The following is a 71,221-nucleotide window of genomic DNA, read 5'->3' as shown; positions in this document are numbered from 1 at the left end:
AATAACAGCCTGTGGGAAGAAGGAATTGAAAACTTCCCAACCAGTTCCAACCCCAGTAATCTGAAAAAAGGTGATAGAAGGAATGGGATGTTTGACCACGTAGCTATCAGCATGGGTTTATCATCTGTCATGGCAAAAAAAAAGATGGAGCAATCCTTCTATTTTAAGCTCAAGTTCACAACATGTAATAGTTTATAAAATTGTTCTTGGGAAAATTTGAGGTCAATCAAATACACACTCGGTCTTATCATAATTATTGTGTTAAATACAATTGTCTAACCAGTAGTTAGAAATAGAGATGATCTTGCTTTTGATGAGTAAGAGATGGATCTTTAATGACAGTGGTCCTTTGTCATCTCTGCCTATTATTTTACTTTTAAAGCTGAGAGAGCAAGCAAAGAGCTTGGCAGCCCAAAAAGAGTTTGCAGTTTGCTATAAATGCACACAGAAGCTTCATAAGAGCAAACTGAATTCCTCAGCTGTATACGAGCACATTCCTTAAATCAGTGCAGTCATGCTCACAGAAGTAAAAAATGGACCTGTCATCTCTGAGGAGTGGTTAGCTCACTGCTACGCTCCCATGGGAAAGGGTAAGGCAATTTTCCCAACAGAAGGAATTGCTCTGTAATGTGAGAGATCATTGAAATGCAAGTAACAAACCAAAACAGATGAAATATGCACAAAGTAAATAGATCAAAGACATGGAGATAATTACCAGCAGTCCAGTTCTCAGAGAAAGACCCTTCATTCACAAAGAAGCCACTGTACCCAACACTTCCCAATATTGGTGTCCACAGCATGGATCTGCTGATGTTTGTTAATGAGTAAAGACAGAATTATTATGCCAGATAACTGGATGCCCTAAAAGTTTATGTTCTGTTTTGATAATGCCTTGGCCTACAAATAAACTTCACTACATTCATAACATTTTAGTTTAAGAAAAACTGCCAAGTCCATTTTTGTGTTTACTAATGTGGAAGTTTTGATCTCTATCTGCTAATCATTCACGTCTTTACACAGCCATTTCAAATGACAACTCAATGGAGTTTTGAATGGAAATTCCCTTAATTCTTAGTGCCTGGATACCCATCTTTTTAATCCCATTATCACAGCAGGAATATTTCTGCTCTAAGGACAGCGAGCGCAGAAGGGATGAAACCCTGCATTAGTGCTGACTCTTTGTCTGCCCGCACACTGAGACAGTCTCATCCCTTAAGGAATTACTGGAATGATATAGAAAAATTGGCTGAGTTTATTTTGTGCTCCATGCTCTGGGCTGATGAGGAGCTGAGCACCTTGAAGACATGATGAGGCTTGTGGCCACAGAGTTATTTCTGTGAGGAGGAGTGTGACATGAGCTAGGGGTGAACAGCAAATAGTAGTTGCTCCAAGTCTGCAAACCCAGAGGTTTGCCAGGTGGGAGGATTTGCTGAGCGCAGGCACTAAGCTGAAAGGCACCAGGAGCGAGGAGAGAAAGATGCTGATTGCTACCTGGGGGTGGCACTCGGCACCTACCTTCTGCTGAAGATATCAAGAGCTGGGGTTAGCCATTAGGTATCTAAAACCTCTTTGAAGAGTGGAATGTGAAGCATCCCGGGGATGCTTCATGTTTCTCACGTTGTTTTGAAGGATGCTGAGGGTGTTCATGTCACCCATCTCCAGAACCTTCACTGCTTCACCTGCAGCCCCTGATTTTGGTTCCTAAATACTTTATGGTGGCTGAGGGCACAGGACTGAAGGTCCAGGGCCTCCAGTTTCTTCCACTCCTGAAAGGAAAGCAAAACACTTTCCTGAAAGAGGAGTGGTATAGTGCCAGAGAATCCAGACAGTGGCAGGGAGGTCAGGACAAGTGAGAGGCAAGGTTTCCCTTGTGGGCAGGTGTAAGCTATTTGGGACTTTGATGTCCCAGCTCCAGCTCTGCATCTCGTGGAAACTCCAGTGGCACTTAAGGGAGACCATGGTCTTACGGAGCTGCTGAAAGATGCACGGTACCATAGACTGGGATTTCACCCACTGACACAGGATCTGTGAGACCACCAAGGAACAGGCCATGGAGGGAACAGCAATAAGAGACAAGGGAGGGAGGGGACAACAGCAGGGCTGGGGGAGAGGGCAGGAGGACCAAATAGGCTCAGGGGAGAAGAGAGAGTGACTGCCAGGACCTGAGGAAGGAGAACTGGGGAGCTCTGGTGTGGAGGATAGCTCTGGTGTGGATGCAGGAGATGGGAAGGCTCTGGGAAAGGGGGGGTGCAGAGTGCCATGCCCCAGTTGGGAAGCGCTGGTGGCTATGGGCAAAAACATGGCAGCCCTTGCCTGAATGATGGATGGATGGATGGATGGATGGATGGATGGATGGATGGATGGATGAATGGATAATAGGCAAGGGGTGACTGACTTTCCCTCTTCCAGAATTACTGCCAAACAATTATATCCCAACCAACCATGTTCAAACCAGATGGCTTTTCAAGTGTGAAAATTTGTCACATATTCTCTCCCCTTCTAACAACATCTCAGCAACTATAAAAAAATCCAACCTGGATAAAGCACTCTGTCTATTTATATGAATGAGGGGGCTGCAGTACATCAGCTGTGAGGCTTTGGGCTCTGTATCTGGCAAAGAACCTACCACTGTCAGTATGTAACTGCATCTCCACTTTAATGCTCTCCCAGCATAGTGTTCTCCTACCAGGTTATGGAGCCTAAGCCAAGGGATTCAAGGAGCAGCAAGTGATAGGGGATGAGTGAGAAAGCTTAGTTTACTTTGTTTAGCAGCAACCTATAATTTTAGCTACTGCAAATATAATAAGGCCTTTTCTTTATTTATCTATGCAGCCATGGGGCAGAAAGGGCAGAGGAGCTCATAAGACTTACTCATGCAAGCAAGGCTGCTGTGCTAAATCCACTATTTGCACACCGCCAACATATTCTGTTCATATTAATGCGCATTTGTGGAGGCAAATTGATGCAGAACATACATCTTCATCTCCACAGCAGTACAGAGGCTGAAAGTACAACCAGAACCCAGCAGTCTCTGTATTTTCTCTCCTACAAAATGGAAAGCTCACCTACATGCAAGGGCTGCAAAGCTTTTCTAAGCCACCCCAAAACAGAACAAAATTTGCTCATGTCCCTTGGCTCAGGAACTGCTAAAAAAGTTATCCATTCTCTCTGCCTGTTCTATTTTAAGCAGAATGATTTCCCAGCGAAAAGGAAAATAGTTTGAGTTTGAGACATTAATAGCATTTTTCAAGAATTCCTGCTTCCAGTCTCTTGCTCGTGCCACGCAAATTGGTTTTGCTGAACTTCAGCACAGTTTATGCAGAGTATTTTAAGGTGTTACAGGCCAACCTTTGGGCTGTAGGCTGGTGAAACCTTGGTACAAGCACTGAAAAAAGGCAAAAACTTAAGTCAGCTTTGTAAGTTGCATCCCTGAACTGGTCTAACTGTTCCCATGTACCTTTCTCCTATTGATACTTCTGAGTCAGAAGTGACCTGTGGTTTTCAGATAAGAAGAACTGAAAAACCAAGGCCAAAATTGCTGTTTTGCTTCCAGAATCCTGTGGTGGGGCTGGGAAAGGAGCGCTGCATGACAGGATGCCACCTATTCTCGGGAGGGCTCCAGCAGCCAGAAGGGATGCAGGACCCTGCCCATAGAAAATGCCCAGCTATCACCAGTACCCCCGGCACCCAAGGACACCCTACAAGTGCTGCTGAAGCAGTGACAAGCATTCAGCTGCTCTTGCAGGTGCATTTGGTGCTCCATGCAGGCAGAGCAGGTCCATGTGAAGGCCCAGCGCAAGGTGCCCCAGCCGTGCTCAACCACTCGCCATGTGGACACTCGAGCCAGGACTCTGTGCAGCACGTTGGGTGCCACCATGGGAGAAGGAAGCAGTAAAGGAAGCACCTTGTCCAACACCAGCACAACCTCCAGCTCTGTCACAGCCGAAAATACACTATTAACAGCCTGCCAATCCTACGAGATGAGGATTCCTGAAATAACACCTTTTCCCACCCCTCTCTGCCCAGAGCCGGGTTATATGCCAGCTCTACTCAGCACAAGGACTAACCTGTACCATGGGAACACCTATTTAAAGGGATACTTTTTCAGCTATTCCTTTTCATAGCCTAAGTGCCTGGAGAGAAGCCAGGAGCGATTCTCAGGCATCTCTGAGCCACTGAGTAATTCGCTGTGGCAGAAGCACTGGGGTGTGTGGTCAGGGTGGCAGAGGACTGGCTCACAGATTTACGATCTCTCTTTCCAGGAATATGTTCAGAACTACTCTGGTTCAGAAGGTGCATTTCCCTGCTCAGCCATCCTTGTTTTCCAGACGATTTTCCAATTTCTGTCCTGGCTTGAATATTCCAGAAAACGATGCACACACTGACGGAAAGCTGCAGCCTTCCTTCTTGTCTCGTACGGATTATCAAGGCTGCCGAGTCCAGAACACGTGTTTTTCCTACTGCATTAAACATTTTGAATGTATGCTAAAAATGTTAATACGTTACTGAAGGGACTGGAATTTTTCCTTCAGGTGTGATGCCTTTAGGCCCTTTGTGCTTCACACACAACTGCAGGTAAGGGCTTGTTACCCTGGCAGAAACACGCACTTAATGAAATGTTATCCTCTGCCTTATTATAGTCAATAAGAGCTCAGCAGTCACTCAGCTTTAACATAGACTACTTTTTCCTCAGAAGCTTTACTCTGGAGGCAGAACTGCAGCAAGGCTGGGGCAAGAGAGCTATCTGTCCTCTGAGGAAGGACCTAAATGGGTGCAAACACACCAGGACCCTGCTGGTTGTGGGCACCCAGAAAAGCAGCCAGGAGATGTGCAGTGAGCAGAAGGTGACAGCAGCAATGGGAAGGAGCCCAAGGAGGAGGAGGAGAGGGCCGGGAATAAACTCTTCGGAAATAGAAAGGGATGGTGTGGGCAAGGTGCTAGATTTCACCCTCTCTCTGGTGGCGTACCTGTGTGCTTTTGCTAATGGTCTGGTCCTTGCTAAAGCTGCACAGACCAAGTGCTGCAGCCCAAAGCAGCAAGGAGGCTCCTCAGCAAAGGTGGCCCAGTTGGGATCATGGGCCTGTTCCACACAAGGGAAGATCAGTGGCACAAGCCCTTGTGCTTGGAGGACCCTCTTCCTTCTCTTGACAGCTTTTGTTGGCTATAAGCTGACTGCTCTGCTTATGTAGTACCCCGATGGAGCGTCCACCTCAGGGATCCCAGGGCTCTTTTGGAGACTTTGACTCCTTTCTGGCTAGCTTTATCATTATTTGTGGTGCACCTATTTTATTCTCAATGCAATTCATTGGTTAAAATAGTCCCATACTGGCCCATCCTGAAGGATCAAAGAGCCAGCAGGATGAGTTCTATAGGTATTGATCAGTACCCATGGATAAGGGCTGGAGTTTTACAGTATAACTTCAACCAGCTCCAGGTTTCATTTGGGTTTCTCAGTTTAGATTTAACTTTAGCAATTTGAACACATTAAGGTAGTAAAGGGCACATTCCCAGGGAGCTGCACTCAACGTGAAGGCACAGGTTTTCTTGCTGGATGTTGGCAGGGTCGTATTGCATATCCACAGGCAGAACCTTGGGGGACAGAGCACATTCAGGGCATCAGAGTTGAGGGAAAGAATTCAACATGCAAGGAGATGGATCCATATGGATTTGCAGAAGGGAAGGGTTTTGGGGGGGATCACTGGGCTGAGCTGATCATTCTTAAAACGTGCTGTGTGCCATAGAGCTCATTGACTTGGCTGGGAACTGAGTGTTCTCCCACCTTGCAGAACCATGCCCATGTTTTGACTCGGAAACGCATGGCCAGGTGCTGGTCCCAGCCTCTCCAGCAAGTCGAGCGTGTTGTTCCGCCTGTCTGCTCGCAGCTTTCGCCTATCTTCTGTCCTCCTGCTATTCTACCGCTACCATAAAATGCAGTTCTGACCTTTTTGTCCTCAGCAAGCTATTCATTTAAAATACAAATGCTGTCCTCAAACAGCAGTCATTAATATGAGGCAGCAAATTCTTTTCTTTGTTCTTTATTGTTGATTTCCCCTCATTGGGAAACCGGGTGGCAGGAGAACTGCATAGCTGCAGGAGCTGCTTGCTAATTGCATACTTTCAAATACTAATTTGTATGGGTTTGTTTGGTTATAAAGGGGAAAAGAAACAAGCCAGGGGGTGATAAAAAAAATGTCAAGGTTATAAACCCCACCGAAGCTCTGTGGCCTGGAATTTTTATGAATTCTTTAAATGTAAATTGCAGGCCCATGGCTGCACATCCATGCCTCCCGCTGAGCGCCAGGTAGCATGCTGCAATTTGCCCTGCAGACCTCTGCTGTGGCACTCAACCCGAGGAGCTGAGCTCTGCCCTGGGCTGCCCGGGGCCGGCAGGGTGCCAGCCAGGCTGCTGTTCCCACTGCTGGCATCGCTCCCAGCTGGCGCCCGGCTGGCTGCAGGCAGGAGCTGGGTTCTGACCCAGGCAGGGTCAGGTTGTGGTGGGGACAAGACCATTTCTGCCTCTGGGGAGCTGTGGTTTGGAGTGCTGTCATGTCTGAGGTGATCTAGGGGAAGAGGTGGAAGAAGGTGCACATCAAGGAGTGACACTGTTTACTAAACCCAGAGGTTTAGTAAGGAAAGACAAGTCTTTGGGCAGCCTGTGCTGAGACTGCTGCTCAGTTCCCCTTACATGTCTGCACACTCAGATCCACCAAAGAAAGTTCTTACTAAATATGAACTGAAGGCTTTCACCACTTTGCAACATGACTGGATGATTTGTAATGGAAAGAAAAACAAGACTTACGGATATTCAGCTCTTTCAAGTGTTCAAGCCCTTGGGTACCAGCTTTTGCTAGGGTTATTAGAGGTGGTTTTTTGAGCAGTTGGCTTTTTTTGCCCACTTCCAGGATTTTTGCTGTACTTGATGACCTCCTGTAGGTTCTTCCTTGCCACCATCCAATGTGTGCCACTTTTCTTCTCTTTTTAAAAGGGATTTTTAAATGCTGTCTCCTGAGAAGCTCACAATGCCCACGGATAGTACTTACACATAGTGGGGGCATTTCTGCCTACAGCAATCAGCTCCATTTAGACATTATTACCACTTCATCTCCTTCCCTGTCTCTATTTCTTGCAGTCACAGGTTTGGAGAAGTGCCATGGCACCCTGACACCCAGCAAAAGCTGAGCACCCCATGCTCACACCTCGGCACCAGCACTGCCCTTTCACCCAAGAGCCATAGCTGTCAGCATGAGATGTACCCCAGCAGGTCTGCTGCCCCTGTGAGAGTGCCTTGAAACGTTTAAGGAACAGGCATGGCACAGGGACCCGCAATTGTCCTGATTAGAGGTGTCTCCGTATCAGCAGCTAAAGATACCGGAGGGCTCCAAGGCTGCGAATGTGAGGGAGGCAAAGTCAAGGGAAACATCTATTAACTGTGTTATTTTGTGTGTTTGCACAGAAAGGGTAGCTATCTCTGTTTGTTCACTCTCTTGTTGCCACATAATGTGATACAGAATCAAAATGGATTTTATAGTGTACCACTTCCATGAAAAAATGCTTTCCCAGTATATGCTACAATAGGCCACTGTTGTTTTTCCCTCCCTCTGCTTGATAAAGTCATTGTTGCATGACAGCATTAAGGGGGAAAAAAAAGCATACAGAGCCACCAGCTCTCACAAAAATAACTTATGTTGTATTTCATTGATGAGAAAAAGTCAGAATCACTGGCCAAGTCACACAGTTCAAGTGGGTTTACAGTGGAAAGTACCATGACAGTAGGACTGTGCAGCAACAAAACCAGTATCTAATTACAGCACACACAAATGTTGTGCTGGCTGGGAACTGACACCTGAAGGTTGTTTCCCAGTTTATAATGGGCAGCACAGTGGATCCCTTGACAGGAATCTTTGGTTTGTATTTTTTTTTTTGAGCTATGTGATGCTTAAGATAATTGAGCAATTAATTTCCTTAAATGGAGAAGAAAGGATGAGTCAGTAACCTTTATGGCTCATTCTTATTAAAACAATGCTTATTCAGGGAGAAGCAAGGAGATAATTGGAGTGGAGGTCAGTGCTCAGCAGGTTGTAAGTCATTAGGATAAGCCCACTGCTGTAAGTAAGACCTGTAGCACCTCTGGTTTGCAACAGATGACCCTTGCTGGCTCCCAGACCTCTGCACTCTCTCAGTGAGGGATTCTCCCCTGCCCCAAGTCTGCAAGAAGTGGGCTGTGGTGGGCTCCAAATCCACACTTTATGTTTTGTCATGGCTGCTGTGCTCTGGAAAACAGAATGTAGATTTAAACCCCACAGAGTTTGCAGTGCCATATATTCCCGGCTGTTAGCAGGCTTGTTTCATGGTAGCTAAGCTGTCACCACCCCAGGCTGGGTGCTAGCGTATGTGCTTCCTGCGATCTAAAGTCCTGCAGTTACACAGTGGGCTCTGCCTCTGCCCCTGTGGTGTCTGCTGCTGTCAGATTGGCCTGCTGGTGGAGGGGACAGGTTGTCCAACCTTCTGCAAAGGCTGTGTCGGGACTGTGGCAAGTGAGAATTGTGGTGTCCCACCAGGGGACCACTGCTGGTCATGAAAGGCCAGCCCTGCTCTGCTTCGCAGTAATGCCAGGGAAGGGAAATAAAATCCTCCAAGCAAGACAAGGGGGATAATACTTCTCCCCCAAGCCCTGGTCTCCCTGGAGACATCAGACCCTGAAGTCTTTGGGAGAAAACCCTTGCTATTTGGGCAGCACCTAGTATAAGCCAACACGGGCTGCCACTAAGCTGGGTGCAATTGCAGCACCACTGGGGAGGGGAAATAGGGAAGACTGTAGCCCTGTTACTCCCCAGCCCTTTTCCACTAATATATCTCCATGGACTACAGATAATTAAGATAAAAATATTTCTTCAGCATAACAAAGAAACACTCAGAAGATTTCAGTAACTATGCTAAAATCATGGTAACACTCAAAGTTCTTTACCAGCAAAGCAACAAGCTTTCAGTATTGCAGTTCACTCAGAGAAGAACCCTTACTTAGCACAACACAAAAACAAAATCCTTGCTTCCCCAGGTGAGAGAAAGTAGGGGATTAGCCATGTAGGTTTACTTTTCAGTATGGCTTTGGATAAGCTCTCTCCCAGAGCAGGCTATGCTGCTAACACAGTCTCCTACATTGGAGATATTCAAGGCCCTCCTGGACAAGTTCCTGTGTGATGTACTCTAGGTTACCCTGCTCTTGCAGGGGGGTTGGACTAGATGATCTGAGGTCCCTTCCAACCCTTGGGATTCTGTGATTCTGTGTGATTCTGTGAAATCGTAGCACAAAGCAAGAAGTTATCTCAGCTTGGAGCTGGCATCCAGCTGGCAGAGACTGGATGGCTATTAAATATGTCAACAGCCCCAGATAAATGCCAGGATAGCCTTGTGAACAGGAACTCCTGCTGATATTTTCTCTTGTTGCTATTTCAGCTCTATTTGTTTTCTCTCTATTTTGGACTTTTTATAGAGAAAAAACAAAAGAGCAAAGGACTCTGCACAGCTAGAGGAAACAGAGTCCTGGAAGGAGAAGGGTGAGGGTGCCAGCTGGTCACTCCTCCTTTGCTCCCGGCTAATGTAACTGCTGCGTGTTTGATTTTCTCCAAATCACAGGGGGCTTAAATGGCAGGTATGGTATGTCCTCAGTGTATGTCATCATCTGCCGGCTATTCAAGGATTTCTAAGGATTTCAGCTTGCCTGCTGTTTCAATACTGGATGAGCAGCGATCCCTGTTCTCTGGCATGTGCAGGACTTCCCCGAGGGTGGAATTTAAAGCGATTCTCATTTGTTTAGTATTTCCCTGTACAAAAGCCAGGACTTTTCCAAAGCTGACTGGAGCGCAGTCATTTGTGGAGAACAACCTGTGGCTGCTACCTGGGTTATGTCGGCATGTAACAATTCTTGTCTGCACCACGAGAATTAGACAAAGCTGTCATAAATCTTGCAGCCCAGCAGTAAAATTACTGGGAATTGCAGGGAGCAGGACCTTGTCAGCTTCATAATGGGTCTGTGGGTGGAGAAGAAAATTCCTGTGCTTTCCTTCAGGCATTAGGCAGCCCAGCTACTGATGCTCCGTGGCTATTACCCAATTATAAGTGCTTTGTGCTGAGAAGAATTTGGTCGCTATCGCTTTTAATGTGTCAAAGTTAAATAGTCACCAGCACGGAGCGTGGGCAAGGGAGAGCAGACCCCACTGCAATCTGTGGCTGAAGTGCCCCAGGCTGTCTTGTCCTCTTGCTCTTTGCAATATCGCTTGCATTGTGCCATTCGCAATTGCCCTGTGACTACAGAGGTGACCGGGGCGCAGCGGGGGCTGGCCTCTTCCCTCTCCTGCCGTGTCCAGCTGATCGGTATCAGCCGGGGTGGGGTGTCCTGTTTACATCCCGAGCAGGACTGGGAGTGCTGACCTGCCCCGCCAGTACCGCCACCGTCCGCAGTCCCGTGCCGGGCTGTTTGTCCGTGCTGCACTGCGTTGTACCTACAGCTCCTCTGGGGGTTTCTGCCGGTCACCCGCGGCGGCCAGGGAAATATCCCCCCCCCCCGTGCTGCATAGCTTGGCTTCTGTTTTCTTGTTGTTGTTTTTCTCCTCCTGCCTTTGTAGCTGTTGGCTGTGGCCGGGGCCAGTCACAGGGCAGGGAGTGCTGCTTCTCCGGAGGTACAGGCATGCGAATAAATTACATTGTTCCAGGAACTTTTCCGGGCGCTGGAAGGTGATCATCTGCACCGCCACGCTGTTAGCACGGCTCCCGGCACAGCTCGGGTCTGCACCACCACATCCCTTCCCAAAGCCATAGACCGGGGGCTGCCGAGGACTGGCATCCCCCCTGGAATGTTCATTGCAGAGGTGTTTAGTGGCACAGATGGGGGCTGTTTGCGCGGCAGAGTGGGTGCATTTAGTTCAAGCACTTTCAAACTCCTCAGGTTGCAGTGACTCCCTTGAATCAGCCTCCCTTGCTCCAGTCACCCCGGCCCTTGGGGCCTTCTCGAGGACCTGCTTTGCAGGGCAATGACCAACTCCCCATTGCAGCCTTCTGGGGGAAGGGGCTGATCAGGTCTAGCAGCTATGTCGAGCAAGGGACAATGGCAGCGATGGCTGAAGCTTCATTTCCCACCACTGGGGTCCCCTGTCCCTGCATTTGCCCACACCTGCAGAGGTGTTGGTGTCCCTGCCTGGGCCTCTGCTTTGTTTACTTCCCTGCACCTACAGAGGGTGGGTTTAATCGCCATCTCTTCTGCCAAGAGCATCTTGGTGATACTCTTAGAGCTACACAAATACCTGTGCATGTTCCTGCTGCCTGACCTGCCCCTGTGGTGCAGCTGGGCGGCTGTGCTATGGCCCCTTGTGGTGCTCCTGGGTTTCTTCTGCAACTCTGGAGGGATCAGGGGATCCTTGCACAATGTCACCTGCCAGCAGCACCTCATGTTAGGTGGGGTGCATCTCCAGTCCTTGCTTGTGTACCTGAAATCATGCTTCCTTATCTCTTACAGGTGTTGTGCAGATAAAACCCAAGTAGAGATTATGCAGCAGACTTGACCACACAGAGGCTGCACAAACACTCAAGGTCTGGATGGGAGTTGCACCTGGCGCAAAGGATGAAGAGCAGAGGCAGAGAGCAACTGCCATTTTTACAGGTGCATGTCTTCAGATTATAATGTTAAGAGATATCTCCTAGTAAACCAGGTAGGTATGACGTGTGTGAATCAGGCATGGGGAGGAATGTTCTTTACTCCAGGTTAACACCAGCCTAATGGATGGTTGCTTGGTTTTGATCTGGTTTTCCTGTTTCAGTACCTCAGTGTGCATCCTGAGCCTGGGGCTGGACTGCACTGTGCACCTGCTGCAAGGGTGCATATCCATGCCCACTGCAAGTCAGTTCAGGGAAACATCACTGATGTTGGGTTTAGGAAACAATTTTATTCTTCTCAGCAATTTTCATACAGATCTGAGGCCCTTTTGCCAGCCCTGGTTTCCAGGTGGCTTTAAATCCATGTCCTGTGCTCAAAAAGTGTATAGAACTTCTGTGTGTAAGACTGAGAGAAGAGGTCAAAGGCAGAAAATGCTGGCACTGTGAGAAACCTGCCCAGTCAGGGGAGCTTGGAGACTTGAGCAGTGGACTTGACCATCTGAGAAATGAAGCAGTGAACAGTCCTGTGGGGAATGGGGAGGCACACACACACCCCCACCCCGCACCTAGGCCTCTCAGCATCCTGATAACTTCTTCTATGCATCTTCTACTGCTGAGGAAGCATCCAGGTAGAGCTTGGAGATACCTTCAGCTGTAGATTACATTGCAGGGAACAAGGTTTGGGCATGACAGTTTTCCTTGGGCTACGGGCATCAATTGGGCTTTATCATATCCAGGAGCACATCATATGTTTGAGCACATCACACTCACGGGCACATCACATTTGCAATCAGCCCAGTGTTTTATTTGCTCCAAAGGGCCCACTGGAGTGACAGAGAAGTGAGGAGATGGGCACAGCCTGGAGCTGGCCTGGGCAGAGAGAGCAGTTCTCCCAGTGCCTGCCATAGCACACTGGACTCTCAGCCATAGTAACGTTTTCAATATGCCGACAAGTTTCCCATATATAGTATATTTCCCAGCCTGAGAGCCCTGCTGAGGCCTCACTGCCTTCCCTTGAAGCAATTAAAGGCATTTGAGATGTTTCTATGCTGATCTGTGGGAAAAGAGCAGCAAGAAGCTGTGACCCCTGGGCTGAGGCATGCCTTGGAAACACCGTCATCGAAAAATCAACACATCAGTCCAGAAGGCCCAGAGGCAGCCGATCTCCTCCTGCCTCATCGGAGAGAGGGCTCCTCTGGATGCTGGAGCAGCAGCCACCGGACATTTCTGAGATGTTTGTTCTATCCAGTGTTGATACTGAAGTCAATGCGATAACTAAAAATAAAGATTGAAAAAAAATAATCATACTGTAGCTATTTGTTCCTGAGTTGTTATGTTTACCCATACCAGCCCGGCTTTCTATTTAGGCAGGCCGGTAACACCAGATGTTCCATCATTTTTGGCCAAACGAGCAGCAACATGGTCATATCCCAGAAGATTTAGCTCGCCAGAGCAGCTATATTAAACACGCCTGTAATTTTCCACTTCAACTGGAAGATCACGCTCCTCTGGGGATGGACCTGACCCACGTACGTGCAGCCAGCACAGCCCTGAGCCCTCACCCGGTTCTCGTCATGGCAGGAGGAGATACCACTTCTGCAGCCCACCAGCTCTTGGTCTGGGAAGGGTTGAGGGTGGAGGAGACCTCCTGGGAGGTGGGGGATTTGGGCTTGGAGAGTGCAAGAAGACTGAAAACTTGGGGCTGGGTGTTCCTTTCTCCGTGCCAAAGCATCTGCTGAGCGCTCCTGTGCAAACCCACTAGAAAGGGGGAAAGAGATCTTCCATGAGTGCCTTGGGGAAATACAGGTTTGGAATCATCATATGTAGGTACACTGGAGGGGCTGTGTTGCCATGTACACTTAGGATCTGTGTTGTGGTGGCAGCTGGGTCAAAGACACCCACTTTACCTTCTGCAGCCCAAGTGCACTCAAGAGTCATTCCTGCGATGCTGACACACAACCCTACCCTATCGCTGGCACCCAGCAACTGCTTACCTATAGCCTCCTGCATTGGAAACAGGGATGGTTGCAGAATCCACCATGCTTCCTGCTTCAGCTGCAGAGAGGTACTTGCTCTTTAGGTGCAGTGAGGCATGAGGGCAGCATGGGGATGCTCTAGGGTGAGCTGCTGCAGCTCCCAGTGACACCGCCATCACTTGGTCCCTGAAAACTCAGGACTCGCGTCCGCTCTCTTGCTGGAGGCAGCACAGTACAGAGAGGGGCGGCTCTGCTCCTGGGAAGCTGTCAGCTTTGCCTGCATAAGCAACTCTTTTCTGTAAGGTCAGAGGGGTATTTCTGGAAGAAAAGACTCTTTTATGGGTGCTGCTGCCAACTCTGATTATGACTGTACTGGTTTTCCTGACACTGATTTTTGTCACACAGGAGGACTGGTCAAGTCTACTCCAGGAACAAATCGACTCCAGGTGGGCAGGGACAGACATCCTGTTCCCATTAATTAACTGTCCATTGTGCATGTAGTTTTAATGACACTGAAGTAAATGAAGCTAAAAACACATCAAGCAGGTAAAACTGTGAAGTTTTAAATGGAATTGGAGGCTCTTGGTCTCCAAATGTCCCCACAGGAGTCTTGCCCTGCCCTCTCCTGTGCTGGGGGAGGCGCGTGCTGCTGAAGCGTGGTGGCCTGGCAGTCACTGCTTAGCCGCCTGCCCGGGGAGCTGCTGCCCGTTCTGTGGGTTACGCTGTGACCCCCTGGCCACTCATTTCTGATGCTTGATTCCACTCCGCAGCTTGTTTATAGACCTTTTGCCACAGTGCTTATTTCCCACAGCCTTTTTTTCCCCTTTACAGTTTCAAATGTAGGACTGAGCCTGATCTCTGCCATCCCCAGCTTTCTTTTCATGGGTAACTGCTCTGCAACTCAGCCATCAGGCCTGCGTGGATTCAGGATCTGGCCAGCTTGGAAAATATTTAGGTACAAGTCGCCTTCTTATGAGAAGAGCTTAGAAGCCTCCCTAAACAGGGGTGAAATGGGATGTCTGGAACCATGCTACTTGGCTTTTTACCACATGGTGAATGTTAACCTGCCAGAGAGGAAAATATCCCCCATGGCAGCTTCTGCTTCCCCAGAATCATCTTTACTACCCTGTTTAGTGCAGGCAGGAAGATTGCATTGCCAGTGGGGTAAGCAGTGACACAAGGTGAAGAAGTTGAAATCGTATTATATTTATTACATACATGAGATACAAAAACAAATTACCAAAATAGTATAATTTTTTTTTGTGAGTCCACAGGACCTTGAAAGAAAAATACATACGTAAAGCGGATTGGTAGACTCATGACTTTTCCAGAGTTGTATGTTTTCTTTTTCTTTCCCCTCACACTCATGAACAAAATACACTCTATGCAATGTGGTTTAAAGATGCTTTACAGAAAAGGATACATTTTAGTGCTGAAAACTGCAGTAAACTGTGCTATATTCCATACTGGTGTTAATGAGGAAGTATAATGGCCATATATATTGCAAACACTAACACAGAGAAAACAAATAAAATGTTCAGTCTTAAATACTAACACAAAAATATAACAAACTCCAGGCCCACCATGAATCGCTGGGTTGTGATACGTGAATGTGTGAGTCCTTTCTCCGTATCCTCTCCTTTTCCTGCAGGCAGAGGTTTTCTCCTCTGGCAATTGCATTATTCATCTCAAAGTCTCTTCTTCTCACACAGTTAGCGCAGTCTCGCTGGAGTCCTGCCCACGGGGTCTAAGTGCTGGTCTGAAGCTGGGACTTCAGTGCAAATACTTTATCTTTCAGATTGCACCCTCAGATACTCTGAGTGGCCAGTTCCAGGCTGGCCGTTCCCTTTATATCATTAATGCCGTTCAACTAGGGGGTCTTCAGGAGTGCTTCTCTTTCAGGGAGATTTTTTCATGTGCCACCTTCAACCTCTTCTTTCCCCAACACAATTAGACTTCCCGCACTGTGAAGTGGCAGGTAGTAAAGTGCTTTATACAAAGAAATATTTACACTAGGGCTAGGTTCATTTCTTAACACTTCAAGGACAAAAGCTCAGAGATGCTGCACCCTCTGGAGCTGGCTCTTTGCAGCCATGTGGTCGGGGTAGAGCCGGCCTCTGCCCTGTGTTGCGCTTGTGCCAAGGCAGAGGGATTTGATTCACTCCAGCAGCTCTGTCCTCGCCAGCACCAGCAGAGAATTTAGCCCCCAAAACCTTCAGTGGGGTGACCAGGTTATAAGCAAGTGGCACCCAATTCTCTTTGATGGGAGCCATGTCTTAACCTAAGGGGATGTTTCTGAAGAGTGGTTGTCACAGCCATACTTCTGCCAGTGCCTACCTACCATTGTGGCCATCACCTTCCCCACAGCAATCACCATGAGCCTCTGGAAGTCATTCAGGATCCCCACTGGTGGCACTGGCAGTGGTGTTTTCCTTCTCAGCTGTAGCGCGTGGGCACGCTTTCCCTCTCTAGGATAGCAGTTTGGGATGATCAGTGGCTTCATAGGAGTTGCTCCAGCATCACACTGTGGTGAGACAAGCATTGCCCTGCCTTTTGTTTCCCTCCATGTAACCATGAGCTGGGCTCAGGCAAACCCCTGGCAAGGAAGCTACAGGCGAGTGAATGAACATTGGCCAGGAAGGGTTAAATCAGACAGTGCCTACAACTCTGAATGCCTCGCTACATGTTTTGGCACTATTTTCTTACATTCCAGTTTTCATCCTAGAGGTCTTCTCTCTGTGAAGGCCATTGCATTTTGTGCATAAAGAAATGCCCAAGGCAGTCGCACACCTCTAGTTGCAGACTCTTTTCAGAATGTCCAGGACCTTTCTTCCGAGAGCTGACTTCCACTGATGGACAAAACTTTTCATGTTGACAATGAGTCTGCCTGTTCGGACATCCTCGTGTCCCGCCACAAGGTACTCCAAGCCTGTAAACCAGCAAAGCGGTCAGGCACTGCACAGCACTACACTTCAGAGGCCTATTGACAATGCAAGGTCAGCCTGGATATCTAGTCCCATGTAAAAAAGGACGTATATGAAGAGATATTTATACATATTGATTCTCTCCTATATTTGTATATTTATATCTATGGAAAAATGACCCCTGTGGCACATCTGCCAGTGAGATGGAGTATACAAACCTTCATTTTGTTGGCTTCTAAATATAAATGGAAGCAGAACTCTGGGTGCTGTGCTACCAGTTTTTATTCCTTATTTGTGAACTGTTATTACCCTCACTTGGCAGCCACCTGCCTCAGCCTGAATACCTGCCTGGAAATCGGTCAATTCAGTGCAGACACACCAGACCCTCTCTCATGGAGGGGAGGCAATACTAGATTTGCTGGTGTGAACACCCCAGAAAAGCCTGAGGGGGTGGCAGGCACACTGAAAAGAGGTGCATTAATTTCTGCCTCCCCAGATGTTTTAGAGACATGACAAGAGTGTCTGGTGAACCTTGCCTGGTATCCAGAAGCTGACAGACTGTGCTGGAGTATGGCCCTGCAATGCCCTGCCACAAGGCTTGCCCCAGCCATCCAGGTCTGTGGTTGGCTTTCAGGGCATGACTTAAAGAACAAATACAGTCAGGCAAAAACTGCTAAGTGTGGAGATGGCTGGAAGCTTTTGGCTTGAATTAGCTAAAGAAACACTGCCACAGATCCCAACAGCCTAAATGGGCCACAAACGTGCCATAAATGAGGAAAGCATAGATGATAATCTCTCCCATGGCAGGATAAGCTCCCAGCCAGGGACAGCTTCTCACTGCAGCAGGACTGAGATACAGCAAGCATGTGACCCCCCTGTAGCCTTTCTCTTTGCACTGGTCTGGGGAGCACCATGTGGCAGTACTAACTGGCTTGGGGAGATGGGTCTCCCCCAGTGCTCTCAGTCATCCCACTCATCTAGGCTGCAGTGGGGAGTCTGCTTGTGTTTTCTTAGGTTTTCATTTTGTAGCTCACAATAAAGAGTGTCCCCTAGTTAAAGGTCAAGCATGTTTTTCTTTAATTCAATACAATTTGTTATCTATTTCATCTGAGGTTTTGGGCACACACATCCTCTCTTCTGCCAAGTAAACACAGGGTATGTGTATGGCAGTATCACCCTTTTCAAGACATTAATTTTGGTGATGCTAATCCTGCTGTTATTGTAACAGCGCTTTTCAAGGGCTCCTAAATTTGTCTCCCTGGAGAGAGAAACATGGCATACACCCACACAGAACAAGCAAATATTGCTATGGTTGCTGATTCTGTAAGGTTTTCTGGATTTTCAACCTGATGCTACAGAAGTGTAAAAGTAAAATGAATCAAATGACTGGGATGTCACAAGCCAGCACTTGAGGCTGCGGGTTTTGTCCTCTGTTGCTGGCAGGCAGTTGTCTGCTTGTTTGTGTCTGTGCTTGGCAAAGCCAAGGAAGAGAAGGGCTGCTGTTTCCTCGCAGACAGCTGAGACCTTTAAACCTTTCAGCTCAGTGCCCACCCAGCAGTCTAACTTGCCTCTGTAGGTGTGTGTGGAGGGGAAGGTGTGCAAGGGTAGTGAATACCCCCTCACAGGAACTGAAGCACATTTACAATCTGAAAACAGCCCATGGAGATTTGATAAATGCTTGGAGTTTTTATTTCTTGCCAGAGACATTCAGAGTCTACCCTCCTTTTGATATCTCTCCAGTGTTGTGCCACAGAATAAAAATACGTCTTTCTTTCTGTTATCTTTATCTTTGATCTCCTCTATGTTTGTGGGAGATGTGACTTCCGTTATAGCTATAAGTCAGGAAATTGTTCTATGTCAGTTCGGCTTTTTATCTGGCTATTGTTGGTTTCTTCATCTGGAGGTCAAAAGCTCTTACTCTTGAGAAAGGGTTAAATCTGCTAATACAGTATTGCCAACCAGTCAGAAATGAATGTGGTACCTGAAGAAAATAATAAGATTTGAAAAACTATCTGGGATCCTTTTTTTCCCCTCTGAAATGATTGAATTGTAAAGATGCACTCAATTGATATTTTCAAGCTTCCCATTAGGACCAAACTTCACAACTTCTAACATGAAAGCTGAGATTAATTTACACTCATGGGATGCCAGCAGCTGCATTTCAAGACAACACCAAGCTTTGCAGTGTAAATCATGACAGCTGGCAAGGGAGTAACACCTGATATGTCAGATGCCTGGACTGTCCCTAAGGACAATTGCACCTCAACACTTCAAGCAATCTTCATCGATCCTGTGATCACTGCTGTCTTTTCCTCTGCTAGGGAAAATCAGTGAAGCTCCTCTGAAGTTAGTGGAATTGCAAAGCTGGGTGTCAGGTGTAGGCTACCCTGCATGCTCAGTGTTCTGACAGCATTCCTCCAGTTCATATTAAGGCAGCCGTATCTGAGCTTTCTTACTCGTGTTTGCATATGGAAAAATAAAACAGCTGTACCAATTTAATTATAGATTTATGGTGTTTTACCAATATCCGAAGTCTTACTGCCCTTAAAACAGTAAAGTCCTGTCTAACACTGCTGATTCATTCGACCCTTGCACCTGACAAGACTTCCTGACTACAGCTCTGCAATCACGGCACCTTGCCTTCAAAGCCAAAGGCAGTCCCTCCGGTAGAGATGAAAGAAGACTACAAACACCTCATCAATGAATAACCTTTTTGCATGATCCAGCCTCACAGACAGCCCTTTCCTCCCAAAGGAAGCTCCTGGTGCTCCACACATAAGGGATGTCTCAGCACTAAGTTGTCATTTTGATTGGTGATTTCCAAGTGATGTGTGTGCCTGATGGAAAAAAAACCTTTATCTGAATTAGCTGATAACTGTTGTTTTATCTCGGAGCTGTAAAGAAAGGTGTGTCAGCTGGAGCTTAGCTTTGCTGTAATGAAGAAAACCCTGAGTCTGCATCTCCTTGTCTGTACCGGAGGCTGCATGCACTGCTTAGCCACCACTGGTTATACTGCATTTCAGTGAAAGAAGGCAAGAAAAAACTGTGAAGCCAAAGCTCTCCTCTCACTTCATAAGAGAGTATCTTCCAAATCCTGAAGATGCAAATGAGTATTACTTTCAAAGAGAGTTTAGAATCTCAGGACAATATGACTCAAATTAAGGTTTAAATGTGTTTTTATGGATTCAAATTAGCATTAGTTTTGAAAAGTTATGTCATGGCGCAATAGGCACTTCCCTCCCTCTGGAAACTGAGACTCATAAAGCTCTGAGACTGTTATTATGCTTCATAAAGAGAATTGTGTGTTTGAAAGTCTGCAGAATGACCCCAGTTTTCTTCTACAAAACTCAGACTTGATGGAGGTTGCTGTTGGAATCCAAATGACATAACAGCCTGACACTGGGCTGCAATCTCTCTCAGCTCACTGCCATGAGGGGATGGAGAGGTGGGCATGGAATTTGTGTAAATGTGGTGGGGATGTACTGCTCAGGGAGTCAAACCTACCGGGATTGAGAATGGGACAAGTGCAGCCTCTGTTAGTCCAGGATTCAGGGTACAGTGTCCTCTTGCCCCGGAGAATCTTCAACTTTGTAGATTTTAAGACTTTCTTGATCTTCACATTGACTTCTGCATGGGAGCCCTTGTCATGAGCTGACAAGATCTTTGTCTTGATCACTGGGAAGACACAAATTAAAAACTAGGTATATATAAACTACTTACAGTGCTCTCTCTTCTTTTCTTTTCTTTTTTTTTTTTGGTCTAATGCAGGTGTCTGGGTGAAGCAATGAGGACTATTACTTAATTACAGTGGAGTTAGCCTGATGCTCCTTGCTGGGGATGCCAGAGTCAACTGCTAGGGGAGTACATCCATCCCCATACCTGTGGGCAGGAATGCTGCCAGTCGGTTTGGTCACAGCCCCTGGACCTGCCATGTGGGCAGTGGGAGAATCCCAATGACCTGATTTCCAAAACTTGTGAGAGCCCCATTTTCCCGAGAGCTCAGAAAAGACTTTGGCTTCCTTAGCACTTGTGGAAATCAAGTGGAAAGCCCTTTAGGGATGGACCTGGAGGCTTTGCTGACCTTGCCCTGGGCAAGCCAGGCAGCAGGCAGGGGTGTGAGGAGCTGCCCACATCCCACTCTGGTGAGCACTCTTGCTGCTGGTCCTCCTGCTTTGCACACCTGCTGAATACAAATGGAGTAGTGGAGATGGAGACATTGGTGGGGAATGAGGCAAAGCATTGAGTATTTTGAGCTCACAGATACCCACAGGCACACTCCTGCTGCCTGTATTCCACCTGCTGAGCCCCTGCACTGTAGAAGCTCAGGGTTCAGGTCCCATATGTGACCCACCCCCTGATCGTGCTGATGACTACCTTCACTGGTAGGTGTCATGGTATGGTGGTGCTTTATTCAGCTCTGCATGCTAGGAAGCTCAGGGAAAACCCTTCCTGCAGTATGGCCTCCTGAATCTCATGATGAGCCTTATAATTCATCTCTCTCCAGTTCAGCTGACACCTTTGCAAGTTGAGTGATGAAAGGATAGGAAGCCTGAGTGCACTTTAGATAAGATTTATGAACTTGGGTTTTTGTGACTTTTTTCCTTATCTTTTGCAAGATTAAACACAGTCACTATGGTGGTCAGGGAGCAGTGCAAAGCAGAATCAGACTTTCTGTTAGTATTGCTAAACCAGGACTATATTTCAACAGCTGGCAGCCCCTTGAACTTCCCTTTGTGGGTTGCTCCGCAGCCTGCAGAGGTATGGGTTATCTCTGTGCATTTTCAACTTCAGTGTGAGATGAAACAGGTGAAAGAGACCCCTGGAAGACTGTGAAGGAAGGGAGTGCTGTGCAGAGCATTCCTTGTTCTGCGGCAGTATGAAGGAGGTGGTTCACTGGCACGCACCAGAGAAGTCTGGGAAACAAACTGCCTCCTCTCATTCATTTAGATCCAGTAGACACATGGACAGTATACATCACCCCATTGCAACAGGTGAACTTTGTTGACAGGGGGCAGTTTTCAGTGGATGAAGGTGTTTCCTCAGCATAGTGTCTTGTGTGGTGATCACTGTCCATCCTCACATTCAGTGTAATTTAGATTTAGTGATTTCTATGCTGTGCTTGGAACATCTGGCCTACAGATGGAGTTTCAGTGACTCATTTTTGGCAACAGTACTTTACAATTTATCTAGACAACCTCTCCGGCGCATTGACAGTTCTAGTCCTCCCATGATTTTAACACAAGGGTATTTTGGTAGCAAGAGAGGTGCATAAAAGACCAAGATGTTTTACCCACCTTAACTTGGCACCATGATATCTATATATTTTGGAAAGGTCAAAGATCTGCCCTTAGACTGAGTAGCCCATGGTTTTGGGGTACTCCCAGGTTTGCTGGAATGGAGCAGTACACAGAGCAACACATCTCATGCTTGACGCTCTTGGACCGACTTGCAGAACCTCCTTTTATGTCCCTGCCACCTCATCCACAACTCACCATAGGTGTACTTCATTCCGCAAAAGACCTTGGGATTCCCTAAAACTTGCTCTTTACATTCGCATTTACCTGGGGAAAGAAAGGAAGCAAACAGCTGTGGATTGTACTCTAAAAGACAGGACCTGCAAAGAGGTTTTCATGTGGTCTGCAAAGACCATGCAGAAAAAGCCCTATTTTCATTCCCAGACTGAATATACAGTCTTAGTGCAAGGGCAATTATTCCTTGTTTACAATTTGAAGAGAAGGGAAACAGAGGCCTTATTATTTTGCCTTGTTATGCAAATAACACGCATGTCTTTCCCTGTGGTATTTTCCACACCGTAATGTACCAGACAAAATATTAAAAGGAAATGCTGCAGAGGTTAAGGCAGATTAATGACTTCCGTGATCTTAGAACAAAGAATAACATGATATACTTATTTACGTTCAAAATGAAGTTGCCCAGACAAATGATGGAGCTTTCCTCTCAATTAACTCAATTATTGTATCTTTGAGATTTTATCGTGCTGCTTTCTGAAGATGGAGGAAATGACGTTTGCCTACTTGTATGCAGTAATTGCAAGGGAGGACGGCTTGATACTGCACTGTGGGGTCAACCTGCCTTGCAGCAGCCTCACACTGCACCCATCTCCTCCAGACTATGGCAACAAGAGGGAAACAACTTCCCCAGCTGAAGCCATAGCTGTAATGCTAGGCCATAACTGCATCAGGAGCTGCAATCGATGCCGAAGTTATTGTGGGTATCGGCAAAATAAATTCTCAGTTAGAAACTTCCCAATTACCTGCCAATTACCCCCACCCTCTAAATGATGTTGCTGGTTTGCCCAGCATCTAGTAGTTCTAGCAAATACAAAGACACATTTAAAACGTAGCCAACGAAAACATGAGAGTATTCAGCCTTGAAATTCAGAGCTGGGGCTGCAAATTCAGGCAGGCAACTCTTGTCCTACTGACAACTAAATGCTGGGTGCATGGAGCATCTGCCTAGAGGGTCCTCACATTGATGGGATGAGCCATAAGACTTCTCCAACTTGTGGAGGGGAAGGAGGTGGTCACACAGGATGCTAATGGCAGAACATCCATCCCCTCCTACAACTGACAGGGTGCTAAATACAAGCTAGTGCAGAAGACTGCATCTGCACTGGCTGCTGGTCGAAGGGAGGGGGCAGGGAAACACACATGAAGCTGCTGTCCTACCGGAGTGCCGGAGCGCTGAGAAGCCCTGCTCATCCTCCCAGCCCCAGGTGGGCTCGCTCTCATTAAGCACTGCCTGAAAAGGAGGCGCTTCATTGTGCCAGGTCACATCTGAGCTGTTGGAGGGAAAGGGACATGGTCAATCTGGAGCTAGTGGAAAGCAGGGCCTCTACCAACCTATCCAACATGACTGCATGTCTTGGTGATGTTAAATGGCAGGAGCAGTTTTGCCAAGTGAACAAGTTGAGTATTGTCAGACAGGGTCATGAATCCATTTTGGGTTTAAAATAAATTAGAGGGGTTTATATGCTATAAATAACCCTAGTGTGGTAAAAAAGAAGCAACATATAAGATACAGAGGGTGAGTTGTTATTAAAATGTAGTCTTCTAAAGTCAGAGCTTGACTCCAAGTCCAACACAAGCTGAGTTGCAACAGCAACAGTGTTCAGTTTTGGTCTCCTCTCAGATGTCCTTGAGGGCCATATTTTGCTTGTGGAAAGGAAGCACCTGTGAAGGTTATGGAAAACACCCAATACATTAACACCAGCACTGAGAGCCAATGATCAAACATTGCTGGTGCCATGCCCATGGTGTGCCAGGCACCCAGGTGAACCACAGCCTCAGCTCCTGCTCTGTCCCCAGTTCCTGACCATACCAATCCCAAATATGGTATATAATGGATATTTTTCAGCTCATGTGCCATACATAAATGGGGTTGGTGCGACGCCATCCCTGGGATGGAGATCCTGGGGGTAAGGTGAGGCTGGGAGCAGATGCCCATGCTCCCATGGGATGGAGATCCCAAGAGTATGGTGAGGCTGGGAGTGGATGTCCGGGCTCCCCATCTCACCTGCTGCTGCGGCAGTCACCCGTGTGTGGGTCGCAGCTGCGGGCACAGTCGCAGGGGCGGCAGCCGTAGGCACCGAAGCCCCAGTAGCCGGGGAGGCAGCGGTCGCAGCGGGGCCCTGCCACGCCGGGCTTGCAGGGGCAGTCACCGGTGCTGGGGTCGCAGAAGGTGCCAGGGCCCAGGGGGAGAGTGGCTGATCCCAGGGGGTGGCAGGAGCATGCTGTGGGAGAGAGCATCTGTGAGTGCAAAAGCTCTGCAGAACAGAGGTGCAGGATATGCCTGCGATAACACTGCCCTGCCAAGGACACCGGTGGGGTTTCTGGGCTTTGTTTTTGACTCTCACCCATATACATCTGAGCAGTCCCCCTTCAGAATCTGTACGATTTTCACTTTTTGAGCTATCTTAATTAGTCAACCTACACTGGTGTCATGTTATGTTTTGCCGAACAGGCCTTTATTACTTTCCTTGTAGCACCCAGACTCCAGTTCAGCCAAATACCCAGGGATGTGCCTGGCTTGCAGTGATGTTTAAGCAGCTGTGGGTGCTTCACTGAAAAAATACATCAGAGTGCAATTGCTTTCTAAAGTAATAACAACTGTCTTGCATCCAGGAGGTTAAACCCCCCTTCAGAACAGTCATTTTAATTGAAGTGGAGGCTGACCAAAGAAGTACCCCTCTGTCTCTGTCTGGTTTTCTTTTAAAGCCACCAACTAGTAGTTTCTTCACTGAACGAGTAGCCAGGTATTGGAACAGGCTGCCCAGGGAATGGTGGAATCCCTGTCCCTGAAGTATACAAAAACTGTGTAGATGCCCTTGGTGACGTGGTTTAGTGGTGGACTTGGCAGTTCTGGGGTAATGGTTGGACTTCATGATCTTGAATGTCTTTTCCAACCTACTTAATTCAATGACTTAAAAACAAACAAACAAACAAACAAGAATGAGGACACCAGTGGCTCAGAGATATGCTTTTGGGTACACTCCAGGACATGGGTTTGAAGAGTGCATGTCAGAAATGCCAGCTGCTCTTTTTGCCTCTCCCACAGCCCCTCACAACAGAACAATGCACTAGAAGCATAATGGGACACACTGGAAGAAACGGCCATTATCACAAATTAGAAAGGATCCCTTAAAATAGGTGGTGTGAAATTTTCCTTGCCTACTGCTTAGGATTTTTCTTTGGCATGAATGCAATTTGCGACTGTTGTGAGACTGCAGTCTTTTTCTCCCCAAATACGTTAACCTTTTCAAACACCAGAAATACACCTAACAAAAGTGTGATCCAAACCTCTGGACATTTGGCCTGGCCAGCAGGCAGCGTGATTCTCCCCACAGGATCAGTAGCTGGGTGACTTGTGCTCTCCTGCCCTCAGGGTTTGGTTCTCTGACGGGGACGCGTTATGATCAGCTTTGCGCATTATGGCAAAACATTCCCTGCTGGAAGACTTCTGTCTAAAGCTCCATTTACATAAAAATGAGATTTCCTGAGAAAATTTCATTTTGGGGGAAGTTTTTCACCAAATTCCAATGCAAATATTTTGAGTTTGCAACCTGAAAGCAATAAAGCAGAAAAGCCACTGCATACAGCACTGCCTTTCTTTATCTTGAAATACTTACTGCTCTGTGCATATATTTAATTTTGCTCTGACAACATTTTTGTGGTTTTGGGGATTTGACATACCTGGAGTGTCATTTCAAAATATTAAAGGATAGGTTAATATTGGCAGTTAACTTAGAGGCGACTACGATTCCAAAATCTTTGCCAAAGTAATCCTCTATTTTTCCCCACCCTTTACATTCCCAAACAAATATAATTATATAAAATTAAAAGATTAGAAAGCCTCTCCACAAACTGCATTACGAGCTGCAGGCAGTGAACTCCAGTACCTTTAATAGCATAGTTGTCAGCAGTGCTCGCCTCACATACCATTCTCCTGAAATCTGTGAAGTGTTTTACACCTGATACAGTCTAGTCTAATGCTCTTTTCCTACTAGATGCGGTGGGTATTTCTGGCATTCCTCGGCCCCTTCAGGGGAAATATCAAGCACTTAAAGCTCTTCTATTCCCCTGCAGTCAGTGAGCTAAACTCAGTGCTCAGAGAGAGATTTGGTCCTGTTTCAGTTGGGTTTCAGCTGTTTAACACCCAGCCCCTATTGGGGATGGAGCTTTTAATATTTTAGACTATGTTTTCACACAATTTGTTTTCCTAATGGAAAATTTCATGGCAGTGGCAATACCATGGTGAGGCAAGAATATTAAATTTACAAAGGCTGTTATGAAAAACATAGCAGCAAGCTCATAGGCAATTAAAACAGCATTGAAAAATAAGCATGTTGTTAGCTATATTTTTTAATAAAAGCTTCAAAGAGATGTGCTGCAAAGGCTGGTCATTTCTGTAAGGGCTGAGCACCCACATCCATGAACCTTGTCCTTCCGGGCTGCTCCCCTGTGAGCTCCCCAAGTCGCCAACCTGCTTTCCATTGGTGGCTGGTGAATTGAAGCTTTTTGGTCTTGCACCTTGGGTGGAGACTCAAGGTGATACTAAATGCCATTAAGCTGGATATTTTGGGTGGCAAACTCAGAAGATGGTAAACGTTTGTGAGGTGCTGCAGTGGGAACATGCCGAGCAATGCAGAGACATACAGTGCACTTTCATCACTATGCACTGAGCACAGAAATGAGAATCTAAAGCTCAAATGTTAGCTCATTGTACCAGCTTCGAAACAGATGGATGAAAATAAGACCAAATGTGTCCATACTATGGCAATGGCAGGAAGAAAAGACTGCAGGAATGATTATGCAACACTGGCCAGCTGCAGCTACTGCTCCTTCATGAACTGTTGCACCGAGTGTTGGTTTTAGACTCCATTTTCCTCCTTCCACCCAATCTGCACCTCTCTGTAGTAAAGGCTGTAGGAGACCTCCTCCAGAAAGGCAAGAGGAGCAGCTGAGCAGCAGATAAAGCAGATACAGACAGTGCTGGATGGCACTTTGTGGTGGATACATGTGTGTAGAGTGCAAGACTCTCAGTGCAAGGCTTTGAGATGGTGCCTGTCTCATGTGCTAGTGATAGTGGCCACCCCCCTGCAGAGGCTAGTAGTTTCCATGGCCAAGGAAGCTCCTGTGTGAGAAGGGCTGGCTGGGCACCACTAGCCTGGGTCCAAGACACAGGCTTTATCTTTTTGCTTTCTTCGTGATTTGTAAGCAGCATTGTTTAAATATTCACCACCCTGTAGCACGTAGCATTATTCTGCCCATGGCTTACACACACACATGAAATAACAGCTGCCTGTCCTGGCATGTCATGTCCTGACTGGCATCAAAACCCAGCGAGTGGGACTCCAGAGGAGCTGGATTTCCCCACCCTGGATTGGTGATAGCATCATGGTTTCTTCAGCTGCCTGCTAACCTTTGGAAATGACAAAAATTTACCCTCAAAACCCTACAGTTGAAAAGCAAAAATAAATTCAGCAATTATAAACCCAAATTTATTGTCTGCAATTATACTGTAGCTGAGGCTTAAAAATTCATGAGGGATGTAAAGAAAAGGACCGATAGGTATAGCAGGGGAAAAGAGTCATCAGATTGCTCTTTTAAATGGGAGAATGTCTTGTTTTATCGGGTACACACCTACTTCTGAGCAAATATTATATATGCTCTTCACCTACAAGAATCTTTAAAGTATCCTTAAAGATTATGGCTTAACAACTCCTTTATTTACCTTGACCTTGGTATGTTAAAATTTTCAGTGCTGCCCTGCAGTTGAGCAATAATGGCGCCTTGAGCCAGAAGCAAGCAGTCAATGCTGTGGCCTTCCCCAAAAGAATAACAGGGCACCATGCACATCCCTTGTTATTACAGACCATGGCATGGTCCTTGGAAATGTGCCAGGCACAGGCTGTAATTGCTCTTATATAATTTAATTTAACAGTCATTAGTCATTTGCTATGGCCCTGCAAGCTGCTGGGCTCCCCCGTGAGATGCTGGTACCCTGAGTGTAGGGAGCATCCCCTGCAGTGGGAGACCAGAAGGGCAATAGTAAAGGGATCCTAAGGAGGAGAGCATTTGTGAGGATTTGAAAAGGCCAGAGAGAAAAAAAATCTGTGTATTTGTAGCAATACGGTCTCTGAAAGGAAAGCATTCAGATGACGCCTATGTTTTTGCAGAACCCTATTTATGCTGGGGTTATGAGTACTTCATGCTGAGATACTTGGGTACCTCATGCTCTGTAACTCATAAATACAAAAAAAACCCCAACAAGTACATGCACTTAATGCATAAGGTAAATAAATATAGGTGTTTTCACACTCTACTCAAGGCTATCTTACAGTTCTTGTCAAATATATATTACTTTTGGCATTTAAATACCAGAGCTCATGGATACACAGTTGGTCCATAAAGAGGCTGAATTGCTGCATGAAAGAGTAATGGAAACAAATTTATAGTCTTTATGTCAGGCACATTTATTTTTTTTATAAATACGTGGAATGCCATGGGCCAGTGATTCAGAGATGGGCGCAGAAAGTCAAGAAGGCCAAGCACTGGCATACATCAACAGAAATACCCATTAATTATCTCATCTCCACTGCTTCCTCCTGCCCAGAAGGGCTGGGAGGAACTTTTTAATCAAGTCTCCTGGGATTTGGCTAACACAGAGCTAACGGAGTGATGTAATGCCTGACTTCATTAGCACTGGGCTAACTTGCACACAGGCACACGCACACTGTTGGCAGCCTTCCCTTTGAGCTGTGGCTGTTTTGCAGAAATATGTCCCAAGACCTCTGTTTTCATCTGGTTTTGCAAGGAAGAAGTCCCTGTGCTGGCTAGCCCAGGAGGTGCCATTTGACTTCCTCTTGGACCCTCCAAACAGCCTCTGGGATTGTACTGGATGTTTCGGCACCAGGAAAATTCTATGATAGGTTCCTTGTGAAACTCCATCTCCTTGATGGGACATCACAGGAGATGGTGGCCACTCCAACCACCTCCAAAGTGAAGGACATTATTTTTAGGTGTCCAGGAGACTGCACTCAAATCAGTGCCAAAGCCTGAGGTGGCTTCAATACCCTCAGAAAAGTGTGTGGTCTTCCCTGATAGGAGCTGGCACATGAAGAATATCATGAATTACAGCCCTGGCAAAGGTAGCACAACCCCAGTAAAAGCATATTTAGGAGCTTGAGGGTCCCATACAGAATTTATTTCAGTCTTTTCTCCTGTGTTATCTACCAGGAGTTAATTAATCCAGTTGGGTTTCTTTAATCAGCAAGGATGAATCTGTGAGCTAGAAAGAACCCCTTAAGCCTCTACTTTTTACCTAAGTGCAATATTTAAACTTCTTTTTTTTACTAAAAACTCCCAAAGAAAAGTTCATTGCTTAAGTTCTGGCAATAATTATGTAGGAAAAGTATCTCTGATGTTTCAGAGGAGAAGACTTGGAACTCTGATGTACACAAGAAGGTAAAGGAACTTAAAAAAGTCATTAAAATCACTGTTTAAAAATCAAATCTGTGTACATACTACAGCAGTGAAATAATTATTTACACAAGTAATGGAGAACTGTGGTCAATGCTGTTTTCATAAAGAGTGTTAGGGCTGTAAAACAGGCAGTTCCGCTGCTGCTGCTCCTCCTTCCAGTAAGTGAAAGGAGAAGAGGAGGACTTCAGTGACAGGCTGTCAGAGCTGTCTCATGAGGATCATGCTGAGAGAGGCTGAGAGCTGGGGTTGTTCAGCCTGGAGAAGAGAAAGCTTCAGGGAGACCTTACTGCAGCTTTTCCAGTGCCTAAAAGGGGCCTACAGAAAAGCTGGAGAAGGACTTAATACAAGGGCCTGTAGTGACTGGACAAAGGGAAATGGTTTTAAACTGAAGGAAGGTAGATTTAGATAGGATATTAGGAAGAAGTCTTCAGTATGAAGGTGGTGAGGTGCTGGCACAGGTTGCCCAGGGAATCTGTGGCTGCCCTATCCAGGGCAGTGTTCAAGGCCAGGTTGGATGGGGCTTGGAGCAGCCTGGTCTACTGGAAGGTGTCCGTGCCTGTGGCAGACAACTAGATGATATTTAAGGTCCCTTTCAACCCAAACCATTCTATGATTCTATGATGTGCAGTGAAGGAGTGGGACAAAATTGCCTGACCAATTTGGTGGCCTTTTATGATGGGGCTACAGAACTGACGGACAGCGGTAGAGCAGTTGATGTCATCTACCTGGATTTGTGTAAAGCGGTCGACACTGTCCCACACAACATTCTTGTCTCTAAATTGGAGAGACATCAATTTGATGGATGGACCACTCGGTGGATAAAGAACTGGCTGGATGGCCGCACACAAAGCGTTGTGGTCAATGGCTCAATGTCCGGCTGGAGACCAGTAACGAGTGGTGTCCCTCAGATCGGTGTTGGGACTGGTCTTGTTCAACATCTTTGTTGCTGACATGGACAGTGGGATTGAGTATGCCCTCAGCAAGCTTGCCGATGACACCAAGCTGTGTGGTTCGGTTGATATGCTGGAGGGAAGGAATGCCATCCAGAGGGACCTTGACATGCTTGTGAGGTGGGCTGATGCCAGCCTCATGAAGTTTAACCATGCCAAGTGCAAGGTCCTACACCTGGGTCGGAGCAACCCCAGGCACAGCTACAGGCTGGGCAGAGAAGAGATTCAGAGGAGCCCTGCAGAGAAGGACCTGGGGGTGCTGGTCGATGGGAAAATGAACATGAGCCTGTGTGCTCACAGCCCAGAAAGCCAATCATATCCTGGGCTGCATCAAAAGGAGCGTGACCAGCAGGTCGAAGGAGGTGATCCTGCCCCTTTATTCTGCTCTCGTGAGACCTCACTTGGAGTATTGTGTACATTTCTGGTGCCCTCAACATAAAAAGGACATGGAACTCTTGGAACAAGTCCAGAGGAGGGCCACGAGGATGATCAGGGGACTGGAGCACCTCCCATATGAAGATAGGCTGAGAAAGTTGGGGCTGTTCAGCCTGGAGAAGAGAAGGCTGCGTGGAGACCTCATAGCAGCCTTCCAGTATCTGAAGGGGGCCTATAGGGATGCTGGGGAGGGACTCTTCATTAGGGACTGTAGTGATAGGACAAGGGGTAATGTGTTAAAACTTAAACAGGGGAAGTTTAGATTGGATATAAGGAGAAAATTCTTTCCTGTTAGGGTGGTGAGGCACTGGAATGGGTTGTCCAGGGAGGTTGTGAATGCTCCATCCCTGGCAGTGTTCAAGGCCAGGCTGGACAAGGCCTTGGGTATTATGGTTTAGAGCGAGGTGTCCCTGCCCATGGCAGGGGGGTTGGAACTTGATGATCTTAAGGTCCTTTCCATCCCTAACTATTCTATGATTCTATGAAAAGTTGTTCCCCACCTGACCATGCAGACAGGAGTAAAACTTCATATAGCCTCCCAACCTGGAATGCAGCTCCCTACTGCAAAAGGGTTTCTCTTACTTTAAACACAGGTACTTCTCCTTTGAAGGAGAGAGATGTGCTCAGTGTCCCCTCAAATGACACAAGCAGGGTGTCAGTTAAGAGTTTTTTTTGTCACTCACGAATGTCCTCCTCCAGATTTGGGTCAGTGAGGAGAAATCTGGTGAAGCCAGTGGGTGGCTGTATATGCAGAGGGAAGAGCATTCCTTCACCCTATATTTAGCTGACCAGTGTAATGTACTCAGCATGGTTTGGGGATCCGGAGTCCCCCACACTGAGTCACCATCCTCACAGTGGTCCCTGGAGAGCGTGGCTTTTGGATTGCTGCTTCTGCTTGGGAAATATTTAATTTCACATATGGCCAAGTCATTGCCTTTGGCCTGGCCTCCTCTGTGTCATGCCTTGTGGAATATCACTTAACTCATGTTCCTGTCTCTTCCTGCATACCCACCTGCTGATGCTGTGAACACGCACTGGTGGGCAATGCTATTTATCAGCTGTTGCCTGAGGCACCCTTCTGAGGTTGAGGCAATCACCAAACAAGGAGAACATGAAAACATGATGCAGCTTTTGCTCTCCAAAAATAGCAGGAGAAAGTCAATGAATCATCTCTCTTGCGCTGCCCTCAGGCTACAGGGATCCTCAGGACAGATATGTCCGCAGCATCTGAAGGATTCAGCCCCACAGACCACACCACTGCTTTTTGCAAACAGCATCAAAAGGGAATTCAAAGAGCTCCCTGCTCTTCATGGAAGCAAGAAAATTGATCCAAGGAGGGGCAGAAAGATCTCACCTTTCCTTTAACACCCTCCCACTCGAGAACCATTTTGTTAGTGAGTGGTCACTGACTTACGTTTGCAGGCATCTGGGGCAGAGAAAGGCTTCCTGAGGTCCCGGTAGAAGCCCGGCTTGCAGCGCTGGCAGTGCTGCCCTTCCGTGTTGTGCTGACAGTTGTCGCAGACACCACCGCTGCGATTGCCTGATGCCAGCCACGCATCCATGTTGAAATGACAAGTGTCAGCATGCCCATTACACTTGCACGCTGAGATGAAGAGAAAGGGAACAGAAAGACTCATTAAGGCAGTGAAAGATGTTGATTTATAGAAAAGAATAATGAAAAATCTGAACCACATTTTGGAATAAGAGAGCTGACCCATTGACCTGTTACTCATTCAAAGGCATGAAGTATCATCACAATTTCATTCATGCTCCACAACCTCTAGAGGCCATATTTAAGAAAAAAATGATTTCTTTAACTCTTTTATTTCCAGTATGGGTTTCCCCGTGCAGGTTGGTGCAGGAAGACCTGCTGGGTCTGAATCCTTCCCTCTCTTTCAGAAACCACCAGTTCTCTGTACAGCATCTGCCATGTGGATGCTGTCAGGATGCTCCCTTCATCTGATGGAAGGAAAAGGCAGGTGGAAAAGAGGTGTGTGGGAGAAGGCAAGCATCCCTCTTCCCCTGCCCTGGCAGTGGAGGAAGTCTGGATGCACACATGCCTGAAGTCAGGGGCCAAGTGAGATCTATTCCACCTCCTGCTTATCAAATGCTGGTGGTGGAAACAGGGATTCACTGTCATTCCCTTGGGGAACATCCATACTGCAGTGAATGTGACCACAGCGCACATATGAAGGCGGATGCAAGCTTAGCCTTCTATGAGGAAGTGACTAGGTGGAGGGATGATGGTAGAGCAGTAGATGTGGTTTTTCTTGATTTCAGTAAGGCATTTGATACTGTCTCCCACAGCATTCTCATAGATAAGGAAGTGTGGGCTTGATGATCAGGTAGTGAGGTGGCTCAAGAACTGGTTGGAAGGAAGAAGGCAGAGCGTTGTGGTCAATGGTGCAGAATCTAGCTGGAGGTCTGTGACTGGTGGAGTGACTCAGGGGTCGGTGCTGGGACCAGTGCTATTTAATATTTTCATCAACGACCTGGATGAGGGAACCGAGTGTACTCTCAGCAAGTTTGCTGATGACACTAAACTGGGAGGAGTGGCTGACACACCAGAAGGCTGTGCTGCCATCCAGGGAGACCTGGACAGGCTGGAGAGTTGAGCGGGGAGAAATTTGATGAAATTCAACAAGGGCAAGTGTAGAGTCTTGCATCTGGGGAAGAACAACCCCATGTACCAGTACAGGTTGGGGGCTGACCTGCTGGAAAGTAGTGAAGGGGAAAGGGACCTGAGGGTCCTGGTGGATAGGAGGATGACCGTGAGCCAGCGATGTGCCCTTGTGGCCAAGAAGGCAAATGGCATCCTGGGGTGCATTAGAAAGGGTGGGGTTAGTAGGTCAAGAGAGGTTCTCCTCCCCCTCTATTCTGCCTTGGTTAGGCCGCATCTGGAATATTGCGTCCAGTTCTGAGCCCCTCAGTTCAAGAAGGACAGGGAACTGCTTGAAAGAGTCCAGCGCAGAGCCACAAAGATGATTAAGGGAGAGGAACACCTCCCTTATGAGGAGAGTCTGGGGGAGCTGGGTCTCTTTAGCTTGGAGAAGAGGAGACTGAGGGGTGACCTCATCAGTGTTTACACATATGTAACGGGTGGGTGTCAGGATGATGGAGCTAGGCTTTTTTCAGTGATATCCAGTGATAGGACAAGGGGCAATGGGTGTAAACTGGAGCATAGAAGGTTCCACGTTAACATCAGGAAAAACTTCTTTACTGTGAGAGTGACAGAGCACTGGAACAGGTTGCCCAGGGGGGTTGTGGAGTCTCCCACATTGGAGATATTCAAGGCCCGCCTGGACAAGTTCCTGTGTGATGTACTCTAGGTTACTCTGCTCTTGCAGGGGGGTTGGACTAGGTGATCTCTCGAAGTCCCTTCCAACCCTTGGGATTCTGTGATTCTGTGATTCAGTGTTGACAGCACTGTAGCCAGGGAACAATGGCATTCAGCATTCCTGCAAACCTTTCTGGGGTGGTGTAGTTAAGCCTTAGTGCCTTTCTGGTTAGTCTGCTGCTGATACTGAAGCAGACAGCCCCCTGAGCTCTGCACTCCCATGCAGCCTGCACTCATCCTGAGCATCTTGCCCAGAACCATAGAAGTAATCCCTAAACCTCCCCAGAGACTGCACCTTCCTCTACCCCCGGTGCCCAGGGGGTGAGCAAAGCCCATGTCAGGAAGAGAAGGCCGTGCCTCCCATAAACATATCTGTCAGTGTTGCCCAGGGAGAAGACAATGCTGACTGCCTGTTGCTTTCAAGGCACCCTGGCAGCCTGCAGTCTGCCCACTGCAGAAGACCATATCCCAAGGAGATGCACTTGGGTCCCACAGAAAGGCCGAATCAACAGACAGCATGGTCCTGTGAGGATTTCCAAGTGAGGGGCTGTGCAAACAGGGCTGTCTCTGCTATATATGTGGTGGGTGCTGGGCAGAGCATGGCATTGGTTCTCCACTCACCGAGCTGTTTTGCCAGCACCTGCCCACCACCACAGTATCTGCTGCCTCTTGGAAATACAGGAGAAAGGCACAGGAGGAGAAGCATTATGCTCCAGAAGAGGCCCTGGAGACACTGTTCCTGGCTGGCTACTTACACCGACACTCTCTGGGGGCTCCGGTTTTGCCATCGGCAGCCTGCCAAGGCTGGTCATTGTAGAGTGGGGCGCAGTGCTGGCAGTGGGATCCTGCTGTGTTGTGCTTGCACATGCATTTCCCATGGACCTGGTAAGGGAAAGAGAGCAAGGATCACCTACAGCAAAGCCCAAAGAGTCTCCAGGACACAAGCAATGCCAACGTACAGGAGATACTGCGCCAGCTAGACGCTATTACATAGACTAGAAAGAGGGCGAGCATGATGTCTGCCTTTACGTCCAGTTCATTCAAAGGCAAATATTCTGCAGTTACATTTTCAATTAGATCAGTATTTGTGGATCTGCATGTCATGGTATTGTATAATCATAACTTTATCATATTTTGGAGAACTTAAAGGACCTTTAGCAGAGAGTTTCCAGATGAAACATGAATTTTCAGGAGAGAAGAAAAAGGGCCAAGATTCAAAGCATGCCTGGGAAACACTGCAAAACCCTTCTCTTTTTCTCCCTCCCAAACACGAATACACCTTGCAGTACTGCAGAAATAGCACCCACAATGTCAGCAGCCAGCTTTGTGTGCCTTGCCATCACCAACATAAGTGTACAAGGAAAAAAAATATAACCCCCCAAAAACACAGATATCCAATCATCCTAGGCAATTGGGAAGAATCTAGGAATAACAGAGGAAGAGCCAAGGCTAGCACAAGGACCATGAGTGACTATACTGGGACATGTTCATGACAGATAGATAATTTAACAGCTAGACAGTCTCATGTAAGGGGGGGGTAATTAGAGATGAAAGGCCAGCGTAGCACACTTAGTGCCAGCTGCCCTGTCAGCTGCTGGCATTACTCACACTGTTGGCAAAAGCAAAGAAAACAGGACGTAGCCAGAGGGCAAGAGCAACCCGACAGCCCCTAGATGCAATGAAATCAAGCTCTAAAGCAGCATGGCTCTGCTGGCAAGGCTGAAGGCCCTGCCTTTTCCTGTGGAGTGTGGGGAGTAGCTATTTACCATAGCTATTCGGTGGCCGCCTGTGCTTGCAGATTTACTCCTTTGACATTTTGCTATTAAGTACAGTTTTATTAAGTGCATTTCATTTAAAAGTCTCTCCAGATGCATGGCCAGACTTTAACACAATCAGCATCCCATGTTTGCTGAAACGAGCCGAGAGATGCCTCACCACCCTAGTGCCCCTTCCTTCACCAGTCATAGGGAAAGTGGTAGAGAAAGAAAGGCAACAAATTGAGTATGGTTCTGCTTCTCTTGCTGCTCAAAGACCTCAGCCTGCCCTGCCAGCATGGTCCTCAGCTTATACCACAGGTTGGTCATAAAACCAAAGGAGTTGGGAAGCTGCACCAGTTGCTTTCAGCATCAGGAGCAATACAGGGCAGTTGGGGTGCCTGGTGATCCAGCCCAGAGCTGGGGCATGGCTTCAGCTACAGGAAAATGCTGCCTTCCACTCTGTTTAACTTGCTTTTTTCCAAGTGTGCTATTCCTAACTGTATGACCGCTGATGAGACCTGCCATGAAAAAGGTTTCTGAAAAACCTGAGCAGCAAACAAAACAGAAGAGGAACTTGAATATGTCATAAACAGCTCCTACTTGTTACATAGGTACACTACTCCTGGCTAATGATAACTTTCTGATTTACTTATTTGTAATGAATAGATTTCAGCTGCTCTCTCACAGGGGTCAGATGTAACCAGCACAGATAACACTTTAAACCTGAGCTAGAAAGTCCTTAAAAGACTTTTCAGCAGCAATGCAAACAACAGAAACTTTTGAAAACTTTTTAAGTGATCCTTTCCTGTCCTATTAAAATGTCTGGATCATCAAAACAGGAGTAAACAAAATACAGTACAGCAACCAGACTGCATAAGCAATGGACAGATACAGATGGAGTCAGACAGAATGCTCAAGCATCTAAACTAAAGCACAAATACTAAGATAACATCTCTTTCTGTGCTGTTTGGCCTCATCACAGTTGGTCTCACTGCAGATACTAGCTGGTCTGTCTGGTTTACTGTATCTATTTATGCTTAAATGAGTGCTAATGTTTGAAAAGAATGAGAAACACCTGCAGAGGCACAGCACATGATGGAACAGCTGGCCCTGTTTCTGCATCAGAAGCACCCATGGAGGCTCAAGTCTTTGGGAGCAAGCTTTGGCACAGGCAACAGGGTTCCCAGTTCCCACAGTGCTGTGCCTTTACAGCAGTGATACTCAAATGGCCTGGAACCTAAGAAAACTCAGCCTCTACAAGGCCGCTCCAGGTCCCCTGGTGACCCCAGCCCCTTTCAGCCAGGCAGAGCGGAGCACAGACCTGCTACTGAACAAGTCAAACAGCTAAATGGCCAGCCTTAATTGAGCAAGAGGAGGGAAACGGGGTCTTTAATAACTTGTTTCTCAGTGCAGCTGTTCAGTTAATACCTTTTCCCCCTATTCCTTTTACCCAGAAATTTAATGAATGTCGGACCTAAGTGCTTCGAAAACCTTGCCTCAGGCTGATGTATTTATTCCCTTTCAATAGCATTATAATGGTTACCCCTCTAAATAACGAAAACAGCTCTGCTTTAAAATATTTCTCCATCCTAGCTTTATCCCATTGAAGAAAATCTCTTTTCTCCTAATAATTCCAGGATGACAGAAAGGATTTTTGTGCATTGGAAACAACAAAAGAAGGTGAATATTAGCAAGCTCTTTCTTGCAGCCCATAGGCAGACAGGTATTTTTTTAATTATAATACTGTGACAGCTGAAAATGGGAGAAAGACAGGACAAGAAGATGGGGTAATATAAGGCGGCAGTGAAAAACAGCCAGTAGACTGTCTGCGCCAGCCAAAATTAATGCCTGTAAGAGCCGTGGGAGGGCCAGATACAAGACTGCAGTGCCCTGTAAATTCCCTGTTGTGCCACGGAGCAGTTGGGAGCCAGGGCTGAGAAACCAGCCCAGCAGCTCTGCTGGGACCTGAGGTAGAGTGTGGAAATGATGGACCTGGCCCTGGGGATTTCTCTGTAATCTCAGCACCTTTCTGAAGGCAAAATGTGACCCTCACACTTTTTCCTCCCTTTTCATTCACCTTGTTTTATGTTTAACTGTAAGGCATACCCACTTGGGTCATTCTAGATGATTGCTAAGTACATAACAAAATTCCCAGTACATCTCACCCTTTTCAGCATTCACATGGCTCTTGACTCACTTAAGCGGCAAAGCCTTCTCATACCATTTTTCATTTTGTCAGGGGGTCTTTACATCCCAGTTCACTTTCACACTGTTTCCCTTCTTAGCTCGACAGCCCTGTTGCAGCGTCAGTCATTACAGGGCACAATGCAAACAGTGTTACAAAAGTTGACTTCTGTAAGATGAACGAGCGGCTGATTTCTCTATACAAAGACAGTTGCTAAGGCATGCTTCCTTCCAGAGCCTTTTGTTGCTGAATTATAACCTTCCAATGCTTCCTTTCAGATTGCAAATACATAGGGTTTTTTCTTTTAGTCAAATGCTATAAAATACTTTCCCCCCTATTTATCATGTTCCAAAATGTTGGGCAGTGAGAAGAAATCCTGCATCGAGGCAAAAATGCTTTCAGCCACCTGTTATGAATAGGTTTTCATTGAAAGAACTCACCCACTATATAGAGTCCAAAACAAATGCACACTAAAAGAAAATCGATGTCCCCAAGCGTAAATAGGCTAAATAGCTGGGAGGGGCAACTGCTTTTAATAGCATTTCTTTCTTGGAACTACTAAAACCGTATTTTCTCTATTTTTTTTTTACTTTCCTGGAAAATGAACATAATACCAGCCTAAAGGAAAATCACGTCATTCATGCTGTGTTTCTAACGACAGCTTTTAAACTGTGTTGCACCTGAGCCACTGTGCCAGTTTTAGAACCAATGCCTACTGGCTGCTGTCAGCATGTGGGGAGGTATTCTTTCCCAAAGCACCATACAACCAAATTTATGTATGAGGAAATTCTCATATCCTATCTTGTTCTTGTGAAAGAACACAAAGCTTGTCCAGGGTGTGGGAGCTGTCTGGTGGGCTTTTTCTATGCCTTGCACAATAGGCTTCTGTCAGTGGTGCTGGAGAAGACCTTCAGCACCTTTTGATGTCAGTAGCATGATAACTATTTATAACAGCTACTGGGTTGGCCACATTGGAAGGGGGAGGCAGATTCACCCTGTCTGACTATACAGAAGTGCTTTAGCACAGTGTCTCTGTCTACCTGGGATCCAAATCATCCTGTATCCCTCCACCCCTTCATAACTACGGAAGGAGCTTGAGGAAATCAGCTGGCTAACCAGGGTACATCAAATGCATGCCTAAAATTAGGTAAGGTATATCTGGGGTTTGGTGTCTCATTGTCAGGCAGCTGTCAGTAACCAAGTTCAGATGCATTCATTCACTGATCAGGTTCCTGAACCGATTTGTCTGTTCAGCCAGAAAATAAAGAACAGTTCCTGGAAAAGTCCTTGGCTTGCATTGACACAGCACCTTGGACTATTAAAGAAGTGTGTAAGTGTAATTGCAGCAGTACCATTTCAGTACGACAGCAGCACCACACCAAACTGCTTTGGGCATGTGTCTTAAGTCCATAGAAAGTTTCATTGAAGGTAGAAGTAAGTTCTAATTTCCCACTTCCTTTTTTCAGAGCAAAGAGAGCTGCTGTATCATGTTATCTAAACTGACATTGAGGGAAAAATAGAACAAGAGGATGAACAAACCCATACCACTTCTTATGTTCTCACTCTGCTCAATACAGGTGAAAGATGCGCAGATGGGGTTGCACTAGGAGGAGTGCAAGAGAGGAAAAGAAGGACAGAGCGGGAAACATTAGATAGTTGATAATACTGGATTATCAGTGAGATAATGAAGTCATCCCTTGATAGCCTGATCTCATCTCACAGGTGTAAAAGCAGGAAGCCACAGTAAGGCCACAGCTCTCTAAGACTGATAGTTTAGGCGAACCTTCAACTGAGCTGTTGCAGGATTCTGCAGTCAGGGAGGGACAAGGAGTCCCTGAGACAGATGAAGTCCTGCCCTTAGCTTGAGGCGGAGCTACACAGCTGACAAGAAGTATCCCTGTGTTTGCTTTCCTCACACTGGAGTCCTAAAGTTCAAGACCCTACATATCTCCAGGCTGATCTCCTCTTTCATGACACAACAGGCCATGTGGATGCTTTAGCTGGTGAGGGACCAAGCACACACAGCAGCAACTCCATGCACAGAGATACTGGCAAGGGGTGAGAAGCTCCTATGCTACAGATCAGCCAGAAAATACAGTCTTCTCATGGACACTGAAGATCAGGAGCAACGTCTGGTGAATGTGAATCCATTTCTCTACTTGCATGGGTGGTTTGCCACATAATGCAGCTCACAAACTGGTCCAACTGCTTTGCATGGCACAGTGTGAGGTACGTCTGTCTATGCACATTTTTTCTGTGGCATGCATTAGGCTGTTGATGAGATTAGGGTAGTGATCTTTTGAACAAATCTGGGAGAAGCAGGGAAGAGAAGGAAGTGTATCTGTATCATCCTGATAGCTGTCCCATATCAGTGTGTAACATGGGACCACAGTACCCACAAGGAGCAGCCCTTCCCATTGCTGGAAGATAGTCAGGTCTTCTCTGTAGTCTTGCCCTGAAGCTCATGGAGACATAGGAGCTACACCTGTATATTCAGAGTTCACCTAAAGGCTGACATGGCATTTCTGATGCTAAAATCAGAACCCAGAGCTTTCCTACATAAATTACTTTCTCCTTCAGGAGAAAGGGCGAGCAGGGGAATTGCTGGCAAGCTTTGCTCTGTGGTACCCACACAGTGACTGCCACAAAGAGAAACATGTCTGGGTCTTCCACTGGCCAAGGAGAGACTAAAACTAAGCCTGAAGTTATGATTTTGTCTGTGGGCTGAGACCAAATAGGGGGTTAAGAAAACTTAGTTTTTGGAAAAGGGTTTGTTTAGGGTTGTTTTTTGGTTTTTTTTTGTTTTGTTTTGATTTGTTCTTTTAAGTATCTTAAACTTGCTTAAATTTTGATGTTAACATTCTTAATCAAGGAGTATTCTTCAAGTGTGCTCAGGTCTAAACAAGCATAGAAACAGCCAGATTTTATAATCATATTGTGAAATGGTAATGTGCTTCCCAGCTTTTGTTTTCCTTGGTTTTAAAGAGAAGGTTCTGCTAAAACCCCATATGGATACAGTTATATAAAGGCAAGACTGAAGTCCCCATCTCACACTTGAATGACTGACTGTAATTCTTCAGAAGTATCTTCTAGGTGACTTTTTACTGCCAAGTACAAAAAGGGCTCCTTTTCTGAAAGCCCGCTCTCTTTTCAGAAGTTTCTCTGACTTTTCCAGTTAAGCAGCCACAGACCCCACAATCTTTCATCCCTTTTCTGCTCACACACACACACGTGTATTGCTTTCATCTTGGAAATAATCCTCTCTTCTCATCTTCAAGCAATGCACTAGCAAACCCCTACTAGTGTACACAAGTGGGGTGTTACTGCAGTCCCTGAATCACAGCAGCCTTGCATCAGGCAGGAGCCTGGCACAGACCAGGCTGAGTTCCAGCTCCCTCAGTCCTATGATGGAAAAAGTGGTACTGGGAGATGAAACATCTTACCACTCCCTCACCCTTCCTGCAAACCCTGGGGCTATGTCATTCCTACACCGGCACAGCCCTTATGGGACGTGGAATAAGCTGTAAGGCACAGTTAAATGAGTCAGCTTCACTGCAGAAACGTCACCTTTGGGATTCCTGCCACATATGTGTTTATAACCGGAGTTGAACTTCAGTCCCTCAGGGGCCGGCACAGCGGCTTGTTACTACTTCTTGCTTTGGTTTTCAGTATGATTTTGGCACTTGACTCCTTCCCACAGCCCTGCCTGTTACCTGTGCGCTATGGTTTCCATAGGCTATAGCCATACTGGAAGCGTGTTTGGCTGTGGGCTCTGTTACAACTCTCTGGGGCATGCTCCCATGCAATTGTATCCCACTGAAATAATCCTGAGCAAACAGCTCCTTTCAAAGGCTTGCACTCAGGGAACATTTGTGGAAAGCAGAACAGTGCTCCTTGAAACAACCTTATCAATCATAGCACTGCATGCTTTCAAATTGGTGTATTTTCAAGATGTTGCAAGACTAGCCCTATTAGAAGGGAAACATGCTGTCTGCTTCATGCCTGAGACCATAATTTAAGCAAAATAACAGTTCCCTGAAGAGCTGGATGGATGCCAGACCTCCTTACCTCAAATAACTGCCTTATGGGTTTTTTATGATCTTTTCCTTTCTAACATTATTCAGCACAGTATGTTTGACTGCCCTGGCTTTCCCTCTGCTCCTTTGCCAGAAAAGCCAGGACTTTCAGAGCCAGCCAAGATGGCCAGAAAGGACAAGATGTGTTGGGGGCATTTTGTGTCCCAGACTGGCAGGGAGCAGGCATGCCATGCTGCAGGCATCCAACGTGTCAGCTGCTGCTGTGCCCATCACCTCCCCAAGGGATTAATGGCCCTCACTTTTTTAGGACATAGGAGGACTGGGGTTTAGGTGTTGGTGGGTCCCAAGGGATTTGAGCTCAGAGCTTCTGTGATGGGAGTCCCCTCAAAAATGGAGCACAGGGCTTTTATCTGGAGATAGGTACTGCAAAGTCCAACAGAAAAGCCTGGGAGTGAGAGCCAAAGCCCAGCTCTCTGGCCTTTTGCTTCAGGACCCAATCCAGTATCTGAGGATATGGACACAAGACGTGCAGTGCCTTCAGAGAAGCTCACCTCCTTCTTAATCATCAAAATGCCCTACATTTATAATATTTTACCTATTGTGTTATTGCAAATTACTGTGGAGCACTCTTGAAGGATAAGGCTCCTGGTGGACCTCACACCAAGGCACAAAGGAAGCCCAGTGCTTCAGTCTGACATGGAGACCACTTCCTTTGTAAAGACCGCATTTGTTCAGTGAGTTTGAATTCAGGGCCTCACATGTCAAATAATGCATACTTGGACCTATATCATACTCTATACTGTCCCCACTATTTTTAAGACCCTGCTTTCCTGCAGTGCAGACATTGTTGTGCACAGGTACATACCACTTGGAAAACACCAGCTGCCTTGATGGGCTTGAACCCAGCGACAGGGACGCAGTGGTCAGCATGGCCATTGCAGAAGCAGCTGCCCTTCACGATGAAGTCATAGATGGCGTAGTGCAGGGCCGGGGAGGGCTGTGGGACCCGGGGTGCCGGGCCGGGCAGGAGGCAGGGGCAGCCCTGCCGCTCCAGCAGCTGCACCCGCAGGTTGGTGATCTTCAGCTGTGCCTGGGCTTCTGCGCTGTACGGGTCCTCCACAGCATATGGTGGTGACAGGGCTCGATATATCACCTGTGCAGAGAAATGCAGCAAGAGAAGCAGAAAGGAGAATGTCAGCCAGCCCCACCGTGATCCAAGGGGGTGGAATGGCAATGGGAGCATCCCCTGGGGGCATGCACCAGGTTCTCATTTGCTCTTCTGCCTCTGCAAGAAGCAGGAGCAGCAAATCCATCTCCACCCTGCTGTGGGCAAAATGACCCCCCTGTGTCACTCTATATCCCTTTACACATGAAGTCTGTACTCTACAGGTGATATTAACAGAGTATCACAGAGAAATATCACAGAGTGATGTTTCACCATTAACTTAAAGCAGAGGTTAGTGCCACTGGTACATGCCATGGCCCAGCGCAGGGACCAGCAGTCCTTCAGGTGATGCTCAGGTGGAGGCTCAGGTTATCTTCACTAAGCTTCCCTCCCCCAGGATGGGTGTAGTTTCAACAGATAAAGCCCAGACCTCCAAATATTTGACTCCTATCAGTCCCAGGCTGCTTCCTAGTGGAAAAGTGATTAGGTGTGGCAATTCAATTAGTGACAGCAAGCCAATAGTCAGAAAACTGAGATAAGAAGGAAAGAAAAGCGGGGGGCTTCTTAAAATTAAACAAATACTTATCAGTCAGTCTTTATTTTAACTTTGGTCTGATTGTATAGGTAAATATTGGGTCAAGATGAAAATTGAGAGCACTAGATAAAAATAACCAATATTATTGAAGAGGTTTATTTGAAAGTTGTTGGTCTAGCTGCCTACAGTGAGATGTCAGAAACAGCTTATATTTCATATAACCACTGCTGGCATAAACCGACACATTTATGACACTTGTATTAGTTAACAGGACATTCAACTTAGAGTGACACTTTCTAAATAGTTAAACAGCCCTTTACTGAACAGCCACTGAAGGCTTCATGAGCTACGAGATTTAGAGCCACATTCAGCCAGTCACTCAGTGAGTGAGGGTGGGATGCAGCCTGAAAGCTCAGTGCACAGCTCCCAGCAGCAGCTTAAAAACTCTTCAAACTGCCCTGCTGAGAGCCACCCATGCCACCTGAAGAGCCAGCCCGTTTCCCACAGACAGCAAGGCGGTGTGCGGTAGCAAAGGGTGGCCGTCCTTCTCTGCCAGGAGGTGCTGTGGAGTGCCCAGCAAGAGGCAGCATGTGAGCCTGCCAGCACTGCTTATGGGGATCAAAGCCTCCTCTCCCCAGATCTGCTTCTCACAAGGATGTGGCTGATATGCTTCAGCTGATGAAGGCTGCCCTTTTATTTCACTAGGATTCAGGGATCCTGGAAACAATAACCCTAGCACTACCAGCTCGCCTGCCTGTGGGCTTTGCCTGCCAGCTGCCACCGCCGCCAGCCCCATCACTGCTGGCATTGCTCTTGGCTGGGACCTGGTTTTCTTCCAGAGCTGCCAAGATCCAGCTGGAGGAAGCTTTGTCCCAGCCTGGAAGGAGATTTAGAGCTCGTTTTGGAGCTGAATGGTGGCAGCATGCTTTTGCGTGTCCCGTCAGCTTGCCAAGCACAGATGCGACCAAGCGCCAGTGACAGCGGGGCTCAGGCATGCTGGTGCTGGGCACTGTGCACTGTCAAGCACATTGTGCTGCAAGCCCCATGCTGCATCCTGCAAATGCTCCCTTCCGAAGGCATTTGAGCATCTTTTGCCAGAAAGATGTAGATAAGGGAGAAGGTTAACCAGGAGAGGTGGTCAGAGGACAAGGCTGGTGAGCAGTACGCCCCTTGTGCAGAAGTGTTGAGCGTAATGAGGGGTATTAATACATTTCAAAAGTTGAGGTTTTTTTTTCCCCTCTCCTTCAGGAAAGTACAAAACCATTCTGCTTCCTTAAAATAAAAGTATCAAGCAGATATGAACAGAAATCCAAACAAGCCCAACTATTAGGTCCCGCATCTCTCCCCAGGACATGTTATTTACCAAATTTAAATCAGTGTCATTCTGTCACATTTACTCATTGGTGGCTTTGTGAACACAAGATGCTTTCAGATATGGAAAGAAAATTCCTTGGGAAACATCCAAACTGGAGACATTGATTTCCCTTTAATGGAGATGATGGAAAATGCCAGGCTGAGACTTTTCAGTAAAAACTAGTATTTTGGGTTTCTTGTTATTAGATAAATTGCATCTCAGAGAGTTCTTTGTCCTGATTTAGATGAGAGCAGTGAAGGAGATACATTAATGGGAATGCTTTATGCTGGATGCAGCTGCAGACTTTCATCATTTTCAGTTTTTCTTGTTTATCTATCCCTGTTTAATGCATGTGACTGGTGCTTGCAGTTCTAGCAAAGACAATCACAGTGAGAAAATCAATAACCCTGAGCTCCTTCATGCTAAGAGAGTTAAATCTTGTCTGTGAGGAATTCAGGGGGAGTTATGCTGCTGATTTCAATGGAGCCAGTATTCCTGCTCAGGCCCCAAAATGTTACAAACGTTTCTTTTTATGGTTACTTGAAAACAGTGATGCTAAACATAAGCCCTAACTGTAATTCCCTGGGGCTGTAGGCTCTCAGCTCTCCTTTCCAGCTGTGCCTGGCAGCCCCAGATTCAGGGCCATGCTGCACCCTGCAGTAGTACAACATAACGGGGTGAGCTTGGTCTCAGTGCTGCCAAGACAGTAAACATCCTGATGCTTCCACCCCAGACGCTGGCAGCTCTGATTTAATAAAATACAAACCAGTCATCATAGCATATGGGACACCATACAAATAGCAATTCTCTGCTCTGCCCCAGCAGGTTGAGCTGGAGCCTCCAGAGACTTCATAATAATGTCAAGGATGTCTTTCCCACCAGGACTTCCCTGTTCAGTTGTCAACTTTGCTGATTTATCCCAGCCATCTTGGGAGTCAGCACAATGCTGGGGCCACACCGCCCTCATGCAGCTGCTATGGGTCTGCATCCCCATGCTGCCCTGCACCCAGCCCCACATACACTCATGTCGGGGTGCCAGATTTCCTGCTTTGTCTCTCTTTGGACTTTTCTGTGCAATTCTCCCACCAACAGGACAGGACCAGGGCTGCAGCATCTTGTCTATGAATGAGCCATGGTTTGCACAGCAAACCTGACCAGGTTTTCACATCTATGGTTCTGCTGGTATCCCCCAGCTACCAGTCAAAGGCCTCCTCAACCAGAATATTGTTTAAACAGTGCAGGGGAAGCATGTTGGAAGGATTTGAAAAGAACGTGTTGCTGACATGCATAAACATCTGATGATGGGGTTTTGTAAGTTCATCATCTCTCTGGTGTTGCTTGAAAGACTTTGGTCCTACTGCCCGGCTGCAGGCAGCTGACTCTTCTGATCAATTCTGTTGAGCCAGTGCTCCCCAGCTGCTCTGAGATGCACATCACACATAGTGGTGATGTGCCCAATCTACAGCCATCATTTCCTCTTCCCAACAGCTTCCCAAAGCCCTTCGTGTTTATACAGCGGGGAAGCTGCCCTGCAGCACTGTGCCCATATCTAGAGTGAAAACATCCTGCTCTTCAGCCAGGCTGCTCTAGCTGGCTGCAGTTTGGACACATAGGCACCCTCTAATAAATTTCCACAACGTTTCAGCTTCCTTAAAGGCTGTCACAAGCAGCTCTTGCTCTGTTGATCACTTCACATGCTTTTTGTCTGAGTGGCACGAGAAGCCTCAGCTACTTGCCCTTCGGCAGATGCAGTAATGTAGCCCTGTGTATAAATAAAGCGGCAGCTGCGAGCATGCTGCACTCAAGTAACCACTTGCACCACAGTGACCTCAATTTATAAATACATAAAAGTCCCCTTGGAAGAAGTACCCCAGCATGTTTACATGTGAGAGGCAATGAAAGGACATCTTTATATCTGTATCTATATCTGTATCTCCACAGTGAGATGGAAAATGCTAATGAAGGATGCTGACAGCAACAAAATAGGCTCTGAAGTCAAATTTGCCTGAGGAAGTCAACAAAACCAATGAAACACTTGCCACCAACAAAACCCTCCCAATGAGTCATGGGTGCACCTCAGATCAGTGCAGCCTCCACCTGCTGCAGCCTGGACCTTTTTCAAGTGTAAGTGTCCACAGAGATAAAATGGACCCCTTTGGTACCAAAATGCCCATAACATTGAAGAGACATGAATGATCCACAAAAAGCTTCTTCCACACAGACCTTCAGAAATAGGCACAACTGCAGAGGCCATGGACAGGAACCGACAGCCCCTGCACATGTGCCCCTTCTCAGTACCTGTGTCCAGCTGGAGATGCCATACTCCAACCTCCAAATGGGAGCCTGGCCTCAGCCAGAGCTTCTCCTGCTGAGCCCGAAAAGCATGAGGAGATGGTTCACAAAGTGACAACACTAGTAAATTACAGAGGGAATAAATGAATGGGAGACTCAAGAAGCATATACACATGGGAACAAGCCAACAAATGGGAATATGGAAGAGAAAACAATAAACAAATATTAAAAATATAAGCACTTTTTTATTTGCTTGTAAATGAAAACCAATGTGGTAACACTGCAAGAAGTGACCTGCGGATTCTTTCCAGAAGAGACTGATGGACTCTACCCTGCATCATCCAACCTGGATGCATGAAAATGCAACACCTATCCCTATTAGTGATTCATCCATTTGGCTGCTGGGGATTTGGTAAATTCAGTATTGCTTTATTTGATTTTTGCTGCTGGTTTTATTTTTTTAATCTATGTTACAGGAATACAGGAAAAAATAATAAGACTAAAAAATTATGTAATGTTTTCTGTCTTCTCCAAATAGAGACAGCAAAAGCAACCTTACAAAAGGGCACGTGATGTCTAGGTAAGTGTTTAACAGAAAAGTTGAGGTTTGCATTAGGCGTCTGTAGTGTCTCTTAGTATGCAGGCACTAAATAAATGCAGCTAGTTGGCCTGTATTATGGTGCTCTGTTGAATCTCCATGCCACTGGGAGCTACCTGTTTTTTAGTGCCTGGACAATGCTCTGAAAATGTAAGCAGTAAAGGTGGTGCTGGAGCTCTGCCAGCGCCAGGACCTCATCCATTGCCTCCTGAAAAATTCCCCTTGAGCCTGGCAAGCAGAGGATGTTAGGCACTGTCTGCCTGGAGCTGGCACTAAGGTGAAGAGAAGCCCTTGTGTCCCACCTCCCAGCTCTGGAATTTCTGTCTGTGTGCCCAGCATCACCTTACATCTGCTCGTGCCCACAGGACCTGTCTGTTGCTTGCAGATGTTCACAGCCACAGCACATGCTGAGATTTCTCTGCTATACTGTCTGCCTGGTAAACCTCTGCCAGCCCAATGTGTGCCTCTGCCACATCCCCCCCCTGTGTGGCTGTGCCTCCCTCCACAGCCAGCCCAGCACACCCAGTCACTCGGGCCCACTCCCATAGGGACTACCCAAGGATGGAAACTGCTGTCAGCCTTGGCTGGTTTTGTTCAGAAAAGTTTAGCTGGTAAATGTTACTGGGCCAATTAACCTTTCCTTCTCAGCAGATGTAAAAGATAAAAGTACTAATTTCTCTTGATAAACATTATGGAAAGCTCACAGGAGGCAATAAGACTGATTTGTAGACATGAATAATTGAAATATTGCTAATAGTGATGATGCAACGTGTATGCCCACTGGGGCTGTCTATAATGTCAATGTGCCACAGTGCCTGTGTTCAACTTCCACCCAAGAAACTGCACAAGGAACATTAAAATCATCATCACTGCAAATGCCTTATTAGACGTTCCTTTTTTTCACTTGCAGATGGCGCTGGTGTAAGTTTAGCTGCAGAAATCCAGTGCCAGCCAGGTGCTCCCACTTCAAAGAGGGTGTCCTCACACCTCCTTTGCAGCCCCCTGCTTGGTCACCCTTCAGTGGTGCAGAGGAACCTTGGCGCTGAGACTGCTTAGGGCAGGTATCACCTGCAGGCTCCTCTAATGTACTTCTTCGCTTTTCTGCCTCTCAGACCAAGCGGACTGCAGGGAAGAAGAGCCTCTCTTTTTCTTGCAGAGAGGTCTGACCATCCCCTCCATACGCACATTGATGGTGCACACATCAGCATTATCTGGATGAGATAAAACAGCAACAGAAATTGGGAAACCTGCCTTGTGTCTGCAGAGGTGACCATCAGAGACATTAAGATCACAGCAAGCCTGTCTGTTGGGCCACAGTGTGAAGCAACTGTCCACAACCCCAAGCAACAGTGACAGAAACCCACTGTGTACCACCACCAGCAGCGCCGGAGCTCCTTGAGATGCTGGAGAAATGGCACTCCTGCAGCTGTTACAGCTGCTTCATATATTTTGGCAAAGGACAGCATTTGGCCAGTGCCTACAGCCCTTCTGCAATCTCTACAGAACATGAAACAAGGCAAATAATCCCTTGTCTCAACATCCAAAAGTTATGTAATCTTAAAAAGACTTCAGAAGAAAAATCCAGCTATTTCAAGTAACTAGCCCTTGCAGGGGCCTTGGCAAATTAACTTATACAAGGCAACTTTTATCTTTTGGGAAACTCCAGGCATTCTTCTGCCATTCTCAAAATTGAGAAGCTGTATGGGAAAAGCTCCTACTCACACACAGCAGCCGGCTGTGGTGAGGGGCTAGAAAAGGCATGAGGAGAGCTAGGCAAGAGCCTCAGGATTTCTCCAGGATCCTGGACATTTCTGGCAATAATCAATCAGACAAGAGCCATCCTCTCAGCTTCCCTTCAACATCCCACTGCACAATTCCATTAGATGAAAATGAAACACTGCTAGGTCATGCCCCTCTTCATGCAGACAATGATCACAGAAGTGATGGTCTTACTAGGAAAATCTCTCTTCAGCTCAAAACATTTGGATTTTTTCACTTCCAGTTGACAGTGCTTCTCCAAGAATCGCCAGTTTATTCCAAAGGCTTTATTTTGCCTAATCACTACTTTCACTCATCAAACAGAATGAAACACTCAGTTTCTTGGCTCACAGACCCCTCCAGACGCATATCATTGGCTATGAACTATCAAGGAAAATAATTACTGCTTTTTACTCATCTTCAGAATCACCGTTTCCAAGGTTGCACTATCCTGAACAGGAAAATGATCCAGCATATTTCAGCTGATGATATGAAGAAGTCCCTTGACCGATCAGCAAGAAAGATGGTATTTAAATACTCTTCCCTCTGGCAATTCCCCTCCTTTCCCTATCCCCCTCAAAGATTTATGTTCGCAGCCTTGGCCTGCTGGCAGTACCTGTTGTGTGGATAGAAGACCAAGAAAATCCAGAGGTACCTCCAAAGAGGCAGACAGAGAACAAGACTTGCTTGTTTGTAAGCAGCGCTGTGAGAAAAGCTGGCTCACTCCCCACAGCTGCAGAATAACCCCTGTCACAGTTTCTGAGCATGACACACCTGAGCATGACACATACTGCAAAAGCCTGCAAGGCAGCAGGTTAGTGTTTCAGCAACTGCAACAGTACTAAGGATCAAGGGGAATTCTTTCAGCCTAAGAGTAATCCTATTTCATGAATACTTCTCAATTGCTCTTGCCTGTAAGAAAAGGCTTTGTGTCGATAGAAGTGGCTGCTTAAACCGCGTTATGATGAGCTACACCTAATTTTAGGAAAAAGAACACCTGTCTGAATTACATGCAAATATGCATGGCCAAAAAGGTCATGAGAAACAGTACCCCCTTTCAATCCATGGATATAGATTTTGATCACAGCAATGAGGAATGCTGTGGAGAGGCTGGTGATAGAGAGCCATGGTATGTGTGTCTAGTGAGCTTGCTTTTGGACATTAATTTCTTTTCCTCCTGGAAATGTTGCCCAGGGAGAATTTGAAGACTTCACCATTTTGTGTAGGATTTTGAACATTGGTAGACTGGATATCTCATGCCAACACCCACTGTGCATGGTGATTAATCTCAGATTAAATCCCCATGAACTTTTGTTCCAAAACTTTAGAGAAGCGTCAATTCACTCCTTTAGGTTACAGACTTCCCATGTCACTGGTTGTATCCAAGAATCCCAAAGAGAAACATGGCAGCCCCACTTCCCAGCCAGCAAACTGGGAGCTGAATAAGTGAGCCACTCCTCTCTTCATGGCAAAAATGAACTGTGAAATGAAGCAGTAGGATGCTGAATAGAGGTTCGGGATGCACCGCTAAAATCCTGTGACACTTCTCAAGGGAAGCAACAGTCCTGCTTACAAGGCCAGGTGCCAATTCAGAGAATTAAATTCTGCCTACTCAAGTTCCTCTTGTTTCATGTGGATACAGTGCTCTTCACTTCCTACATAAGGAGTTTGGAAAGGGTCTCCTGAAGTCCTGGGACCCATTCCCTCCTGCTGTTGGCAGCCTACAATATACCCCCTTTCAGAGAATGGTCAAGCTGCCTTTGAAGAATAATTTGTTTTAGGCATAAATAGGGGCTGATCCAGAAGTCCTCATCCACAGCTGTTAGAAACTTACTGTTCTAAATAGAGGACTGCTGCTATGCACTGTTAAACACTGGCTATACTCCATCCCAGAGGCAGCTACATTTCGAGAGCTAGTCAAGCAGAGGGCCAACCACCAAGTGCCAAAAGCACTGGGAAAGCCAGGGAGAAAAGGAGACGATGAGACCTTCCTGTGGGTTAGCTGCAATTGGGGGAATCATGCCAAGGATCACCGGACAGGTTGGAGAAACATCTTGCTTCTCACATGCCCTGGTCCTCCAGAGATGCTGAGCACCTGGAAGGCTTGGCAAAGGGATATGTCACTCCTCAGGACTGTTCACAGCAGATGGAGAGGCATTTATCACAACCTGGCCCCAAGATCTGGCAGTATCATCCCTGGTACTACACATACAGAAAACTTAAAATGCAGGTGCCAGTGCCCAGAAAACAGCAGTTGTGTCATCACAGAATCATACAATCATAGAATAGTAAGTTGGAAGGGACCGTAAAGCTTATCCAGTTCCAACCCCCCTGCCACAGACAGGGACACCTTCCACTAGACCAGGCTGCTCAAAGCCCCATGCAGCCTGGCCTTGTAGACTTCCAGCCCTGATGATGACAGAACTGTAGAGGGAAAGTAGCTTTCATGGTAAAATTCCCCAGGGACCAAAGGTTTGTCTGCCCATGTGCCCAGAACTGCCCTTGTCTCCTGTCCTCCCAGACATGTGAATAAACTAAGCTTGGGCACCCCCTTTTTCCCTGCATCCTCTTTTTGCTGCCTCATTATTTAAAGGGACCAGCTTGCCACCACTCCACTACATTAAAGCCAGTGGAAACCCTGCACAAAGCTTGAGAAGATAGACTTCCCTGCCTGGAGGGAAAGCTTGGAGATCAAGCCAAGAGATGCTCCTTGCCACAGCCGTCAGCAAGGTGGCTGGTGGGGAGATGATGTCCCACTGGTATGTTGCTGCTGTTAGCAGCAACCCCTGTGCTGCCCTGGCCAGCGGGCACACATCCTGCTCTCACAAGGCCTCCCCAGCCACCCTGCACTGAATGGCAAGCTCCAGCAACCTGGGATGTCTAAATTCTACATCACGTTATTGGTTCTGGCCTGACTTCATTTACTTCATCTCATTACTCTTCCCCTAGAAATTATTATTATTGTCCTTATGAATAATGGCTCCCATGTCTTGCTAAATTCACTCATATAATTGCAAAGTGATGGGCTGGATCTGGCCACCACCCCCATCACCCCTGGCCCCTAGTTGAACAGACTCCCGTTTGCATGTGGCATTTCTGTACTGAGCCTGACAATTTGCAGACCGAATAGTCAGGAAGATGGTCTTAAAGAGGGTTTTTTTCCCTACAAAATGCACGTCTACAGAATGTAGAGATGGGACTTGAAAACAGGCTTCCATAGCTATGTCCTCACATGTCCTAAGCACTGCTGAACACCAGCCAGAATCCCTCTTTCCTTCTCATCAGTTTGGCCCTTTGTTTTCTCTCTGTGCAGACATCAGTGGCACAGGACAGTTAAAGAAGCCATTTGTGGCCCTCTAATGAGCTGATGTTCCAGGCTGTTTTGAGGTTATTCTTGCATATTTGCCCAGTCGTTTTGTGGAGTCCCAAGTCCTGCAAGTGACTGAACTCGAATCTCCTGTGACCCACAAGATCCTTGGGGGATCTCAGAGCAATGAAGATGTGGTTTCAGTCAAGGACAGCAATGATAAGGTTAAAACCCAAGCTTATTCAGGCCTAAAAGACTGGCAAAAAAAAAAAAAAAAAGAAAAAAAAAAAAGGCAAAAGCTTCTAGGCTGCAAAAGAGTGTTGCTACAACCCCAAATTAGAGCTGCAAAATAAAAATCACTGAGCATTTTTAACCCATTTGTGTCACTGAGTACAATTCCCCATTGTCTATCAGGGCCAAACTTGTGAATATCAGGACACAATTTACTTCTCCTCTACACAGCTAATTTCAGACAGAACCAGTCAGATGGTTGTCCAAATCCTTAAGGAACAGAGGCAGGCTGCATGCAGTAACAATGCAAGGCAAAGCATTTGCAGGCTGTTCTGCTACGGAAGGCACATGAGATCAATAAAATGCTCACACCCCACAGTATAACAGAACTATGTAATGTTTCAAAAGTTAAAAGCACATTAGAATTTGTTGCTGGAATATAGTCAAGCTACAAATATGCCTCTCCTATTAATAGCAAACAGCAACAATAGCTGAGGTCTCCATGTGATTTATTAGCAGTATTCTGAATAGATGAACACTCAAATAAGTCACTAATTTGCTAAAATCTTGTCAAGGAGACTCTGCTTCAGTAAATCCTTTTATCCTGGAGCTTGTCTAAATGGGGACACTCAGGCGAGCTAATCTGAATTGACCACAGATGGGAATGTAAAGTGAATGAGATAATTGCATTGCAGAGTGGACAGTCACTCTCCCTCACAGTTAAAGAATTAACATCTGCTAAGGGCCCCTTGTCAATGAGCCCTTAAAAGTGATCTCTAGCTAAGGATAATTTACAGATTAAGAGTATAAAAGAAGAAATATTAATGTGATCTGAATTAAGGGAGGGAAGATGGTCTTTTACATGTACTAATAAAATTGGCATTCCTATCTGAGCATGAAGCTGAGTTTATTCCTGCATCTTGTTTACTTAAATCAGAAATCCACTTCTAATTTCCCTTCCAATAACATGGCTGAAGGGTTACACCCTGGAAAACAGTGGAAATATTCTGGATTTGTAGCACATCCGTATGATCCAGGCTAAAACTTGGCCTTAGATTTTCCCTTAAAAAACTGATGATATAAGGCCACCATTTAGAGGTTTCTGCCTATGCTAAACAAACTGCTGCTGTGAAACAAGTAATTCACTAAATTAAGCATGGGGAAAGTCTTTAGTGACCCCTTTGCATGCAGCTGATCTGAAACTATCCCAACAGGGAATGAGTTTCTTATCTCCTTCACAGTGTGGCAAATCCGATCCCTCAAGCTGGCAGATGCTTGAAGCTTGCTGGAAACCTGGGTTGGTTGTAGGTTTCCTTCTCCTTCCCACTTCTCTTTCGCCTGTACTGAGTGGGCCCCACTGTGGGGGGCAGCCTGACCCCCGGTGTCGGACAGTGAGAGCTGTCTACCATCATGGTCCCAGCACCACAAAGGGAAGCCTAGAGTCATTCTGCTACAGAAGAAAGATAAAAGGCGTCTCCCAGAGCTGTTTCAGCATCTCTGGTCTCTCTGCCAGCTTTGAGCTCTGGGTCTTTGAAATTAACCAAGAGGCTTGGTAACTTACTTCCTCCACTATCATAATTCTCCTTAAGGTCAACGTCACAGCAAGTTGTGTTGAGGGGGGATTTTTGCCCTAAGAGTTGAACTAGGCATATAAGGAATGACTCATGATGATGAGGGCAAAGAAATGCAAAAAGCTTGATCTTTCTTTTCAACACAAACTGAAGCAGATACATCTTTGCTCCAAATTAGTACAGGCAATTGATTAAAAAAAGGCTGTTAAGTGCTGAGTCCTATGAACTTCTGCATGCTGCTGCCTCGAGATAGGGCTTGCAGGCACAAACTATTGACAGGCATGCAGGTGGATCAGCACTGCCTGCTCTTTGCAGGGACTAAAGTCAGAAAAAAACCAGCCTGACCATCCACAGGTCTGTGCCAAGCTCTGGTGCTGTTTGGAGTGAGCAGCCACCTCCTGAGGCCTCTCCTGGGGCAGCAGTGACCGAGCTGCCAGCAGCATGCAGAAACCCCACTGTCCTGCAAACTCCTGCAAGCCCTGATTCTGTGCCTGGAAATACACATGTGGCACTGGAATGTCTGAAGTGGGAAAAAGGTGGTGTATGGGTGGTGCGGTACACAGTTTGGGTCACAGGTTATGGTTGTTACATCACAGTTAAAAAATTCCAGAAAGTTAAAAAAGAAATCCAGTAGCGCTCACAGAATTCATGCTTGTGCCATAAAGAAAACTGCGGCAACTGGGCTGCAATTAAATAATACCCTTCAGACTTGGACACTTCAGATGACTGCATATTTGAAACCACTGTTTCAAGTGAAATTACTGTTTCCATATGTCTCAAATTAGGTGCTACCAGAAGTAGGAGTAAAGGACAACATAACTCCAAACAGAACACAAAACACTGGTGTTTCTTTAGGTGAGATACATGTTGCTATTGGCAGTTACAAGTAATTGCTGGAATGTAGCACACTGTAATAAATTAAATGTGATATTTGCTAAGCATGCAGGCTTGCCATCTGGTCACCAGAGAGCTGCTGTTATTACTTTGCAGGTTAAAAGTGGTGTTTAAGTGCAGGGAACTGAAGTGTGCCATATAAATAAAATCTAAGCTCAGGCCCCTTGGACTCAACATTTGTTTAAAACCTGGAATAATTAAATGAGCTTGACTTTTATAGCCTCTGCAATAACACAGACTAAAGTGATGCCAAAAGAAGAGGTCCCATAGGAGCAAGCTCAGTAAATAGCCTGCTTTTGCAGCGTGCTACTTCAGATGCAACAAACACCACTAAATTCCTTTTCTTCTTGATAGGCATTGGTTTCTACACACAAGACCTTGATCCCACTGTCCCCATGCATTGCACCAACCCGTAGAGGAGCCAGCCAGAGGTTCTTGGTTCCACAGACCCATCCTGGTGTGCAGGTACATCACTGGGCTGACCGCAGTGGAAACTGCATCATGTTGCGAGCTACAAGGACCCAGCACAAACAAGACAAGTACTTGTCCCAGATGATGCCTTGGGTTTCTCATCCCTAAGAACAATCACTGGGAAAGCTGAAAAAGGAGCATGGAAGTCAGAGTACCCCAGAAATGTCCTGCTGTCTGGCCTGAGAGTTATAGAGTTCAGTCTCTGTCCTCTCTCTCAAGCTGGCATAGCCTTATGATTCACATGGTGGGACACAGGGGCTCGCAGAAGTGCGGAGGGCCTGGAACATTCCCAGTGGGGCACATCCATCCTTTCTTTTGTAGGTCCCACTTTGTATTTAGCTCAGATTCAGAACAACACAATGGTTTGGGGTGAAACGGACCTCAAAGATCATCCAGTTCCAACCCCCCTGCCATGGGCAGGGACACCTCACACTAGACCAGATTGCTCAAAGCCCCATCCAGTCTGGCCTTGAACACTGCCAGAGGTGGGGCATCCACAGCTTCTCTGGGCACCCTATTCCAGCGTCTTACCATCCTCATAATAAAAAATGTCTTGCTTATACACAGTCTAAATCAATTTCAGTTTAAAACTGTTGCCCCTTGTCCTGTCAGAACAAGTGAACTGGTGAAAAGTCTCCATCTTTCTTATAAGCCCCTTTATATATTTCACTGTGAAAGGTAGCTGTTGTGGAGCATGAGCAAAGCGAGGCAGGAGAAGAGAGGAAGATAGCACTTTCTCTCACCAGCCATTGGATTAAAACCCTTTGCTGGGCTAATGGAATAAACAGCCTTGGTCTGAAGATCCTTGTTTTTGGGCCGATGAGAGCATGGAACAGCTTTTCCTAGAGGTGGACATCAGCTGCCTCCTGAGATGCAGCTAAGACATGCTGTGTTGTGAAAAAAAGAGCTCCCAGTGTTTCTGCAGAGTGGCTTCTTAGCCAGAACACGGCTAGAGGTGACCCCAAATGATTGCAAAGGGGTCTGGACAGGTGATTTTTCTGAGATACGGATCTGAATGTTTTTAGGTGAGAGAAAGGTTTAAAGTTTGATTGAACTTCCAGGCAAGCTCATTAAATAAGGCCACTAGAGGGAGCAGCCTTGACAGCGCAGAGCTGGTCACTGGGGACCCATCCGCACCAGTGGGGACGCCAGGGGACACCCCCATTGCCATTGCTCCCAGGGGAGGCTGCCCAGCACCACGGGGCAGGCTTAGGCACCAAAGGGCAGGGTATTATTGGTAGCACCTCCAGATACCTGAGTAACTACCTGTTGTTTCTGATACAGAAACAATCTGGGTTTGTCATGTTTCTTTCCTCTTAGCAAACATGATGTTTTTCTTCATTTTTTCAAGCTCTTTTTATGTGAGAATAAGTGAGGACATTAAAAAAGATGAGGCATAAGTTTCTTAATTACCTGGCTAATCTAGTTCATAGGAACCATACTTCAGTGTATTCAGTAGCTATTTTGGCTGGTTACATGCTTCTCAGTGAAGACATCACTATTAAAAGTGAATCTGGGGACAATTTTAATGTAGATGCATTTTTGCCAGAGACAGCCTGATTTGCATCACCCTGAAACCACATGACTGTGAGATCTGGAGAAGGCTGTCAGAGTTACTTTCCCTTTGGCTTTCCCAAGGGATGGGCAGCATCCGCCTTGTTTGTAGTTGTGCTGGAGGGGTTCATCAGGTGTGGGGAGAGGAGGTTCTAGAAAAGAGGGATATCATGAGCTCAGCAAACCAAGGGACAGAGCAGTGCCTACATCACCTAGGAATGAATGGTGTTAGTTCACCTCGTGAAATAAATTCAACGACAAGAACTGTGGGTGCAGTAAAACAAGAAGCATATATGCTGGAGCAGATATTGCACAGGGAAAGGGAGCTGGCGCAAAAGGGTTTCTTCTTCCAACCCAGGCAGACCTACCTCTCCTCCGGTGCAGGGGAAGGGGCTGGAATATCTGGAAGTGCAAATGGCTCCTCTCTGCCTCACATCATCCTCCAGCCCGAAGGTGGCCGAGCAGTTAGCAGCAAAGTATTTGTAAGGCTTCCACGTCTTGCCGAAGTCCTGGGAGCGCTCCAGCACCATGGCGGCCGGCCTGGGCGACTTGAAGACCAGAATCAAGTGAGTGAAGTAGAAGGCGGTTTCCAGGTCCAGCCGGATGGTCTCACGAGAGGCGTTCTCGGCCGCCTGCCACCACGTGCGGGGCAGGCGGAACGGGGAGTCAGCCATGGCGGCGGCGGGGTGGGCCAGCCCGGCATGGGCCAAGCTGCAGCGGCCGCACGTGGGGCGCTGGCAGCGGCGCTGGCTGTCCTCGGTGACGGCGCAGAAGGGCTCGGTGGCATGGCGCCCGCACGCTGTCTCTGTCTGCAGCGCCCGCCCGTGCGCCAGGTTGCCCATCCGGGGGTTGCAGGCCTTCTCACAGGGGCTGCCTGCTCCCGATGTGCTGACCAGACCTGCAAGGTGAGAGCAGGGAGGTGAAGCCAGCTCCCGAGGCGGGTGCACCCCACTCTACCCCACTGGAAGCCACCATGTATCGCTGGTACACACCGAGCCCAGAAGGGCTGAGGGAGAGCACGGCACTGCTGCTCAGCTCTCCCCTCCACGGGGTCGAGTGCGTCTGTAACAGCAGAGCAAACCAAAAACCCCTCGGGGCTTCCCTGTGCTCCAGAAAATCCCTACCAAGAGCAGCAGGCAGGAGAGGTACCTCCACATTGTCCTCCTGCCCAAAGGGACCCAGAGCAGGGCTGAGGCTTTGGCGGCAGTGAATGTGGCCATGCCACTCCTGCCCTAAGGGCTCCAAGGGGATCCAGGTGGTCCTGAGGAAGGAGAGAAAAGCACGAGATGGACTGCTGTGGAGGACAGCATTGCTGTGCCCCAGCTCAACAGGGCATTGGAGGTGTGAGAGGTGGTAGGAATATCTCCTGCCATCAATGACCTCGAGTCTTCACCCCCTTCCTCACCCGTCCATCCCTACCCCAAATCTCCCCTCAGTCCTGAACTGCTGACAAGGTCAGGGTTGAATGGAAGCACTGCCTAAGTTTGGGAAGGCTGTCACTGATGTGTGCAAAGGGGGGAAAAACCTAATCCTTGGTTGAAGTGCTGCTGGCAAGCTGCCTCGCAGCTGAGGCTCTGTGGGCTCTCGTCAAGTTTTTATGGAAGCCTTGTCAATTTAAAAATTCACAGTTAAAGTGTCAAAGGGAAATAAAATCACCACGGGGTTTGGTGTGAAACCATCTGCAATGTAACCCTCCTGGTGCAGGAATGTTTGATTTGGGGCTTTCCACCTCTTTATTAATAAATGTAACAGTAAGGCCAGGCTGTATTTGATGAACCGTAAGTGTTTAACATAAAAAAACCCATAAAATATATCTCTGATGAGCTGGACATGGGCAGGCCAAACCATCTGAGGTACATAATGTCTTCTTTATCACCAGGCCACTCACATACAGTCAGCTTTGTGCACCAATTATTACAGCTTTTTGGCATTTTTGTTATGTCCAAAGGTCATTTCAGTTTAGCATCCAATAAATCTTTTATTTGGGGTTTATTCAGCTTTTGTCTACAGCATCGTAGTTGCAATTAAGCTATATTATGCACAAGCAGAGGCTGAGCCTTCAGAGCCTGACAGCATTCCCCACTCCTTCTGCTCCTTAAGAAACACCCTGGCAAGGAAAGGTTTCAACCAGCAAAGGACTACACAAGTTTTCTATACTGATTATTCAGAACAGATGTGGACCACTGCTTGTTATATGCACCCACTACAGAGCACTCCTGAGCCAGCCTCTGGATTTCACCTCGTAAGCAGACTTGGGAAACTCTTAGCGAACAAGAAATGCTCAGTCAAGTTCGTTTCCTACAGGGACCCGGTGGATTGTGTCAGATTATCTGTGTTAACTGCGCAGAATACATTTACTCAGGAAAAGTAAACAGCTATAACTGTAAAGTTAATGTCGTATCACTTACATCTTTTGAACATCTTTTCAAAGCACTGTATAAACATTAACTAACCTACGCAGCTCTCCTGAGGGGTAGGTAAGTAAGGGCTATTATCATATTATGAGTTAGGCTTGCCACAAGTTGGCCTGATTTATGTCTTTGGCTGCTTTCCTGGATTCTTTGGCTACGTGTAACACGGCGCAGTTAGCCGCCAAACAAATAGATGAACATTCACTGTGGTTCCCTTCGTTGCGGGACTGCAGAGCAGATTTGGGAAGAGGTAAAAAGAGCAGGGCTCAGTCAGAACAGTGTTCACCAAGCCCTTTTGTGCACACCACCGATTACAGCCCCTGGGGAGGCAGTGGAGGAGGACCTGGTCAGCAGGAGGTTTCCTGGTGCCTGTGGTGGTGGCAGGGGTCCACATAGCTGTCCCTGGGGTAAGGGCAAGGCTCTGCTTGAGCCTGGATAGCAAATTCTCACTTAAGACTCTGGGAGCTGAGAGGATTCAATTGCTCCCAGCTCCGGGTATGCTCCCTGGTCACACAGGGTCACTGACTGCAGTTGTCTTCGGGCCAGGCATGGAGGGTCCCTTCCTCACCTGGTGCCAGATTTAGGGCCAGGGACCTTGGTTTCAGCAGGATTTGAGCTGTGCTGCTGGCACACAGACGCGGGTCCCAGGGGCGGAAAGGGGGGAGAGGAAACCCCCTTTGAAAGGGTGTTTGTTTTCACTTGAATTGGAATGAGTTGCATGACAGATGCAGAGCACCGCATGTTATGAAAAGTGACAGCTTTGTAGTGTAATGCTGGCTGCCAGAGGGATTCAGTAAAAGGACAAATGAGAGCATAAAGATTTCTACGCTGTCCGCCACAAGCTGACGACTGCTCTGCCACAGCCCTGGAAAAGGGCACTTAATCAATATGACCAACTAAATACTCCCATTCTACATACTACTGTACATGCCACTGGACTGGGATCTTCAGTAAATGAGTAAGAGCATGCAGTGAATACCATGACTCACCTGTAAAACATCCATGGAAAATCATATGCTTCCTGCTTGAGCATTTTAGCAACACTTGTCTTGTGATGTTTCATTTATATCTTTTGCCCGATCAAATGTTTGTTTCCCATCTGGCTTTTTTCTTCTTTTTAAAGAATAAAACTGGCACTCGGCTTGCGATCAGCCGCGCAAGCGTTATGCAAACTGTTTATGCCCGACCGCCTCCGCTGCGGAGCGGCGGGACCCCGCTGCGGGTGGTTATGCTGCGGGAAGAGGCTTTGAAAACCCGTCCTGCCGCCCCCCGGAGCCCGCAGCGCCCTTCCTCCGAGTCCCCTCACAGCGCCCCGCGGCCGGGAGCCTCTTTGCGGCACCCCCGGGTCTCCGACCTCAGTCCCTGGTGGAGCCCTCCCTGACCCGGTTCTCCCGACTCCACCGCCCCGTCGGAGCCTCCACGCGCAGGGGCGGCCCCGAACCCCGCTTTGTGTGCGGCGGAGCGGGGTGCGCAGCCCCGGCGCCTGACAGTGCTCCACGGACGCACACTGCGTACCTGCGCACACAGCATGTGCGGACATACACGCATACGTGCGTGCATGCAGATAACGCGTACCCAGACAAACACGCGGTGCGCACACGCCGATGCGATACTACTCTATGCATGTGCACGCCTACGTACACACACATACGTGTGCGCGTACATACGCATATACGCGTATATACACGCGTATGCACAGACGCCAGTGGACTCACGTACATGCGGCCCCGCGCCTACCCCGCACTCCCGCGGAAGACGGAGACAGCCGAGCGCCGGACGGTCGCGACCCACCTGCAGCACCGGCGGCGGCGCCCAGTAGCAGCAGCACCAGCAGCGGCAGCATCGGCGGCAGCATCTCCCGCTGCACCCCACGCCCCATGGCCGCTCGCCCTGCGCGCCCCGCCGCCCCGCGGCGAGACCGGCCCCGCGCGGCATTAGCGCCCCGCGCGGCACCGGCGGGAGGGCGCGCGCCGCCCCGCCGCCCGCCGCGGACCACGCACCGCCCCGCCGCCGCCCGCCGCCCGCAGCGCAGCGCAGCGCCCCGCCGCCGCCCCACCCCGCGCCCCGCCCCGCCCCGCCGCTGCGTTGTGCTGCCTGCCCGCCTTCCCCGCCGGGGCGGCCCCGTCGCGGGGGGCTGTTGCCGGTGCGCGGCGAGGAGCGGTACTGCAGCGGACCGCACCCCCCCACCTCACACTCCATCGCAGCCCGACCGAGGGACCCGCTGCCCCGCACCCCCCCCCCCCCCGCGAAAGCGCCGGTTCCCGAGCTCCGGCGCCCTGTCTGTTGCGGCGGAGAACGCTGCCTTCCTCTGGCCCTGCTTGGCTGCGTGCAAAGGCGATCTGACCAGCCGCTGCGCAGTCACGGGTGGCTCAAAACCTTGAAGAGGTTTCTCGGTTTATTTGGTCTTTTCTGGTCAGTGGAGGACTGAGGTATGAAGCCACATAGACATAAGAGGATTTCCTCTTCCTTGGGACTTGGACTTGGACTTAGCAACCTGTGACACAGCCCACAGCTGGAAAGTCCCATACAGTCTGATCGGGTCAATAGCACTGGTCACCGTACCTCAGCACATTTATTTGGCTCTGGAAATAAGAAAAGGCAAGGTGACATCATTTTTCCACCACTAAACCATTACTTTGTGAGCTCTGAGCAGAGGGACATAGGAGGGAAGGGGTGAAGTGCTTCTGAGCAATCACTTGTTTTACTCACCTGAATCTAACCTGAGAGGTGAGTGTGCTGCAAGTGTTACAAAACATTTCCTACTCGTTTCCCTGCACTTTGAACTTCGATAACTTAAAAATGACTGTTTTAAAAACCAGTGTGATGGTACCTTACGACCACTGCACCACCTTCTGCAGTGCCTTCCAAAAATGCCGCTCAGGGTATATTGTCACCGGAATGTTCCCTGAGAGGTGTTTAGTCCCTTATCTACCAACAACAGTCAAACACCTGACTCAAGGGCCAGTATTATCTCTGTATCTGTACTGTAAAAGCTGATCCCTGACATCTTTCTAATTTTTCATTGCTGACAGACATAGCATCACAGAATGGTTTGGGTTGGAAGGAACATTAAATATCATCTAGTTCCAGCCCCCTGGCAGGGGCACCATTCACTGAACAAGGTTGTTCCAAGCCCCATCCAACCTGGCCTTGAACACTGCCAGGGATGGGCAAGCCACAGCTTCTCTGGGCAACTTGTTCCAATATCTAGACACCCTCACAGTAAAGAATTTCTTCCTAATGTCTACGTACCTTCTTAGTGTTACATACCACAGAGAAGAATTTTGCTTTGTTGCCACTGTTGTTTTGTTCTGCCCTCCAGGTGAGCGTGTCGAGACAGGGGCTTCCAGCCTCTGGGCATCTGTTGAAACCCTGTGATCACTTGTGAGCTACTCAAGGGCTTGTCCTACATCCTGGCCATCACAGCGCGAGCTGCACTGACTCTTTTGAGCTTCCTCATAGCAGCAGCCATGGAGGAAAAGGATGTTCTTGAGGGTTTCTGCCTCACGTCTCACAAAAGGATGACGTGTTGCTGAGGAATCACATACGGGGTTGTGCTGTTACAGCTGGGTAGCAGCAGTCACACCATGCAGGCCTGCAAAAGAACAAGTGCAAGCCACAGGTAAGGAGTTCATCTCCGTTGTAACTCAGCACTCCTACACCAAAATTGCCAGGTGTAGGTGTGCCATGAGGTGCTAAGTCTGGCAGACCTGAGCAAGAGGTCAGATCCCTGGTACTTGGCACTGCTGAGATTGCGTCTTGAAAACTGTGTTCAGTTCTGGGCCCCTCATTGCAAGAGAGATATTAAGGTGCTGTAGTGGATCCAGAGAAAGGCAATGGAGCTGGTGAAGGGTCTGGAGAACAAGTCTGATGGGGAATAGCTGAGGGAACTAGGTTTGTTTAGTTTGGAGAAGAGAAGGCTCAGAGGGGACCTTATTGCTCTCTACAAATACCTGAAAGGTTGGAGCAAGGAGGTTGGGCGTTGGTCTCTTCTCCCGGGTAACAAGTGATAGGACAAGAAGTAACAGCCTCAAGCTGTGCCAGGGGAGGTTTATACTGGATACTAGGAAAAATCTTTTCACCAGAAAGGTTGTTAAGGACTGGAACAGGGTGCCCAGGGTGGTGGTGGAATCACCGTCCCTGGAAGTGTTCAGAAAGTGTGTAGATGAGGCCTTTCGTAACATGGTTTAGTGGTGGAGAAAGAGCATTTGGTATGGACATGCTTAGAGTGGTGGGGTAAGAGGTCTGATATTGATGAAATGTAGAAAACAGTAGAGAATGAAGGACAATTTCCAAATACACGAGGTAGAACATCCAAAAATCAGCTTCAGCATCCAAAAAATTGAGAGAACTGATGAACTGCCCCCACTTCAGTAGCATAAGTCTGCCTCTTTGAGATGCTCTAGCTCACATGCCTTAGTTCTCATAAGACACACAACTGAGTTGCACTTTCTTTCCTGCCTAGCAGCACTGAAACCTAGTGAAACCTATTTGCTCTTCCTAGATGAATTTGCTTTACTTGTTGTAGCCCACACAGTCCACATCTCTGGGCAGCTGCTTTCCAGAGCTGGTGGGAATTCAGCAGAAGGTAGAAAGCACACAGAGATGATTCAGCATTTTTATTTTCTTTGTCAGGGGTGCCTCTTGATGGGCCAGAGGAGGTAATCGCATGGTTATGAAGAGGAGCTCTACCTCTCCCTAAACTTTCTTCATGATCATAATCTTCTGGGTTCATATTGTACTGCTGGTTAAGGAAGAGCAAGAGGTATTTCCAGCTGTCATTCCTGCAATGTGGTTGTAGGTAGCGAGGTAGATGGAAAGGCTCAGAAATGTGAAGATCACCTGGCTTTGCTGTTTGCCTTTCTCAATTACATTTAGGCGTCTTTAAAGAGTGATGATGTTCCCTCAATATACTTGTCCCAGTAAGCTAGAGGAAAATAAACAGGGGTGACAAGCCTGGGGGATAGCCTCTGCCTCTTCAGAGACGCTGAGGAGGTAACCTGGAGGAAGAAGCAGAAGCTGCTCCTTTGGCAGAGGTCCCCAAGGACGTGATGCTGGCCCTGGGGAGAGGGCTCTTCAGCCTTTTCTGCCAGAGTGAAATTGGGTAACAAGACAAGATCCTCTGCAAATCCCTTTCCCTGATTCTCCTGCCAAGGGGTAGGATGAGCTAGGATGAACATTTTCAAGTCATTGCGTAAAGCTAATTTTAGAAGCAAACCATGGAGGAAATGCCTCACCTACCAGCCAGCCAGAGCCATCCGGCTTAGACTTTTGTCATAAAAATCTGAAAAATTCAAAAGATCAGATTTACTTTTTAACTAGAGGCGCGTTCAAAGATCATCATTTTCCCTATTGGCATCTGTGTAGGTATGCAGAACTCTTGTTACAGTTTAACAGGAGGCTCTTGGGGCCAATGCAGACCTGCAGACATGCCTGACTATTTTAAGTGGTGTCACATGTGCCATGTTGACCGTGCACTCACTGCTTCTCCGCAGACTGAACACAACCCACTTGGTTCTGTGCGAGGAGTGGAGGAGATGCCCAAATGGAGCATCGCACCTTGGTGGGAAGATGAGAGGCCTGATTGGAGCACTCTCTGCTGAGCAGCACCACTGCAGGGCAGCAACAACCATTACCTACGTTCTTTAGCTCTAGAGATGCTTATTTGTAGGTTGTTCATTATGAGGGGCCCTATCAGGCATCCTCTGGACAGGACCAGATGTATATGAACATACTGCTTAGAAGTAGGCTGCTGGTGGGAGAGATGGGGCCAAAAGAATCCCCCACTTGCAGTGATGCAACATGCATTGCATTGTGCAAGAGGAGCCCCCACTACACTCTTGTACAGAGCCCTTCCCCATGGCAGCTATGGCTCTCTCTGTATCATTTTTACTAGCCTGTTTTGCTTATTCCCAATGTTTTGGACGACTGACATGAAACATCAAGGTGATAGAGGTAAGTGATATAATACTGATCCCCTGCTCTACTGTATGGGAAATGGTGATGCTACTGTTTCTACAAGGGATCTACTGGATTAGCAGTCCTTTTGATTTCAGAGAATATTTGGCTGATCCAGATCTAGTAGCTGTTGCTGTTTTCAGGAGATGATCAACTCCTCCAGCCACAAACAGAGGTTTATCTACCTCATAAACATTTAAACATGCTAAAAGGAATAGAAATTTGGTTGTTTCAGCAAAAAATATGGTCTTGATTTAAAGTCCACTGAAGTCAATGGAAGTTGATGTCTGATCAGTGGATTTTAGATGAGATCCGAAGCTGCCTTTCTCTTGTCTGTTTTGGTACCACATCTTTAATGCTTTCTGTTAAGACCCATTATTAAGTCTTGTACTTCTCAGCGTTTTCTGAATAGCTAGAAATCTTCCAACCAGCATAAAATGAGCAATGAAAATATTTTGCTGACTCGCCATATTTTGAGACAGCTGGATTCCTAAATTTTCTGTATGAAAATAAACCAAAAGATAATGTAGAACAATAATTAGTGATTAAAGCTTCATACTTCCTTGTTTAAGTTCCTGTTAAAGCTGAATTCTGATACAAGACATCACCTTACAAACAACTGGAGAAAATGAGGGAACCCAAGTGCCCTTACTTTTTCTGTACCCCGTTCAAGTTGTTGGAGCCAAGTATTTTGCATGCTGGACCAGTGTGCATACAAGAACGGGAACACTTTAATGGGATTTAGTGTAATTGGAAGTCAAATCACAGAAGCATTATGGCAATGATAGTGCTGTTCTTCAGAAGTCTGTAGTAAGGATGCAAACCACCCTATTCCAGTCCACCATGGGGAAGGAAGCAAAGGGTCAGCATGGGTCCTGAAAAAGAATCATAGAATAGAATCATAGAATAGTTAGGGTTGGAAAGGACCTTAAGATCATCAAGTTCCAACCCCCCTGCCATGGGCAGGGACACCTCGCTCTAAACCATACTACCCAAGGCCTCGTCCAACCTGGCCTTGAACACTGCCAAGGATGGAGCATTCACATTCCCCCTGGGCAACCTATTCCAGTGCCTCACCACTCTAACAGGAAAGAATTTCCTCCTTATATCCAATCTAAATTTCCCCTGTTTAAGTTTTAACCCATTACCCCTTGTCCTACCACTACAGTCCCTAATGAAGAGTCCATCCCCAGCATCCCTATATGCCCCTTCAGATGGGAGGCTGCTATGAGGTCTCCACACAGCCTTCTCTTCTCCAGGCTGAACAGCCCCAACTTTCTCAGCCTATCTTCATACAGGAGGTGCTCCAGTCCCCTGATCATCCTCGTGGCCCTCCTCTGGACTTGTTCCAACAGTTCCATGTCTTTTTTATGTTGAAGACACCAGAACTGCACACAATACTCCAGGTGAGGTCTCACAAGAGCAGAGTAGAGGGGCAGGATCACATCCTTCGACCTGCTGGTCACACTCCTTTTGATGCAGCCTAGGATACGGTTCCTCCGGAGAGGAAAAAGAAATCATGAAGTTACTCACTGCATTCATTTCATGTGGGAGCAAAGCTAAGACCATCGCAGTCTCTTGTGTAGACTTCTGCACATTGCACATAATGAGAAATCCCTTTATCAGTCACAGACAAACCCATTTACCATGCAGATCGGTAAAGACTGGAATTGTTCTCCCTCTGGTTATAGCCTTGGTCCTTTTTGGGACCTGCACCAGTAAAAGGGATGCCTGAGCTTCATTAGGGGTTCATCATGTCATCATGAAATCAGGTGTCACTTCCACTTAAAGTCCTCTTTTGGGATTCATGGAAGGGAGAAGAGGGTTAAGGCTCATTCAGGTGTCCAGGAGGTCCGAGAGCTGCCATGCTGCTCTGACTAGCAGCACTACAATGCCTTCTGACACGGATTTGTTTTAGGAAGAGAGGTCAGCCCCTGAACCCAGTGCTGCAGGAGATTGCCTGGCAGCGTGCAGGGCTGGATCCAGGTATACTTGATACTCTGCATCCATTGCTAAAAAAAAACCCCAAACAACCCAACCCCCCATTTTCAACAACACTTTTTAAAGGTTCTGCCATCTTTCTGGAAGTAAGGGGCGAGTTGGAGTCTTATTCTCCAAACTGCAGTAGCTTGAACACCATCTGAATTATTCGTCATGTGCAGCTGTTTTTATCCACAAGCTATGGCTCCAGGCATTTAGAGTTTGGGTTGGCTTTTTTTATCTTTCTCTCCTCCTCTCTTCTTACCATCCATTTGGGACAAACAGGAATGAAGGGGAACCAGCTAATCTGCCCATGTTCCATTTACAGGGGATTCAGGAGGATAAAAAGCAAAGCAAAGGAGAGGAAGGCATGGGGATCACTTGCTAAAGAAAGAAAAGTGTTTGTAGGCAGTCTGCGTATTTTTTTACAGTAAGACTTGCATTTGCTGGATTATTGCCGTCCCTATTTTCTTAGCTCCCACATAACCTCTGACCCTCATCCTTCTCTCCTTTCCTGGGTAAATTGATATGCAGATATCAAGACAATGATGGAATGCCATAGAAACCCACAGCAGCGACGCTTTCTGTGTCAGTTCTCTGCTCCATCCTGTGCTACAAATTATTAGGAGGATTAACCTGCTGGCTGCTTCCTGAATGCCACCTCTGCCAACTTCAGCATCCAGTCAGCAGAAAACCTCCGAAACACTCTTGGCAGCCAGGGACTGCAGCCCGTGCAGCGAGAGATGGCCATGGCAGTGGCACAGCCAGCTATAGCCAGCAGCATTGGGGCTGGCAGCAGGGCGAGACTGGCACGGACCTCCTGGGCCCTCACTGGCTCTTGTTTCAGCCCTGGCACCTGCCCCAAAGCTGGGAGGGGGGTTTTGCCAGAGGGCAGCCCAGCAGCAGCCACAGCAGTGGGACGAGTGAGCTGGGGAGACAAAGGGAAAGGGGTTAAGTGAGGACGCCTGCTGTTGCCTTTCTGTCACCCTCCAAGCCATATGGGGAGATGGTCTGGACACTGCCTCATGCTGGAAAGCCCCCAAGTGCAGCAGGGTCAGCACATCACATCTTTCACCTCTGAGGAACGCCTGGTTGGCCATGGCATACTGCAGCCAGTTTCTCCGTTCCTGATGGGAGCATATCTCTCAGCTTTGCTTTGCCTCACCATTCATGTAAGGAGAGCCAAACCCCACAGGTTCAGGGATTCAGGGTGACCGAGGGAGGTGTCCTTTCTGGCCATTCCTCAGGCTGTACTTGTGGGCTCACAACATGCATTTCAGATTAACCTGGCTCAGGGGAAGCTTCCAGGCCATCCTTCACAGTGTCACCCCAACCAGTGTGCACCACTCATGTCTCCCAGTATCAGCAAGGAGTGGGCATATGCCAAACACAGTGTAGAACTGCCTAAAAACTACTTCTTTGAACATGACCCTGCCATGACAGTAAGAGCAGTTATTGCACATGAGCTGTTGATCTCAGCATGCCAGAAGCAGCAGAAAGGCTTGATGGTGGTCAGTGGTGGCACCTTGCCACCAAGGCTTTCAGTCACATCAATGTCTCTATTTTCAGGCACTCAAAATGCACCTTCTTGGTGTTTCTGGTGGGGTAATAAAAAAACAGGCACTGAAAGTCAAGCTGAGCTGGAAAACACTGGCCTTTGTCCTTGTCCATTGCTTGCCTGCTTTGCTTTTTTACTAGAGAAAATTGTGCGATAATTTATTTGCTTTTGAATCTTTCTTTGGGGCATCAGTTTGGTCACACAGTCACTTTTACCAGTCCCAGTCTTGTTACCTGTGCAGTCTGGTGACCCCCAACATGGTGGAAGATGCCCATTGCTAGGGAGCTTCCTGCTAGTGCTGCTCCTTTCCACCAGATTCGTTAAAAAGCCCTGCATTATTCCCAGGCACAAAAAGTCTTAATTCAGTGTTATGTAGCTTGGTCCTTTTGTCCCCTTGTGAGTGAAATTGTCACATAATGTTGCTAAGAGAAATGGAATGTGACAGCATGGATATGGTGGAGCACCAGGCACTGGATCTGACAGTGGGCTCAGGCAATGCATTTTGTGCTGATGGAAGATGCATAAAGGTGTAATTTGTCTTGCTGGCTCAACATCATTCTGTTAGCTCAGGGTCTACAAAGCTGCTTTTAAAGCTAGCGTTTAAGAATTTGCAAGACAGAGTGGGCATACTGGGATCCAGAAAAATGCAGCTGGAGATGTTCTAGAACCTTTTGGGCACAGGAGTAGATACCCATGCAGGCACAGACACAGAGAAACCCTAGTAATGCTGGTCATGCCTCTTTCGGGGTTCATGTAAGTCATGCTATGTATCTGGAGAGCTAGATTTCTTATGGCACAGACTGGGACTGAATTTGGCTACACTTGTCTCTCCCTACGGGACTATTGACCTCTCTGCAGGTAAATTGTAAAGAGTGGTGCATGGATACAGTGGCATGATTAGCGCTTGCTGTGACCTTTACATCTGAGGGGACTTAAGTATCCTCACCAGAAAATTAAACATCTCAGATAGTATTCCAAGGACAGTGTGAATTACATACAGTGTAAAGAGATGACACTCTTGACCAAGCTGTCTTTAAAATCTTGTCCTACAGCATGCTAGAGAAATCAGTCTGTTCTCATGCCCCTTTCCTTAGTATCAAAATCTCAGCTCAGATGTTGATTTTGCTATGGGGTCTTGGCAGGCCTTCTGCCTGTTCTAGACATTGTTTTGCTTTCTACTGTATGTACACACAGGGTGACATCATGGCTATTTCTGGTCTCTGATAATAATCCCCTCTCTGTTGATAGGCAGAAGACAAAGCCCTTTCATACTTATGATTCCTCAACCCATATGAGACTGATGGGAAATGTGTACAGTAAGATTCATCACATT

General features: G+C 47.3%; 1 protein-coding gene and 1 long non-coding RNA gene across 3 annotated transcripts in view; one reads left to right on the top strand and one right to left on the bottom strand.

Annotated features, from left to right (window-relative positions):
• LOC133211109 (uncharacterized) overlaps positions 1-11,585 on the top strand; it is a 14,597-nt gene extending 3,012 nt beyond the window's left edge. Inside the window, exons 2-3 of the long non-coding RNA XR_009725111.1 lie at positions 9,505-9,649; positions 11,510-11,585. This is a non-coding gene — a long non-coding RNA (uncharacterized LOC133211109). The remainder of the gene's footprint in view (positions 1-9,504; positions 9,650-11,509) is intronic.
• A 3,227-nt stretch (positions 11,586-14,812) lies between these two features.
• Positions 14,813-62,335, bottom strand: NTN4 (netrin 4). Of its 2 annotated transcripts, none has more exons than XM_061351247.1 (10): positions 62,130-62,335; positions 58,350-58,879; positions 43,117-43,404; positions 35,028-35,154; positions 32,350-32,538; positions 24,083-24,299; positions 23,236-23,348; positions 22,039-22,107; positions 20,051-20,221; positions 14,813-16,551 (listed from the first exon to the last, which is right to left on the bottom strand). In XM_061351247.1, the coding sequence occupies exons 1-10, from the start codon at positions 62,269-62,271 to the stop codon at positions 16,415-16,417; spliced, it is 1,983 nt and encodes a 660-aa protein (XP_061207231.1). In that variant the 5' UTR covers positions 62,272-62,335; the 3' UTR covers positions 14,813-16,414. The 2 variants fall into 2 exon arrangements, with proteins under 2 accessions (XP_061207231.1, XP_061207232.1); XM_061351248.1 differs by having other exon boundaries at positions 62,184-62,335.
• Between the last annotated feature and the right edge of the window lie 8,886 nt (positions 62,336-71,221).

Source organism: Neopsephotus bourkii, unplaced genomic scaffold (assembly GCF_033783945.1).
Source record: "Neopsephotus bourkii isolate Nb327-2 ecotype Australia unplaced genomic scaffold, CSIRO-AGI_Nbou_v1 NB_567, whole genome shotgun sequence".
Lineage (NCBI taxonomy): Eukaryota > Metazoa > Chordata > Aves > Psittaciformes > Psittacidae > Neopsephotus > Neopsephotus bourkii.
Note: the sequence above shows the minus strand (reverse complement) of the source record. Positions and strands in the feature narration are given on the sequence as shown.

Bases quoted from the DNA above. Each gene is read 5' to 3' on its own strand.
- NTN4 (XM_061351247.1), bottom strand. From the start codon at position 62,271: ATGGGGCGTGGGGTGCAGCGGGAGATGCTGCCGCCGATGCTGCCGCTG. The intron at 35,155-43,116 runs GTATGTACCTGT...TTCCCTTACCAG, and splicing joins CAGCTGGTGTTTTCCAAGTG to GTCCATGGGAAATGCATGTG. The intron at 32,539-35,027 runs GTAAGTAGCCAG...TCTTCATCTCAG, and splicing joins AGCCCCCAGAGAGTGTCGGT to CGTGCAAGTGTAATGGGCAT.